The sequence below is a fragment of the Ursus arctos genome, unplaced genomic scaffold (genome assembly GCF_023065955.2).
Source record: "Ursus arctos isolate Adak ecotype North America unplaced genomic scaffold, UrsArc2.0 scaffold_7, whole genome shotgun sequence".
In the NCBI taxonomy this organism is placed as follows: Eukaryota; Metazoa; Chordata; class Mammalia; order Carnivora; family Ursidae; genus Ursus; species Ursus arctos.
Window position 1 is genome coordinate 60,139,407 of NW_026623089.1, and position 72,089 is coordinate 60,211,495.

At 41.6% G+C, this 72,089-nt stretch overlaps 1 long non-coding RNA gene across 2 annotated transcripts; it reads right to left on the reverse strand.

Moving 5' to 3' along the window:
• Positions 1–2,052: 2,052 nt before the first annotated feature.
• On the reverse strand, positions 2,053–25,886 carry LOC123001323 (uncharacterized). Of its 2 annotated transcripts, none has more exons than XR_006410097.3 (3): positions 25,679–25,886; positions 22,518–22,744; positions 2,053–4,031 (listed from the first exon to the last, which is right to left on the reverse strand). It is a non-coding gene; the product is annotated as an uncharacterized LOC123001323 (long non-coding RNA). The 2 variants fall into 2 exon arrangements; XR_008958088.1 differs by lacking the exon at positions 25,679–25,886 and adding an exon at positions 25,154–25,322.
• Between the last annotated feature and the right edge of the window lie 46,203 nt (positions 25,887–72,089).

Genomic DNA, 72,089 nt, shown 5'->3' on the forward strand with positions numbered 1-72,089 from the left:
ATACATAACATCTTACCTGTTCTTAAAATTTTTTTAAGAAGGCATATACTCATCCCTCCCTTTCCTCTGCTTTGTAATTACAATTGGCCCAGAGGTACTCATAAGGAATATCTAATTTAATTTAATTTTTTTATTTTTAAAGATTTTATTTATTTATTTGGGGGGAAAGAGAGAGAGAGAGCGCGTGTGTGCAGAAGCTGGGGGAGGGGCAGAGGGAGAAGGAGAGAGAATCTCAAGCCAACTCCACGCTGAGTGCAGAGCACCACGCCAGACTCAGTCTCAGGATCCCAAGACCATGACCTGAGCCAAAACCAAGAGTCTGCTGAGGCAACCAGGAGCCCCGTAAGGAATATTTTAAAATAATAGTTTATTTTAAAAAACTGACACTTTCCCTGACTTACAAAGCCCTTTGATAAAAAAAAAATCTCACCTTAAAATAATCAATATACTTAACGAGTACGTTTTAAAATATCTAGATTATTTTATATATATACTTATATACATATACATACATATATATATATATATATATATATATATATATATATATATATATATCATAGGTTACTGCTTGGGTGGCATATTTTGTAAGCAAACCAGTAAACCCCAATTTATCATTTTTGGGCACGGTCTTGGGCTTTGTGAGGTGTGAGCATGAAAGTCCAAAATCTCCAGGGCCTTTTCTCGGGGAGTTTACGGTCTACAGTGCAGCCTGAAATGGCTGTGTCACGAGGAGAATATAGTAATTGTTATAAACGCATAAACAGGCCACCAGGAGACTGTGGAGAAAGGAGAGAACACATCTGGTTTGGGGGGGGGGGTGCTGGGGCACATCTAGTAAGTCTTTCAAAAGCATGAATTTTCACCACGCAAACTCTCACTTTTTTTATGATTAAAAATATAAGAAAATCCAGCCCTGCCTGCACGGTTGCTACTGTTTTCTTTTCTTGTCTTCCACTTTCTGCCTTCTCTCTCCCGGGAGGATCGCTGGACGAGGGAGGGAGTGAGGGAGCGCGCACGGTTTGCTGGTGGCGTTCTCTCTGTCACTCGAAGACCCCGAGTGCTGGTGTGCCCCCGCCTTCCTGACCCCCTCGGCGGTTCGTCTCTCGTGCGCACCCGGTCTTTGCCGGCGGGTCGCTTCCCCGGCCTCTGCCGCACTGGCGGTCGGAGGCTCCCTGGAGCACAGCGCCCGTGCTGGTCTTCAAACATGGCAGTCTCTCATGGTTCATGCCCCACGAGAGACTCTGGACTCTGGGAAACAAACTGAGGGCTGCGGAGGGGAGGGGGGTGGGGGGATGGGCTAGCCTGGCGATGGGTAGTAAGGAGTGCACGTATTGTATGGAGCACTGGGTGTTGTACGCAAACAATGAATCATGGAACTTTACATCAAAAACTAGGAATGTACTGTATGGTGACTAACATAACATAATAAAAAATTATTATAAAAAAGGACTGGAAAAATTAATTGATTAAAAAATAAAAGTAAAAACAAAAGAAAAAAAAAGATGGCAGTGTCGACTTTCAAGAAGGAAGGAGATGAAAAGCAAGGAAGCGGAGGCGTGGGAGGACACTGCAGGCCCGCAGGAGCAGGCCAAAGGCCGCTGACCTGGACAACTTCAAATGCGGCAGCTCTGAAAGTAAGACTCTTCATAGTCCTTCAGTTACTGGAGACCTATGATATATATTCCATTTATCATATAGATCAGCATAATACCTTCGCTTGCCAGAACAGTAGCTGAATTTAGTCCCCCTAGAGGGGGGCCAGGGAGTCCAGAAACCTGACTTCCAGCTGCACAGAAGCCATTGCCCCACCGGCATTAACGTCCCTGTCCGTCCCTCTCATTGAGGGCGTTCGCATGCAAGTCAGCACTCCTGACCATCACATCCGCTAGAAGTTCTTTGAATTCTCTGGCTAAAGCAACCTCTTTAGCCCAATGCAATACAGGACAATGCTTGACAGCGAAACATGAAACTCTGGTAATAAATACAAGGGAGGCAGAACGCTTCACCAGTGAGGCTGCTTCGTCTGTCACGGAATTCTTGAACGGCTAGTGTCTGTACAAGTGCTGCGTTTTTATTATTCATAGAAAAATAGACCCGTTGAAATATTCGTGGAGGCCAATCTTGAGCTGCAGTTGTTCGTATGACACAGGAAAATGAATTTGCAAAACTGTAAGATAAAATACTTGCATTATCCCATTTTTTAACATTTTAAATGAAAACAGATTTGGGAATGGAACGTTTATATTTCCACAAAATATTGGAAATCCAAAGTCTAAACTGTTTGACTACTTGTGAATGGTAATAAAACCAATTCTCCCCAAAACCTGACCTATTTGGTTTTGGCTGTGCAGTATAATTATATATTTATACACTCCAGAATCCTGCCTGACAATTGAACATTCAGAGCAGAGGCATAGAAATCAGATTGGAAGCTAATAGAGCGTTCCTTTCTCTTTGCAAAAGTTTGCGGGGTCAGGCAGTGTGGGAAATTTTACACGGCTCACACTCTCTTCTTATTCTAAGGAGAAGTAAATGGCCTGAGAGCCCTCGGGCGTTCTTTGGGAGGAGTGTGGTCACAGACTTTCAAAAACTGGGCTTTTTTCACCGTGAACTTATTTGTTAATCCTCTTCCAGTCTGTAAATACACTCCTCCCTCTGTTTCCCTGAATAAATTATGAGCTAAGCTAAAAAGCTGTTTAAGGCAAGATGTTTTACTCAGATAAAATGAAAAAAACAAAAAACCTATGTAAGGTACCCAGCAAACATAAGGGGGCAGTGGGGCTTCTAGGCAAGTCACCAAACCTTCCTGCACCTCAGTTTTTCCATCCGTGAAATGGGGTAATAACGCATATTCTGCCACCTCACGAATAATTCCTTGTTAGGAGACTATTTACATGTAGGACCAAGGAATCTCCGAGCAGAGAAGTGAGGGCCCTTCCGCAACGAATGCTTGTGTGTTCATTCATTATACCAACACTGTATTGAGGGTCTTCACCACAGGTGTGTGGACAGCTCTGGGGACAGAACAGTGAGAAGATGTCCTGAACTATCTGAGCAAAGTGGGGGCAAGGCAGAATGTCTGTTGGCCTAATCTGTGTGGCCTTGTGCCTGATTCCTAGGGAGAGGCACTGCAATTCAGAAATAACTATGATTGTCTGACTATAATCCCGTGGTCCAGGGGGAGACCTGCTGTAGGATTCATGGGACAGGGCATGACCCTGACTTCAGGGCCATCAGTGCCTCCATCCATCGCACAGATAGAAGCTCTCAGTTGGGCTTTTGGGACTTTCAGGAGCCTCCCCCATGGCCACAGGGAGCTGAAGTGAGAGAGACGTGTCAGTTCAGGCTGTTAAAACAAATACATAGATTGAAGAGCTTAAACAGCATTTCTTTCTCACACTGTGGAAGTTGGAAGTCAAAGATCAAGGAGCTGGCAGCTTCGGTTTCTGCTGTGGACCCTTTCCCTGCCTCGCAAATTTCTCACTGTATTCTCAAATGGTGGGGATTGTCAGAGAGAGAGGTCTGGTCTCTTTTTCTGCTTATAAGGACACAAATTCCATCATGGTGGGCCCCCTCCCTCACGATATCATTTAAGCCAAAATACCTCTCAAAGGCCTCACCTCCAGATCCCATCATGTCGCAGATTTGAGCTTCAACATATGAATTCTGGGGGGACATAAACATTCAAGTCCATAACAGGAGGGAAATGGCAAGTGACCCTCAGAGCTACGAGCTTGTGAGATTCTCTGGATGGGATCCTTTTGTGAGAAACCATTGTGGGTGAGCTTTCCAGGGAGTGGTGGTGGTACCGAAACAGTGACTGAGCTAGGGCTGGAGAGATACTGGTCCTGATGTCATGGGGGCTTGCTACTATTCTTCCTGCTGTCGTTACCATGGCTACCACTACTTGGGGTACTATTACTACTGCACATATGTAGATGATGATGACGACGACGATGACATCTCTTTCGGCACAAGGAAACGTTCTCTGCAGTAGCGGTAGCGGCAGTCCTGAACGTGAACCACAGCTGTGAAAAACAGGAGACACAAAAATCAAACTAACATGTGAGAACTGGCCTTAGAGAATTATAGCAGATATATGAAAGTGATATGTGAAACTCCGTCAGTATTTTCATGGTTGACACTGTTAATCGTGGCCTTTTAAAAAATAATAAATCTTAAAAAAAATAAAAAATCATTACTCTTAAAAGATCCCAAATGAATTCTTGATTTTTCCTGATTATCTGTTTTTTTTTTTTTTTTTTTGAGAGGGGGTGGTGAGTATCTTTTCGTTGTGTTTTTAGTGCAGCATACATTTTCATCTATGTGAGAACATTGTTTCAGTCTCTTTTCTGGATGTCTGAAGTGGCTGCCTGGACTTCCATACAGTCTGGACAGGATGACTGCTGGGCTGGGACTCTGCTTCCCTTGGTGGGGTGCAGTTTGACGATTAACTAGAACTCGCCCCGCTGCAGATTGAGGGAGGGATGTGTTCAAGGGTAAAGCCATGTGAGAGAGAACTGCAACCCTCCAGAAGTGTGGGAAATTTCATTAACAGACTGATGCCCTGAATTCAGACATTAAAAAAAAAAAAGCGAAATCAGTATTTACTATCTAGGCTCTAGATTCTACTGATTCTCTCAAAAGTATCCCTTGGACTTGAAATGTTTGTAGTTCTCATAAACCATATTTGGTGCAATGATTGCAGCTGGGTCATCCTAACTGACGTTGTCTGTGGTAAGACATGACCGTATTCTCACAGTGTTGTTAAGGTGTTTATCCTACTATCTTGGAACCAGGGATTTTCTGTTTCTCTCTCCCATTGGCCAGGAACGATCACCTCTGCATCTCTGGCATCCTAGCACCTCCTGGCAAAAAGCTGGGGTTCTGTACATGTTGGGTGAATGAATGCTCATCTATATATTCTCTTATCACGTATATTCTGTTGTGTCTCATTACAATTAAGATGCTCTGAATGAGTAATATTTAGGATACAAAAGAGACAGATTTGGTGATTCATCGGATGTGGGAGAAAGAGAGAGAGGGAATGAGATCAATCAATCTACGATGACACGTTAAGTGTCTGGACTAAATAACCATGAGCACTTCGAGTGACAGTCATCAAAATAGGAAATAAGAGGTGAGTAGCATTTGGGGGGAAAAACAATGAGGTTTATGATTTCTATTGACAGATAAGAAAGCTGGGGCTTACAGAATTAAACCTTGTGCCTGAAACCGAACAACCAACAAGTGGCAGAGCAAGGATTGGAGCGGAGGCAGTTACACAACTACCCCGACAGCTATTATTAGCACATTTCTGAATCTTAGGCCCTGCCTACCTGCCCGGGAGGAGCCCCGCATTTCAGCCAAGGCAGGATGACTGGAGAGCCTGAAAGAAATGTCTATTCCTCTAACGCTGAGCGCACCTCTGAGCCCAACTGGAAGCTGTGACCGGGACACATCAAGACACACCGGTGTTATTAGTGTTAGGTGTTTTAAAACATCATCAGTTTTTTTCAAAACAAACGTCTTGAGAAATTATTCCTAAATATCAAAGTGAAGAAAGCTATACTTAGTAGAGATATTTTTAAAAAATATTAGTACGATATTAATAAAGAGGATGGAAATATCCCATGTATGTGTGTGGGGGTGTTTGTGTGCTCGGGGCTCACTTTCTAATTTTATCATCAAATTTTCTTCATTTATTTTATGGGGGAGAATTTCACGTTATAGGGTAAGAATTTGTAAGTGCTTAAAAGACTTCCCAAATTAAAGGCAACCCCAAAGAATTTTAACAGCAACGTCTGTCATTTTATTGTTTTTATCTGTAAACTGACAATATTATTTAATTACTTAATCCAGAGGACTAAATAAGCTAATATACTTAAAGTGCCCAGAACAATTTCTGACACACAGTAGAAACTTGATAAGCTTTAGCTCTTGTTACCGATAACAAGTTTTTATTTCTCTTCTCCACGACTATCCGTTGAAGACCGACCCTGTCCAAGCACGTAGGGGCTCAAATTCCTGCTGTGCTTAAAAAATTTTCAGGAAAATAAAAGTTCCAAAAATATATTCTGTAAACTTATGGTAAGAAAAGGGTTTTAAGAATTATTAACGTTAGATGAAAAAGATGCTTTTCTCTAAGCCATGTTTACGATACAATTTCTAATCAGGCATGAGCAAATCACATGCCATGACTGGGTAAAATTCACTTCAAATTTATATGTAACAACATACATTTCTTTAACAGGCTGTGAATCACATATTTATTTAAACAATTGAAAACTTTACAAATTCTTGTATTTAAGGTATTACTTTTTAATATCCTTGCATTAAAATGAAAATGATTACTTTTTAATATTACTAGAAACCACCCTATCCCCAATTGTAAAGATATATTTCTTGTGTGATTTTATTATATGCTTAATAATAGTACCTGTGAGCTCAGATTTCTTTTGAATAAAATTGATTGGAAACAATATCTACCCTAAAGCATCTTTAATGTCATTATAGATGGGTAGGAGTAAATTAAGCGGTATTTAGGCACCAAAGTCTTTAATTTCATTGCATTTGAGTAGGAGTTAGACATTATGAGGTCCAATTAAAAAAGTCGCTAATGTTTTTACATCTGAGTAGGAGTAAATTAAACAAAATCACTCCTGAGCTGCTAATATCATTTTAATTGAATGTCATTCAGTTTCTAACTGCTGTTACAACACTACAGATAATGAGGCTGTTTTTACAAAGCATCTGAGACTCTAGGGCTGTGGCTGCTGAAAATAAAGTTATAGGTTAGGAGATGACAAGGCAAACACTGGGACGTGGAAGAAGGCAGCCGACGCGTTGAGAGAGGTGACATCCTGTTTGATGACATGACCTACATATATTAAAACTACTGGATCAAGGAGCCTGAAAACCTGTTGGCTGCAAGTTGGATTGTTACTCCTGCGGAGCTGGCTTTGGAAAACCACATCTTGCCGATGATGAGATTTATAGATTCTGAAAGCTAGAGGCACTAATCCCATTGATTTAGCCACCATGAATTATTCATAGAGTTTGATTCGATGGAAAATTTGAAGTTGAGACAATAGTTAAGAAAGGCATCTAAGGGGCGCCTGGGTGGCACAGTGGTTAAGCCTCTGCCTTCGGCTCAGGGCGTGATCCTGGCGTTCTGGGATCGAGCCCCACATCAGGCTCCTCCGCTATGAGCCTGCTTCTTCCTCTCCCACTCCCCCTGCCTGTGTTCCCTCTCTCGCTGGCTGTCTCTATCTCTGTCGAATAAATAAATAAAATCTTTAAAAAAATAAAAGGCATCTAAAATAGAGTGATAACTTTAAGACAAAGTAATACAAACATTAAATAAAGTTTCTTTTGTACCTAAAGTTATTATTTGAGACCTTGAAAGATTTTAATAATTGGAGGAGGAAAAATTTTAAAAGCAAATCTAGATTTGGTGCATAAGCCATACAGCAATACTACTATTAATAATAATATTATTATTTACATTAAAGTTTACAAAGTGTTGATGGGGAAGCAGATTTATTAATGAAAACTACAATTAATCCTTTCAAAAATTAAAAAAAAGAGTTATCAAAGAATGTTTATATACATAATACATTTATGTATATTTATATATTTAAATAGACATTTATGTACATTCACAAGTTAATGGCTTATAACGTAAAACACCTGTTTCCTCTACCTCTCCCTTCAAAAGTTGTAAGTCGAACCATCCTAAATTGGGAACCGTCTGTATAAAGAACAAATGACAAATGTCCTTTGGTAGATCAGGTAATTGCTCCCGGTTCTTTACACCCTCTCTATGAGAGGGCTGTGCATTATCCACTTTGCCATCAGACTTGGCAAAGCCTCCAAGTAACATAGGTGAATAAACATCCCGGCCCTGTTGATAGTAGGATTGACCACCTGACTTGATTTGGCCAATGGAAAGTTAGCAGATCTGATGAAAACAGAAGCTTTAAATATGTTTGCATCCTTTGGCTTGGCCTCCTGTGTCTGTCTTGGACATAAGCATGTCCTGAGACGACTCTGGTCCCAGAAAGAGATGCAGAAAGGCCTGTACCCATGTAAGCCTGAGGCAGAGCTTCCCCGGCCAACCTGCAGGCATGCAGGAGAAATGGGGGCTTGCAGTTTAACCCACTAGGTTTTCTTTGACTGTTTAGAATATTATGATGGAGGGCACCTGGGTGGCTCAGCTGGTTAAGTGTCTGCCTTCGGCTCAGGTCATGATCCCAGGGTCCTGGGATCGAGTCCCGCATCGGGCTCCCTGCTCAGTGGGGAGCTCACTTCTCCCCCTCCCTCTGCCCCTCCCATCCACTCTTGCTCTCTCTCTCTCTTTCTTTCGCAAATATAAATAAATAAAATCTTTAGAATATTATGAGGGAAATATAGTCACCAATGAAAGACTTTCAGAACTAAATCAAGGAAATGCTCAAAACCTCAACTGAAAATGAATGAAAAAACCAAGAATAGATGAATCTCTTTCCAGCTCTATCTTGTTCTCTCTCTCTTTTGCTCTCCCTTGCTCCTGCTCTTACACACAGACACAGACACGTAAAATGCCAACTGACACATGGAAAAGTATTCAATCTTGGCAATAATCAGACTCAGACAGATTAAAATATCAATGATCTATTCCTCAATTTCTCAGCTTCCTGCTACAACACTCTAGACAGAACTACCAGTTTTTTTCTTACAATAACCAGTTACCTTGTCTTCCTGACCCGTTCTCATTGTTCAATAATCTGTTCTCCATACCTCAGCAAGAGGGAACTTTTCAAAATTCGAATCCAATCATGCCACCTCCAAGCTAACTCCTCGGTTATATCTTGACCTTATCTCAAACCACTCTTATAGTATTGTAGTCATGTCCCGTAGTGCATTTATCTGTAATTATATTTCAATTTGCATAGTTATTTGTTCAGTATCTATCTCCTATGCCAAATCACACACTCCAGGAGATCAGAAACTAGGTCTGTTTTTGGTTGCCAGTGTATTCCTGGATAGGTATTTTGTCTAGTTAATTAATGAACATTATTATTTTGCAGTTAATTAAGACTGATGAAGCAAAGTTAGCACTTTGTGTTGGCAAAGCTACAATACAGGGGTGCCTGGCTGGCTCAGCTGGTGAGCATGTGACTCTTAATCTTGAGGTTGTGAGTTTGAGCCCCACATTGGGGATAGAGTTTACTTAAAAAAATTAAGAAAAAAAAGTTACGATACAATAAGCACTCTCAGGAAACGTTGCTGGCAGTTTAAATTAGTATTACTGTTCTGGACAGAAATCTTATAACATATACCAGGTTTGCAGATTTCATGACCTTTGATTCAGTTACTTCATTTCTAGGAGTTTTCTTTATTTATTTATGTATTTATTTAGAGAAAGAGAGACTGTGCATGGGCATATGCAAGTTGGTGGGGAGGGGCGGAGGGAGAGGGAGAGAGAGAATCTTAAGCAGGCTTTATGCCCAGTACGGAGTCCATGCGGGGCTTGATCTCACGATCCTGAGATCATGACCTGAGCCAAAAACAAGAGTCGGACACTCAACCGACAGAGTCACCCAGGTGCCCCTCAGCTTACATTTTTTTTTTTTAACAAAAGTATATAGTTTTACTCACTTGTTAGCCTTTAAATGCTTTCAGGCACTCTTTATTCATTATTTTGTTTAGCTTTTCTAATTATCCTCAGAGGAAACGGTGGCCCAAATTACATTAGTAGAATCCAAACGTTGAAAATCATTTATGTTTTCTAGATACCCTGTTTTTCTCTATTTAAAAACCCCACTACATTATTAATATATGGTATTTTTAGCTTGCTCTATTCAGGACAAGACTAATTATGGCAGAAAGTTAATTACTGGAAGACCATTCATTAGATGATGATTTTAGTTCTGTCTTAAGGACGTATTTGGTCATCTTGGTTGTCCTTATTCATTTCCAAGTTTTTCATCAGCCATATAAGTATACAAGTGAGATACACATTAGATGCTTGTGTAGTGGCTAAGTCTATCCATTTTAACTAGCTAAAAAATAGTTTTACTATTAGATGAAATTTTATTTATAAATGTCCACTCATCCTATTTACTAGCTACATTGTCTGCATTTTAAAATAAAAACTAAACTATAAAATCTGCTTTAAAAGCTATTAAATATGAAATCAAACCAACAATACACTTGATAAACACTAATAAGCACCTACGACATCCCAGGCAGTGTTCTGAGCAATGGACCGACAGTAGTGAGTAAAACAGAATAACAACCATAACGAAACCCAACATCTACAAGCAAAAACCAAAGCAAACCCAAGAATCTTTGCAAAATAAAACTTTTCCTTTAGGCCCAATTCAGTGATCCTTATCATTCTCCTAATTTGATGAGCTTTGGTTTTCTTTGTGTGTTTGTCACGTCCTACAAGCTCCTTCCCAGCCTTAGATATGCAGGCGTTACTATGCACGACTGTGTCAAACACTGTGGACTACTCTTTTCTTCCAGCCTTGGACGAACTGTTAAGAAGAGCCTGTAACTTTTATCATCAATCTCAGAGAATAAATTCTTCTAATAATATTGTCCCAAGAACAGGCTCATTTCTGTCATTGATTTGTCCAGCCAGTGTCACAATGGACATCTAGAGCCTCATTCAAAGTTAAGAACTCTCCCTTCCTTGCGACCTGAGCCTCCTTCAAGTAGCAAACCTTCCTTCCCCTCATTGGGGGAGGGAGGGAAAACCCAGAACACCAATAAGTCTCCAAATAAATTATCTTTCTTCCTTTATAACTTCAATCCTTTTATATCCTTAGGTGGGTGCATGGGTTAGGGGTCTGCAAACCAGTTTTAGCTACCTCTTTGGCAAATCCTTCCTAGATGGTCCAGCATTCAATTTGGAATGCCATGAAATTTGGCACTTATTGGCCATTAGGCATTATCCAAAATTAAGGCAGAAATTGTCCTGTGTAAACACCCTGTTGCATTGACTATAAAGTGTTTGTATTCTGGCACAGTGGGAAGAAAAATATCACTAGTTATAAAAACTAATTTCTTCTTCTTCTTCTTCTTCTTCTTCTTCTTCTTCTTCTTCTTCTTCTTCTTCTTCTTCTCCTCCTCCTCCTCCTCCTCCTTCTTCGTTGTCATCGTCTTCTCCTTCTCCTTCTCCTTCTCCTTCTCCTTCTCCTTCTCCTCCTTCTCCTTCTTTTGTTTTTCTTTATCTTACAAGGGAAATGCCTTAGTTCATCTCAGGAAAGATAGATTTTTATTTACTTTAAAAAATAACCCGATGGACATCTTCGATTTGAAAAGGTGATTACAGCAGTTCTGCAAGGAGAAGGGGAAACACACAGTGTGCTAATGCATTGTGCTCAGTAGGTGAGAGGAATTCTTGAGTTTCCCAGGAAAGGGGCAGAAGGGGCCTGGAAAGGGAACTCCGTGGGGAGCCGTGAAGCAGACTGGTGAGGGAGGGCGCATAAGCCTATTGGAAGGTCCTGGCCCAAGGAGAAAGGATGATTAATGACAGGGATGGCCAGGGGAATTTAAACACAAGGATTCCTACCATTAAGTGCTGAAGTGTTTAGCGCCAATCCTCTTTTGTAAGTAGGCTATAGATAGTGACCTTGTGTTAAGAGGTGACTTTGGAAGTTAAAGCAGAAAAGGTCCTGTGTAATGTACGGGATGATGTTAAATACAGGAAACTAGATTCTCTAGTGAGACCAAGTGGGAGCAGGAAATCGACTGAGAGTTGACCACGAGAAGTGAATCGTGGCAAGGGCACTAATCTTCCCACAGTATAGGTTGGGAGGACTGGGACACTTAAAATTTTTTTCATTGTAGAAAATTTGAAAAACACTCCAAAATAGCAGTGAGAACTTGGTTACCCATCACTGAGTTTCAAAAACCGTTGAGGCATTTTTAAATTTTTAATATTTAAGGAAAAAGTGAGTTCATTAAGGATGAAGGACTTGGGACAAAAACAGGGAGGCCTCATCTGGGTTATAGTTGCAAAATGGGTGATCGGGAAGCTTCTTATAATGTTCTAGGAACAGTGGTGGAGTCAGTCCATTCACATATCAATAACTTTTCTAACAGGAGATCTGTTACACCTGAAATACTTCTCCCATAAAGAAGTAATTCCAATGTCTCTTAATTTTTACCCAGTACTAACGATTTATTTGAGAGAATGGGTGTTTGTTTATTTTGTCAGATGTATTTGAGTTATGTGTATATGTGCCTTTGGCAAGGCATTAGGTACACAGGAGTCTTAGAAAGTTGCTCAATTTTCTCCAGGTATACAGATTCCTGAAAGTCACTGTAACAGGATGATGTCAGTATCCTAAAACTGGTCCAAACAAAAAAATACATTTGTTATCTTGCATACCAGGAAGTCCAAGGGCAGAATAGTTCCAGGGTTAATTCAGTGGTTCTGAATGTTTTCAAAGCTCCAGGCTCCTTTCATCTCTTTGCTGTGTTATGGCCAGTGTTTTGATTTTTCCTCATCTTTGCCCTTCATGTTTACAGGATGACTGCTGCAGAACCAGGCATCACATCCTCACATGGCAGCACCCCCAGGAAGAAAGGGGAAGCATTTTTTCTCCCTTATGTCTTATTAGAATAGACAGCCATTCACAGACACGCCCAGCAAATTTCTGACCAAAGCCCATTGGCTGAAATCGAGTCACATTTTCATGCCCTAGCTGCAAAGAAGGCTGGGAACGGATCAAGTGTTTAAAAATTTATCTTAGGAAGAGGGCTCTGCCTAAGGAAAATGTAGGTTGGAAATGATTATTGGTAGGCAACCACTGGAGGCTGCCACTATTATTTAGGAAGTAAATATGATTAAATAATGGTATTTAAGACTATTGCATGCTAATATTCTTAGGACCTGGTGCGCAAAACGATGTCAACATGATGCTGAACACGGTGCCCTTCAAGCTACTATGCCAGAGCAGCAAGTCCCCATGTAATGCATGGTAGAGTTTTTATGACTGTACCAGGGAAGGTCAAGGTATAGAGGAACAAACGCAGGTCTAGGAGTCAGAAGACTAAGGATTTTGAACTGGCTTTGCCCCTTTCCAGCCTGATACTGGCACAAGTAATCCAATCTCTAAAAGTCTTGCTGTTCTTAATCTATAATTATCCGTGGAAGGGAGGTGTTTTTGGATTGCCTTGAAGTGATTTCCCTTTATTTCAATAAGATCTCCTCAGTCTTTCCCTCAGTGCTTGCTATCTTGGTAGGTCTGTTTCCTGCCCAGCTCTGGTCAAAGGATGGCAGAAAAGCCCAGCTTGGCCAACTCAATCCTTCTCTTGATTCCGAATCTGTCTGCAGCTACCGCCCTGGTTCCCTGCTCTACTTCAGAGAGAAATGCCTCAGATGTCTTTTTTCCTCTTCTCCCATTTTCTCCTGAAGCCTCTCCCACTGGTTTTTTGCTCCTGCCACATTATCTGAAGAGCTCTTCATTGTTGCCAGCATCCAACACGTTGCTAAATTCAACAGTTAATTCTATCTTACTTGGCCTATAGCCCTCATCTGGCACAGAGTCTCTTGAAACATTTTCTCTGCTTGGTGTTTAGGATACAAGTCTCTTCTGGTTTACTTCCCACTCCTTTACTGAATCTCACTTATGTCTCTGACCTGTCAATACTTATGCCTCTCTGTGGATTCCCTGGGTGACTTCATCCAATCCTGTGGCTTTAGATGCCACTTATAGAATGACAACTGCTATATTAATACCTTGGGATGGACCCCTCTCCTAAGTTCTGGATTTATATATCCAGCTACTGCTCAGGATGTCCACATGAATGTTTCACAGCCATCTCAAATCAATCCATCCCAAATAGAATTCCTAATTCCCATCCCAATTTCCATGCCCACTACCTGCCATGTAACCTGTCCTACCTCATCATGATTAATACACATTCTCTCCTCCCTTAGTGTCATTTTGACACCATCTCATTACTTTTCTTGCATTTTTTCCTAAGAGGTGAATTTTGGAAAATTAGAACAACTTGATTATTTTATTTTAAGAGAGAGAAGGGGATGAAGGGGGAGAGGAAGAGGGAGAGAGGGAATCTTTTTTTTTTTTTTTTTAAGATTTTATTTATTTATTTGACAAAGAGAGAGAGACAGCCAGCGAGAGAGGGAACACAAGCAGGGGGAGTGGGAGAGGAAGAAGCAGGCTCCCAGCGGAGCAGGGAGCCTGATGTGGGGCTCGATCCCAGGACCCTGGGATCACATCCTGAGCCGAAGGCAGACGCTTAATGACTGAGCCATCCAGGCGCCCCGGACAGAGAGAATCTTAAGCAGGCTCCATGCCCAGTGTGGAACAGATGCCTGGCTCAATCTCACAACCCCGATATCACGACCTGATCCAAAATCAAGAGGCAGACACTTAACAGCCTGCGCCATCCAGGAGCCCGTAGAATAATTTCATTAGTTTAAAAAGCTCTTTGGGAATTTGGATCAGAACTACATTGATTATATAACATAATTTGAAGAAAAAGCATTCTTTCAATAATGAGGCTTCCCTCTTCCATTCACAAACCCAACACAGCTTACCATTGGGATGCATTCCATTTTGATGGTCAAATTATTTGTCAGATAAAAATTCCTTAATACAAATACTGGATTTTCCTCTATTAATGATCAAAATTTTGTTTGAATAGGGAGTAATGCACCCATTTGTCTTTTAAAAGAGCTTCTAAGTGAAAATTACCATAATGGCTATTGTATTTTTTTTAAAAAAAGAAGCTAACAGAAGAAGGAATGAACCACAAGAGACTATGGACTCTGGGAAACAAACTGAGGGCTTCAGAGGGGAGGGGGGAGGGGGATCGGGATAGGCCGGTGATGGGTATTAAGGAGGGCACATATTGCATGGAGCACTGGGTGTTATACGCAAACAATGAATCATGGAACACTACATCAAAAACTAATGATTTCCTGTGTGGTGACTAACATAACATAATAAAAAATTTAAAAAATTAAAAAAACAAAAAAGATAAAAAACAAGCTAATATTTAATGAGTAAATTTTGCTTTTATATTTAAATAATATCTCCTCATAATGTCCGTACTTTTTCATGCACTTTTGACTCCTCTTTCTAACTTTTGTCTATCTCCAGTCAAATTCCATGTCTCAGGGAACCATTCCAGAATATGACTAAAATCTTTCTTCCACTTCCATTTTTGGTGCCGCTAACCTAACCCAAGCACTGTTTGCAAGCTTGGCTTAAACAATTATCAGTGTAGTTTTTCTAGTTGGTCCCCTACTTTCTTCTTTTTCTTTTTAGGCTGCCATCTTGTTCCCCCACTCCCTTATAGTCTTTATCCTTAACACTACTGACATGTTGGGTTTTTTTTTTTTTTTTTAAGTTTTTAAGTTCCAGTTAGTTGAGGTACAGTTTTAGGTGCAGAGTATAGTGATTCAACACATACAATGCCCTGTGCTCATTACAACAAGTACACTCCTTAATCCCAATCACCTGTTTCACCTATCCCCCCACCCACCTCCCCTTTGGTAACCATCAGTTTGTTCTCTATAGTTAAGAGTCTGTTTCTTGGTTTGCATAGCTCTCTCTTTTTTTCCCCTTTGCTAGTTTGTTTTGTTTCTTACATTCCACATATGAGTAAAATCATATGGTATTTGTCTTTCTCTGACTTATTTCCCTTAGCATAATACTCTCTTGCTCCATCCATGTCCTTGCAAATGGGAAGAGTTCATTCTTTTTGATGGCTGAATAATATTCCATTGAGTATATATACCACTTCATCTTTATCCATTCATCAGTTGATTGGAACTTGGGCTGTTTCCAAAATTTGGCTATTGTTGGTAATGCTGCTATAAACTTTAGGATGCATGTATCTCTTTTAATTAGTATTTTTCTATTCTTTGGGTAAATACCTACTAGTGCGATTGCTGGATCATAGGGTAGTTTTATTTTTAACTTTTTGAGGAACCTCCATGCTGTCTTCCAGAGTAGCTGTACCAGTTTGCATTCCCACCAAGAGTGCAAGAGGGTTTCCCTTTTTCCATATCCTTGCCAACACCTGTTGTTTCTTGTGTTGTTGATTTTAACCATTTTGGCAGGTCTGAGGGGATATCTCATTGTAGTTTTGGTTTGTATTTCCCTGATGATCAGTGATGTTGAACATCTTTTCATGTGCCTGTTGGCCATCAGTTTGTCTTCTTTGGATAAATGTCCACTCATGTCTTCTGCCATTTTTGAATTTAGTTTTAAATTTTTTTATTTTTTATTTTTAAAGTTTAAAAAAATTTTAAATTTATTTATGTGACAGAGAGGGAGAGAGAGAGCACAAGTAGAGGGAGTGGCAGGCAGAGGGAGAGGGAGAGGCAGGCTCCCCGTTGAACAGAGAGCCTGATGTGGTGCTCCATCCCAAGATACTGGGATCATGACCTGAGCTGTAGACAGCTGCCTAACTGACTGAGCCACCCAGGAGTCCTTTCTGCCCAATTTTTATTTGGATTATTCATATTTTGTGTGTTGAGTTTTATAAGTTCTTTATACATTTTGGATTCTAACCCTTTATTGGATATGTCATTTGCAAATATCTTCTCCCATTCCGTAGGTTGCCCTTTTAGTTTTGTTGATTGCTTCCTTTGCTGTGCAGAAGCTTTTTATTTTGATTTAGTTCCAATAGTTTATTTTTGGTTTTGTTTCCCTCACCTCAGGAGATGTATCTAGGAAGAGGCTGCTATGGCTGATGTCAAAGAAGTTACTGCCAGGTCTCACATTTAGGTCTTTAATGACATACTGATTTTTAAATACTACTTTGTATTGATGTGCTCCTTCTCACTAAGCCTTTAGTCATCCAATAGCACAGAGTCCTAGCATCCAATTTCCACCTCTACAGTTAAGAACAAGGACAATACACCAAAGATGGAGCTGTAAAAAACAGAAGACACCTTGGGTTCTTGATGATATTGTTGAGCCTTGAGTCAGTTTAGCTGGAGATGTACAAACAACTAGATTTCTTGCTATAGGAGATAACAATTTTCCTTACCAAACTGAGCTGGAATTTCCTGATATTTGTTGCTAAAATCCCCCTAAGTAATATAGGATCTCACATTAAAGCTGGTGGATGGCCAAGACTGCATGGAAGGAGTCTTCCTCAGTAGGTTCCTTGCCTGAATTAAGAGCAGCTAGTAATCAACTCATGGCTCTTGTGGGCAATAAGAAGATGAACAGAGGGTATGAATAACTCTAGCAAGGAAACCTTGGAAGCCCCCATGTCACGCTGGCCAGGACTGGGTCGTGGGTGTGAGGGACAGGATGATCATGATTGCAGTGGTGCCAGAGAGCCAACTACAATGACCACAGTTGTATTTCATTGAATAGATAGTGATATGTATTTGTTGAATTTTTGCTTTTAAGACTCTAAAAATGTCTGATTCATAATTTCATAGACTTTAAAGCTGATAGCTTAGTGCTGTCGTCCCCCAACATGGAGGTTCACTCATTGAAATCACCTGAAGAAACTAAACAAACAAAATACAACTGAGCAAATTCCCTTCCCCCCAAAAGGATTCTGATTTATAGATCTGGTAGAGGGTCTAGGAATCTGTGTTTATAAAACATTTCTCAGGGTTTGGCAATTCCTCCTCTGAAGTTATCTAGTCTAGTCATCTCTTTTGCATATTCGGAAAACTGAAAATGTGAGAGGTTCAAGTGTCATGGGTGCTTTTCCCATTTTTCCAGGTTTGGAAGGCAGGTACCAGTAAGCATATCACCCAGCTGCCAGAACAAGAACTTCCTCTGGTGTCTGAGAGTCATCCTTGGAAAGCCTCAATAATGGATTCAATTTGGTCAAGAACAGCGTGAGTGCGTGCGTGCGTGCGCGCACACACACACACACACACACACACACACACACACGTTTTTCTTATCTTTTTCCTCTTTCACTTACAAAGAAGAGAGTAAACAATATCAACTTAATCACTTAATTAAGGGATCTGGTTAGACGAGTCTAGTTAAAGGAGGGTTCATCTACATCAGAGCAATAATGACTTAAGTTTTCTGCTAGGGAGAGAGAGAGCAAACAAATTGCTTTTATCTACGCAAATTCCTCTTAGTTCTTCAAGAAGGAAATATAAGATTTTGCCAACTTAAAAAATATCATAATTACTTATTTGGAACTAAGGTCATGTGGTTGTCATGCTTAATTGTGCAAATAGTGTGTCTTTAGTCTCCCAAATCATTGGCAGCATTTAAGAAAAGGAATTCTATAAACCTTCCTGTGATATTTATATTATTTTCCAATTTAAAAATTTCTTTTCCTTCACAATAAAAGATTGTTTAAACTTATCAAAATCACTTTGATTTTACACCTACAATTGGAATCCTAACATCTCGATTTTCGACACTTATAAATGCTTTAATAGATACATGGACAGTAATTTAGTTTGACTTAAATGTAATAATCGAGCCCATTTATCTAGGCTGACAAGATTTCATTTCCTAATGATCTTTTATTGTAAATTTATTTGATTTCCTTTAATATATTATCTCATTTCTCATTGCCTTTCCTTTAGAAAAAATATGAATAATTTTGTATGGAATTATGAAGACTTGGCCTTGAGCTGACAGCTCTGGGAAGCACTGAATATCTCCACCCTTAAAACAAATTATGTAGTTTGATAACAAAGTCCCAAGAAGAAGGGAACATTAGTTTATCAAGAAGTTATTCTAAAAGATGCTGGAATTGGATTTCCAAGGGCTCATGTTTTCCTTACAAGAATGGAAACCAAAATAATTAGGCCAATCTGACTCCTTTTCTATATTTCCAACTGCCTATTTGAGCTCTGAGTACCCCACAGTGAATTCACATTCAACATTTGGTTATAAAGCCAAACTTACCTCCTTTTCTCCAAAACGGCCTCTCTTCCTAGATTTGTATTTGCATTACATTGACAGGAATGATACCACCATCCATTCAGTCAGTCAAGCTGAAAGTTTCCAAGACATTTTGGAGCCCTCCCCTTCTCCAAAATAGTCATCAGGCACAACGTCTTGACTTCCATGAATTCCAAATCATTCTCAAAACTGTCCCCACTTCTCCATTCCTTCCACTGTTGTCTGGACACTCCCTGCAACCTCCTACCTGGGTTCCCTGCCTCCAGCCTCACCCCACACCACACATCGTCTCTGCTAGTGCAAGGCTGATCCGAAGGGGAATACCCATCCGACCTAATCCCCTATCTGAACACTCTTCATTGGCTCCCTAGTGCCTGCAGGACTAACTCCATGGTCCCCAGCAAGCCATAGGAAGACCTTCGGGACCTGGATCCAGCCTAGTTCTCCAGCTGGAGTTCTCTTTATCTCTTGTCGCTCTTTCCCTAAATCTGCTCTCCTATGTCAAACTTCTCTCCATATTTTTATATATATATATTTTAAAATATGTATATTTTAAAGATTTTATTTATTTATTTGAGAGAGAGAGCGCAGGTGGAAGGAGGGGCAGAGGCAGAAGGAGAGGAAGAATCTCAAGCAGACTCCACCCTGAGTGTGGAGCCCAATGCGGGGCTTGATCTCAGGATCCTGAGATCATGACCTGAGCCCAAACCAAGAGTTGAATGTGTAACCAACTGAGCCATCCAGGCACCTGTCTTCTACATCTTGAGAGAGTAAACTCCAACATCCCCTTCTTTGATGATGCCCCAGCACAGGTAGCTTCGGTCTCCACTGCACTTCTATGTCCCCTGCTTGCCTCTGCGGTACTATTTACTCAGCGCTGAAATCTGTCATGTGTCTCCCTCTCCCTCACCAGACTGTAAGATCCTCAAGAGGAAGTACTGTACTCCACTCATTGTTTTCTCCGTTCCCAGTGCAATGTTTGGCATAATAATCATATAATGGATATTCACTGAATGAAGAGTTGAATGACTGAATAAGCTCCAAAGGGCTGTTGAAATTATTTTCTTTGGCTGGCTGTCTCACTGTTGTCTCTGTGAAGCTTAACTGGAATTTGCTATTTATTATAATTATGTTTGTTGAAATGGCATTTGATCTGGGTGTCACAACTCCATAGTAGAAAGAAATGCCAAAATAAGATGGCAATTTAGAAACCTACAGTTGTAATATAAACATAGCCTGTTTGTAATTTTAATACATTTTTAAAGATCTTATTGCAAAACCATATTTTCTTTCCCTTCCCCACCCCACCCCACCCCTTTTGTAAACACCATATACATGTGTGTTTGTTTATGTTGCAGACAAGCCTTCTGTATTGGTTTCCCCCAACTTTATTGAGATATAATTGACAACTAGCACCATGTAAATTTGAGGTGCACACTGTGATGAGTTGATATACACATATATTATGAAATGCTTACCACAATAAGGTTAGTTAATACATCCATCATCTCACATAGTTGTGTGTGTGTGTGTGTGTGTGTGTGCATGTGGTGTGAGAACATTTAAGATGTACTCTCTTAGCAAATTTTAAGTATACAATATGGTATTGTTAACTACCATATGCGGTTTTGCAATAACCCTTCCCTTCTGCAGAATCAGGTAAGCATCCCTTCCATCACGCCCAGGATGTGAGGCAACTTAATAAACACATGCGACTGTAATGCTGTAGGTATTTTTGTGAATGGAAAGAGAGTGCCACTAAAATCTGCTTATTTACTTAGAGCCCATCTTGTTTAAAACAGACTTAAAATAGGGTCACCTGGGTGGTTCAGTTGGTTAAGCGTCTGACTCTTGGTTTGGCTCAGGTCTTGATCTCAGGGTTGTGAGATGGAGCCCTGTGTTGGGCTCCACACTCAGCATGGAGTCCGCTTGGGATTCTCTCTCCCTCTCCCTCTGTCCCTCCCCCCACTCTCTCTTGTGTGCGTGTTCTCTCTCCCAAATAAATAAATCTTTAAAAAAAGAAAGACTTAAAACATTTGATGGCGTTTAATATCATCTACACGCTTACTGAAGTAAAGCAGAAAATGCCCTGAATTTAGAATTAGTTTCTTTAAAATATAGGACAAACATGAAAAAAGCCTAAAAACTACCTGCCCTTCATCAAGAAGCACCTTAATTTTATCTACAGTTATATCATAACCTTTTCTAGATCCACCTGATATTTGGCTGAGTTTGGAGATTACGTAATATCCACTGAAGAGCTGAGTAGGAAAGTTGAGAGATTTCCAATAATGATAAATAAAATCCTTATTTTCTTTTGGTTTTCAACTTTTAGGGTTGCCTTAAGGAAACCTTAAATTTGAAAAACCAAAAGCAAACCTAGTGTAAGTTTTATATTACAAATTATAGAAGAATTGTATACAAGAATTATAAAGGTTCAATATGGTTGTTTTGTATTTTTTAATTAAAATTTTTTATTTTTTCACTGGCAATTTAAATATAAGATACTTTAAATAATTCATGGAAAGACATTGCATATTATAAAAGCCTGGGGGAATAACTAATATGGCAATAAAACTAATTTTTCTTCCTTTTAAAAAAATCAGTTCTCTGTTTCAAAAGGAAGATGGATGATGGTTTTGTTAAAAATATTTTTATTATCTTGGTATACAAGGCCCTTCACAGTGTAGCCCTACGTAAACTTCCTTGCCATCAGCACACCTGTTCTTGGGGGAACTCACTGCTCCCTTATCTGTTAGCTCCATGGGACCTAACCACCCGTCTCTCACAGCACTCATCACCTCAGTTAGAATTTTCTAAATGCCATTTGATTGTCCAGTTAGGCTGTAAGCCTCTTACAATTCTTTTTTTCCTTTTTTAATTGTCATATACATGAAATGCACTAATATTTAGTGCACAGCCTGAAGATTTCTTAAATTTCCACCCAGGTCAAGATACAGAGCATTTCTAGCATCCCAGGTTGTACCTTTGGACCCCCTCTTAGTCAACACCCTACCCCCACTCTTCTGACTTCCGTTGCAATAGATTTTTTTGGCTTGTTCTCGAACTTGATATACATGGAATCATATTGGGTGTCACATCTTTTGTGTCTGACTTCTTTCCCTCAACATTATACCGTTCAGATACATCCATATGGTTGAATGTAGCAATAGTTTATTCTTGCAGCTGTTGTATAGTATTCTGTCATATGAATATTCCAAACATACTGCAATTTATCCATCTATTCTACTGTAAATGGATATTTTGTCTTTATAATCTTTTGTTATTATGAAAAAGCTGCCACAGACATTTTTGCACATTTCCCTGGGCAGATGGATGCGCTCACTTCTCTTAGGGACATATACAGATGTGCATGTGTTAGGTCATAGCACAGGCATTTGTCTTGCTTTAGTAGCTTAGTAAATATTGACAATTTTCCAAAGTGTTTGTACCAGGCTCTTGCAGGGCTAATGGTTTCTGTCATCTTTACATCCTCAGGGTCTAACACAGTATTTGGCCCATCGTAGGTGTCCAGCAAACACCTACTGAATGACTAGATGCTGAGATGTACCAGTAGGATCCTTTGGTTGTAAACAGTGGAACTTCTACCCACGTTGCCCCAGATTATCTTACCTCCTGTGTGAAGCCATCACTTAGCATAGCTCACAACTGTCTTCAAAATCTCCTGCAGGTACATCCTTTTGGGGGACCCAGGTCATGTATGAGCCCTAGGTGCAAGGGCATCTGGGAAGTGTAGTTTCAATTTCCAGCCTCTGTAGTACAGGAACTGTGCCAGAGAGCTTAGAGACGACATGGGATGAGCTATTATGCAGATTCTGATACAGACACGAAAAGGTGGGCTGGAAAACAAAACGAAAAAGAAGCCAGGGCTTCCTTGGAGATCTAGATGACAGAAGCCAACTCACATTTCTTTTAAGGATATTGTTTTTCCCTTGAGGATAAAGATTCAAAATCTTGGAAAGGAGTGTCCAGTCAGTAAAGATCGGGTCACATGCCCATTTCTTGGGTGGGAGAGGATTGGACTGACAGTCCCACCAAAATGGCATATAAGAGAGAAGTAGTTCTCCAACAGGAAATGGGATGCTATTGCCAAGATGAAGGGAAATGTACTTTGGGGCAAAACCCCCACGAATGCCCATTACAAGGTTAAACAAAATAAGGAATCATAGTTTCAATATCATATTACATTTCGGGCATTCTGCCTGAGAGCCAATATCCCCATGAATTATAGCAGTTAGAGACAAAAGGGACTTAGAAAGGTCATTGTAGTGGATGGAGCAAGAGCGAAATATGTCAGTCAGAGAATGACAAACACCACATGATTTCTCTCATACATGGAATTTAGGAAACAAACAGGTGAACATATGCAAAGGGAGAAAAAAAGAGAAAGGGAAGCAAACCATAAGAGACTATTAATGAGAGAGAACAAACTCAGGGTTGATGGAGGGAGGTGGGTGGGGGATGGGCTAGGTGGGTGATGGCGATTACGGAGGGTACTTGTATGAGCACTGGGTGTTGTATGTAAGTGATGAATCACTAATCTACTCCTGAAACCAATACTACACTATATGTTAACTAGCTAGATTTTAAATAAAAATTTGGAAGAAAAAAGAACGAGAGGTCATTGTATGAGGTCGGGTATATTACAGTATAATTTACGTACTGTAAACGCACCTTTTTTTTAGATGTAGATAGGGCACCACAATCAAGATATGGAATATTACCTTCACCCCAGAAAGTTCCCTCGTGTCCCTTTGTGATCAATTCTCTCCGTTACCCCTAGTTCCAACCCCAACCCCTGGCAGCCACTGATTCGATTTCTGCACCTATCACTTTGCCTTTTCCGGAACAGCCTATAAACGGAAATATATAGTTTGTAGCTTTTGAGTCTGACTTCTGTCACTTAACCAGAGATCAATTTGTTCAATGGTGTGCAATCTCTTTCCCCCTCTGCTGGGAACATTTTTTCCCCCTAAACAAACCTTTATGCAGAAACTTAATATTTGAGAGAGAAACAAAGCGCTTTCATGAATCACGGTGAGGACCCCCAGTCCAAGGTGTCTTGTAATGAAGAAGGACATTGTAATTTGCTCACAGAATTTTGTGTTCAGTTACAATCAGCTCAGAATCTCTGTGGTTTTTCAAAGTAGGTTTCTGGTTGCAGAAATGTTCACAGAGCAATTTCCATGGAAAACTATCAGAAATGCTACAAAATTTCTAGTCCTTGCACTTTTGTTAAAGCATGGATTCCTACTTACATAGTTGATTTTCTTTTCCTTTTTTTAAAAAAATTTTTATTTATTCATCTGACAGAGAGAGCGAGCAAGAGAGCACAAGCAGGGGCAGCGGCAGGCAGAGGGAGACGGAGAAGCAGCCTCCCCAACTGAACAGGGAGCCCGGTGTGGGACTTGATCCCAGAAACCTGGGATCATGACCTGAGCGGAAGGCAGACACTTAACCAACCGACTGGCCCACCCAGGCGCCCCTACGTGCAGGTATATAAAGTACACAGTGATTTGGTAGACTTTGTAAAAAAAAAAAAAAAAAAAGGATATAAAAATACTTTGTTAGTAATTTTTCTATTGACTGAATTTTGAAATGATATCTTAAATCTATTGGGTTAACAAAATACTATCATAATTAATTTTCTTTGGGTCTTTTTGCTTTTTAAAGTGTGACTACAAGGAAGTTGAAAAATCACACGTGCAGCTCAGATTTGTGGCTTGCATTGCGTTTCTATGGCACGACACTGACTCGACAGATTATTGACGATGCGTTTTGCTAATCCTTCCCAAGAAAGTCCCCAAGTCTGTACATTTCCAGTCTGGATCTCAGAGAGCACGAGCAACTCAGGTCACTTCCATTTTTTTGCAATTCCCGGTTAGTTTAAAATGGGAAATGTCAAAAGTGGACTTACATACACGGTTTTGTATTTTCACGGTGCAAAATTTTATACTTAAAAAAGCAACACTTTCAGTATAAAAATACACTGCAATGTCATGTACTGTGCGGGCCCTAAGACAAGGTTAGGATTTACAAAAAAGAGAGCAATGGAGGCAACGTGGTCCAGTTATGCAGCACAACCGGAAGTTAGTAAAGGTACTTCTTTCTACCCCTTGATTTATTTCTGTAAATTGCATATATGATCTTATTTGGAGATGACGTCAGAAGCCTAAATTGTGAATGTGAGCGCTGGGCCAGTGGTCCACCTGCCACCGCACCCCGCACCCCCGCCCCATCTTTCTCACCCATCAACTTGATCTTTCTAATGGGCCAGGCTCTCTGCCACACACTTTCCAGTATTACTCTGGAGCCTCGCAAAACCTGCAAAAAAAGGTGCCTTGTTAGAAAGTGAAAGAAGGGCTACTAATTCTACCCCGTACTCCTCTCAGCGGTGATGTCCTTTGAGGGAGTGGGGTGATGGAAGTTTGGGGCAGAAAGGAAAATGAACAGTAGAGGAAGAGGGTGACAAGAAATGAAAGCCCTGTCGCTTGTCTCCATACAGCTCTGCTGTCCTTCTCACCTGTGTGTCAGCCAGACTCACCCAGAAAGCTCTTTTCCTGGTTATTAGCTTCTATGGATGCTAGACTGCCCCAAATGGGAAGCATTTAAAAAACCATTATCTGGAGGACGGGGAGGAAAGCTATAGCCGGGCCTTCCGCGAGAGCACCGCCTCCCAGCCACAAACCAGAGCACCGCCTCCCAGCCACAAACCAGAGCACCGCCTCCCAGCCACAAACCAGAGCACCGCCTCCCAGCCACAAACGACTCACTTTAATCCCTGCATTAGGCGGATGCCGCTTTGCCGACTGGGCTCTTGGGTTTTTAATTCTCCTCCATGTATATGCCCTCTATGTCTGTAAAGTCGGGTTTTGTTTCGTGACTGGGTAAATTCGGAGCCAAGGGAGTTTTCTTTTCTCTCTGTGCCTGGAACCACGGCGAGCCATTCCAGCACTTTGCACACTTCCGCGCTGTGTGGGCAGAAAACAAGGCAGGGGGAGCTCTTGAATGCACTCTTCACCTGGTTTAAACAAGACCTTTGATTTCTCCCTCCTCTTAGTCATTACTGGGCTGGAAGGGAGGGCAGGATTCACAGAGTTGTTAACAAAATACAAACTGCTATAGGATGCTTGGATTTTAACACTTCAGATAATGACTGAAATGCTCACCCGGAACTCCTGGAATATGGTAGAATGCTGGGTGATTTTTCATTAGGCAGATTTTCTGTCCTTTTCTAACGCACCTCTGTATGGTGGCTAATTATAAAAGCCAACGAGGTATTTTCTTCACAAAGCCAGACCTGGTTGGAAAAGCCTTCTCCTCTTAGACATGTATTCAACCCACATTTAACTGAGCTGCTACTGTGTGCTTGGTCCTTGCCCTTAAGGGACGATGGGGGGGGGGGGATGAGAGCGGGGACAGAGGCAACACAGCTGCCAGGTGGCCCCCAGCTGCATCTGGAAGGACAGGTAGCTCTCGGCCAGGTGATGAAGGGTGAGCAGGTAGGATTTTTAAGAATAGACTTTATTTTTTATGATTTAATTTTATTTTTTTTACTTTCAGGTTTTTGTTTAAATTCCAGTTAGTTAACATGGAGTGTGATACTAGTTTCAGGCATAGAATTTAGTGATTCGTCACTTACAACACCCAGGGCTCCTCACGATGGCCCTCCTTAATCCCCGTCACTGATTTGAGCCATCCCTCCTGTGCACCTGCCTTTAAAATAGACTTTTTTTTGGTTTTGTTTTAGAGCAGCTTTGGGTTCATAGCAAAAGTGAGCGTAAGGTAGAGAGAGTTCCCATTTGCCCCTTATCCCACACACATAAACCTCCCGCATTAGCAACACCCCCCAGAGTGGTACATTTGTTACATTTGGTGAACCTCCATGGACACAGCATTATCATCCAGAGCCCATGGTTTGCATTAGGTGTTGTACATTCTATGGGTTGGACAAATGTGTAATGCAATGTACCCATCATTTACGGTATCCTAGAGTAGTCTCACTGTTCGAAAAATCCACTGTGCTCCACCTTCTCCCCTCACATCCCTGCCTCTGGCAACCGGTGAACCCTTTACTGTCTCCACAGTTTTGTGTTTTCCAGAATGTCATATATAGTTGGAATCATGCAGTATACCGCTTTTTCAGATTGGCTTCTTCCATGTCATAATGTGCATTTAAGGTTCCTTCGTGTCTTTTCACAGCTTGAAATTCATTTCCTTTTAGCACGGGATAGTACTTCACTGTCCGGATGGACCAGTTTCTTATCCATTCACCCACCAAAGGACAGCTTGGTTGCTTCCAAGTTTTGGCAGGATAGGCATTTGAAGCAGCTAGAGTAGAAGTTGTAAAGGCACAAAGGGATGAGTGTGAGGTCCTTTGGGAAACCCGTAAGTGGCATAGAGAGTGTGGGGAGATGTTGCATGGGCAGTGACCGAGGAAGCCCAGCTTCATTTGGACCATCATTCCAAAACCACAATGGGGAGCCTACCACTCTCGTGGCATTTCCATCATTTTAATGTGTCACCTTGTAGATCTTGCCTGGAAACAGAAACAGGAATGTCCTATTTACATATGAGTCACATGTTTATTTGGTGAATTTTATAATCTTACGTAAAACCCAAAAAGCTTCTATTAGAATGGTCTTAAGTTATGGGTTCTGTTATGAAAATCAAGTCAAGGGATATAGTAACTTGTGGGTTTGAGTACAGTTTGGGCTTCTTATGACTCCAGGGATCGTGTGGCTTGGTTTTTGGTGAGAGCTCCACTGTATATTTTGGACAGGAGCCTGGTCTGGAGGCTGGTGGGGGTGGTGGTGGCGGCAATCCAATGTAGCTGACCGCTGATGAGCCACGCGGCACTTAGAGATAAACTAAGTAATAAACGAGGCACTCTGAAAGCCTAGTCCACGGCCTCATTAACAGGAAAACAATTACTGTTTCTGTTCAATACTTTATGAACAAAGAGCAGTTTACATGACAGACGTAATTATACCGTTAGCATGTCTGTGATCAATCGCATCAATATTTCCCTTGAAGAATGTAAAGGCACCTCTTCTTCCCCTTGACAGGCTTTATTCATTGTAACAAACACCGGTTGATCTTATAATATTGTCTCTTGAACAGACTTCAGTTACTGATAAACTCCATTGGCATTTGTCCCTGAGAAACTGAAGCCTTCATAGCTTGGAAATATAGCGTTTTATCTCATTTGTGGAAGCACTTCAGAAAGTATAAGGTGTGGCGCTAATGCTAGATATATCATTATTCCACTTTTTATCCCCCCCTTTTTTTAGGATAACGAAGCAGCTTAATGTGGGGATTTCTGTCTTATACTATTGAACTATTAAGAAATCATGTCGTAAGGATATTCAATCCTTTGACTCTATAATCCCAAACATAGAGTTGAATTTTAAATAAATAGTCCTGCAGGATTAAAAAGTGTCCCTACCTCACTGCTTAGTCATTGTGTTATTTTCAATAGGGGAGGAAACTCAACTAAGAAAAACAATCAATGTGGAAATCTAAATATACAACATTATGGAACTTCATATTAAGAACATATCTTGTTGCGGTGCCTGGGTGGCTCAGTCAGTTAAACATCTGCCTTTGGCTCAGGTCATGATCCCTGGAACCGAGCCCCACTTAAGGTTCCCTGCTCAGTGGGGAGTCTGCTTCCCTCTCTCTCTCTGACCCTCCCCCTGCTCATGCTCTCTCTCTCTCTCTCAAACAAATAAATAAAATCTTTAAAAAAATCTTAAGAAAAAATCTTGCTGGTTTTCATAATTAGCCAATACACAGAGGTGTGTTAGAAAATATATCTAAATATTTAATGTTATGGAAATGCTTCAGTAACCAAATGTATGAGGAAATATTATGCTAACATTACTATGGTAGTTGGGAAGGTTGGTATAAAACGATGGAAAGATGCTTATAACAGATCATGTGAAAGAGAAGAATGTGAATTGACCTATGTTCACAAACATAAAAAACCCACAAAACTATGACATCAGAATTTAGAGAAGATTAAGGAGATGGAATTTACTGTGTTATCCTTTCACTGAAATGTTTCTTAATATTAATGTTATCTTATCAGTGATTTTAAAACTAAAGCCCTGTAGTCCTCAATCCAAAGAGTGTCAGAAAATCTCATTTTAGGGCAAACTCGAGAAGAAACTATTTCTCATAGGGTCACCAAAGACATCATCACATTCAAAGTATATTCATTAGATATTCTTGGTTTGTGGCTGAGGATTACTATTAATACTTGCCCTCTAGTGGCTTAAAGTTGGCAACAGACAATTTTGGTTTAGTTTTTGTTGCTATTGCTAATGTCCCTGTGTCCGAAGATAATAATACGTAAAATACCTAAGGTAAGACACTTATAAAGTCATAGTGCGGAGTGTGACCAAAAACATAACGTGGTCAGTCCCTCCTAAACTTGCCCTTTGCAGTTGACAGGTATTCGTAAGGTTCCGGAGGGCAGAGTGGCATAGGAGTTGCAAGCCTGGGCTTTGCAATGGAAAGAACTGGATAATTTGAGGTTCTGCCACACACCAGCTTGGGCATGTTCATTCCCTTGTTTTCCTCATCTTCTAAGTGGGGATAATAATACCGCTTCATAATGTTTCTTGGATGATGAAATACTCATAGTAATGTGTCGTGTAGCACAAGTAGTTGGAGTGTAATGAACTATTATCACTCCCATTTTCCAGGACTGATTCTGGTGCTATCGGTGTTGATCTTGGTGCTGAGGATGAAGAAAGAAATGCAAGAAAAATTGGCCTTTAAAGAGATTTCCACCTGCTTAAGAGACAAGACATGTTTCCATGCAATAATTGGGAAAATACATACTAAGTGAAGGCTAACGGGGTGATAAAACTATACGTCATTGCTCCTAAGATGGAATTTATCATGGTTCATGTCCATGGTATTGGGATGCATCTAATAATTGATAATGACTTATTTAATAATTGGTAGCATCTTTTCATATTTTAGTGGTGTGTAAAATAATGGTGCATCTTGTAACTGATGGGGTCTCAGATTCAATGAAACATGGTAGCTAGTAGTAATATGTAGCATGTAAAACATTCACCACAGGCTCCATAAAGACTGGAATTTGGCATTCCTGGGAGGAATGCAAAATTGTACACGCACTTTGGAAAAGAGTTAATTCTTAAAAAGTTAGGCATACGCATAGCACGTGACTCCGTTTATTTATACAACATTCTAGAAAATGCAGACTAGTCTATAGAAACAGAAAGCAGATCGGTAGTTGCCTGGGTAGGACAAGGAGAGGAATGATGAAACATTTGAGGGTGATAAAAATTCTCACTCTCTTGGCTGCGGTGATGACTTTACAGGTGTGTAGGTTTATTAAAACACCACGCCGTATACTTTACGTACATTTGCTTCTATAGCACTTCAATAAAACTGTTTTTACTTATTTGTATTTTTAAAAAGATTTGTTTATTTATTTTAGAGATCGAGAGAGAGAGAAGGAGAGTGCAAGTGGGGAGAGGGGCAAAGGGAGAAGGAGAGAAAGAGAAAATCTCCAGCAGACTCCTCGCGGAGCATGGAGCCCAAGGCGGGGCTCGATCTCACAACCCTGAGATCAAGACCTGAGCTGAAACCAAGAGTCAGACACTTAACCAATTGAGCCACCCAGTTGCCCCGAGATTGTTTTTAAAAAAGAAAAAAAAAGAATGGAATGGGTTATATAGATCATCAAACATAATCCTTAGGTGAAGTTCTGTGAATTTGGAATATGGGAAAACCACTGGAGAAATCCATGCGTCTCAAGCCAGTGAAGTTGTAAAGGACTCCCAAGGCTGGACTGGAGCGAAGACGCTAAATGAAGAGAGTTGATTTAAATAAGCCCTAAGAAGCAGGGTAGGGATTCCAGGACGAGTAATGCTGCCCGTGTGAGATCCTGCTTGGAAATGTGGTGGTCATTGCCTGCATGGCCACTCTGGCTATTTATTCCGTATTAGAACCTCTCCCATCTTTGCTGTATTCCTTTAAAGGGAGGCCCTGGCACACCTTTTCTTTAGTGTGTCTCTTCTCGTCCATTTTGCTTTTGAATTTTAATTGCTTAAAGCAGAATTTCTCAACCTTGGCACTATTGACTTTTTGGGCAAAATAATTCTTTGTTTTGGGAGGCTTTGCGGAGCATCATGGGATATTTAGCCTCATTCCTGGCCTCTCCCCACCAGACGCTAGTAGCACTTCCCCGTTGTGACAAACAAAAATGTCTCCAGACATTGCCAAGTGTCCCCGGGGCGGGGGAGGGCACAAAATTGCCCCAGTTAAGAACCGCTGGCTGAGAGAAAGGAGCGTATCTGCCTTTCTTTTCTTTTCATGTGTGTGTGTTAAGGAAGAACATTCACAAACTTTTAGGATTTTTTTGAGCAACTCTTCTCTCTTGCTATGGAGTCTAGCGAGTAGACCACAGTGATGCCATTGTGTGTAAGTTTAACAAGCGACTGCCCCCTTGCCAGTTTGCTATCACTTCTGAAGTCTGATGGGGGTAGAGGGATTGGTGCCTGGGGGCATATTATTTTCTTTTTCTTTTGAAATAATTTTATGTTCCTGTATATCTTGCTCCCAACTTCCTCTAATGTTGACCTCTTACATAACTGTGATACATTTATCGAAACTAAGATCTTAGCAACGATCGATACAATATTATTAACTAAACTACAGACTTTATTTGGATTTGCTCAGTTTTCCTACAAACCTCCTTTTGCGGTTCCAGGGTCCAATCCAGATTGCTCATTGCATTTAGAGAGAGCATAACTTTTTTTTTCAATGGAAACAATATAACGTATTCCTGGAAAATTGCCGATTCTCAGATGATGACAGCGCATTTGCACCCACTGAGCTAAAAACTTCCTTTATTTCTGCTTAAAGTAGAAAGTGGAATCAACACTCGCCAAGACAAAAGCAGCTATGACAGTTCATATTTTCTAAATCTCAGAAAAAACAGCCTGCAGATGGCTTTTGTCTTGACTCTCAGTCCACACCGTCCTCATTTTGTAGTTTTTCTCTAAATGACAAATGCTAATGGAGTGAACCAAAAGTATAGTCCCAAACTGCTGTTTCATATTTAGGGCAAGCTGAGCGGTTCTTTTCCAATTCTTCTTGACAAATACGACATGAACACAAAGTGACAGGGAAAAGCTGTAATCTATTGAACCTGGTAAATGTGAGTTGTAAGTAATTGCGTTTCCTTCTTAGTCCCATTTGCTGCTCAACCATTTCTCATTATATGATCCCTTAAAGTCAACCTGATTCAGGAGCAGATCAATACTAGGGAAACCCTTTTGTCTTCTTTTAGGGCATAAAATTTAAAAGATGCTTAAGTCAATATTCCTTTTAATAATGTGTCTTACGGAAATGCCTGGGTTCCCTCTTCTTGTTATATAATTAATTAAGCTGCCTGCCACCCACAAGGTATAGTCATTCCCTCCCATAATTCTCCGTTGGCCTAATTGCCATTCTGTTTTCAGTTCTATTTGTCTTTAGGTATTTCTTTTCTCCCCAGTAGTGTTGGGCATGCTTTGTACTTACTTTTATCTTTCTGTGCTTTTGCTTCTAAATGTCAGCATAATTTTTCTGCCTTATAATATTGGAGATGTCATAACCATCCATCAGCCCAATAGAAGAGCAGAAAAGATTAGATATCATTTATCTGTATTGGTTGTTCATTGTAATGACCCAGTGGACAACATGAACAGATAATCTGTTGCTTTGATGAAAACTAATTATTCTTAAGCATGACAGCATCGAAATAGCTTTTGTGACATTGTTTTTAAAAATGATGGCTACCTAGTCATTATTAGTGTAAGCAGATGTTCAGTGGTGTTCTCTGGTGATTTCCCTACTTAAGCAACACAATAGTTTGGATCTTTTATTACTGCTTTATGGGAAAAATTGAACTAAAATTTAAGAAATTTAAAATTTCAATTGACACTCAAATATAAGGACTATCCTATCCAATAACATTCCTTTCTTTTTTTTTTAAAGGGTTTATTTATTTATTTGACAGAGACAGAGAGAGAGAGCACAAGCAGGGGGAGTGGCAGGCAGAGGGAGAAGAAGCAGGCTCCCCACTGAGCAAGGAGCCTGACATGGGGCTTGATCCCAGGACCCTGGGATCATGACCTGAGCTGAAGGCAGATGCTTAACTGACTGAGCCACCCAGGCACCCCTCCAATAACATTTCTTAATGTGAAATATTTTACTGTTTCCTGCAGAAAAGTTAAGTACAATTAGCAGATAATTTTTCTAGGAAGGGTTAATATAGCTTAATTTTTTATTTTGGGGCTGGTGATTGTACTAACCCTGCGATTTAGAAGATAAAGTTAAAATTCATTTTGGATAGAATTTCCTAAGTGAAAAGCATGGTTCTGTGATTAATTCTTACGATAATATAATTTATCTGCACAAATAGGTGAGGAGGTTTTATTTTATGTATATTTATGTGTAAACTGAAAAACCCCAGTATATTGACATATATTTTTTATATAGTGTTCCTAAAATACTTTTAAAACTTAATCAAAATTCTGTGACAGTATTTGTATTACTAGGACTGCTAGTAACCTGATTTAGATTTGTATGTTATTACTGGCCGTAGCAGAAATGTACTTTTACTATAGTGTGCCTTGGTCTGAGAACAGAAGCAAATTGAATAAATGTTTCCCTTTGTTATAACAGCTTTTGTAAAAGCTTTAAGCTTTGGGGATGATTGAGATGATGACATAAACCGTGGCTAATGTATTGAAATACATTAAATAAGTTTATAATTGCACAAGTAACACTGATTGTAAAAAATTATTGCTGTAAAAGCATCTGAACAACGTGGAAGTAGGTGGAATAAAGATAAAAGCATCCTTTCACCTTCTATGCATTCTGATTTCCTCGATTCCATTCTCTCCCTCAGAGGGTTGCTGAATAATTTTGTGCATATCGTTCTAGGCTTTTTTTCATGCACTTACGTACAAATGTGTACACACACACACACACACCCCTCTAGGACTGTGCTATGGATAGTCTTTAGACTGTTCTTCAAGTTGTGTTTTTCACCTAAAAATATGTTTTGAGTATCTTTTCACATATGTATACATAGTCCTTAAAAAACTGGTCATACGTGTTTTTAACTATGATATCGTTTTATGAAATAATGTTTGCTCTTTCACGTTACCCTCTGTTTTAGGAAGTCTCATTCAGACGCAGATAAACTCGAGGAAAGCCTCGATAAGAGTCTCAGCGGGTGAAATGGCTGACTTGGGTTGACCCCTTCCGTCTGTATCCAAAGAAGGAACTCGTCCCACGGGTAGAGAGGATTTGAGCCCCTGATTCTGCATGAGAGCAGGTGGGAAATCTGGCTCTGACACCTGAGCGAGTCACCTCTCTAGGCTTCGGCTTCCCCATTTGAAAATGGGACCTGGGGTGGATTGGGCCAGATTTGGTCCTGTTCCTCTTCAAATATTACATCTTCTATTTCTGTGTTCTGAGCTAAACACTGCATTTTTACAGGGGGTAATTCTTCTGGGATTAGTTATAATCGTGTTCTCATGACAGATACCCAAAGTCTTAAGTATGGACACTCAGGTCTATTTTTACCAATAATGGGCATAAGCCTTAATCCTTGAAAACACTGCTTGGAATGGCCTTTTTAGTCACAAAGGTATGACGATGCTAACCAACAGGGCGGGAAAGAGACAGCCTGCTTCTCCTGTGGCCACCTAAGAAAGCTGCATTGAACGGCTTACTTGTTATTACAACTTGTGATTACAGCCCCTCAAAGAGGATTCTTGACAAACCCTCCACTGTCACTGGAGACTGTTAGTTGACTTTAGAATTTACACTGTACAGACGATGCTTACCAACAGGTGTTCTCCAACCACATTTACTTTTAGAATGATGTGTTCAAACACTCTAAAAATAATACCAATAGCAGCTAATGCTAATGAGCACTTACTATGTGTTAGGAACTGTTCAAAGTACTTTAAATTCACTCACTGCAACCCCATAAAATAGTTTATGGATGGAGAAACGGAGACAGACAGGATAAGTAATCTGTCCAGAGGCACAGAGTTGCAACTTAGTGATGCAACCGGGATGCAAATTCCTTCCCAAGGGAAGAAATTCAGGAGTTCACTGACTAGTTACCTAGTTATAAAATGATTAAAAATTTAACCTGATGGTGGTGACCGATCTGGCCACATGCAGATGGAAAGTGCGGGTGCTTCTCCCTTCTTACGATGACACTGTAAGGAGTGTTGACTTGAAAGTGGTCCCCTGTTTCTCAGGCACACTCACAGTGCTGTCTATTGTAGTTGGTTCTTTAAAAAAAATATATATAAACAAAGCCATTCCTTATATTCTTCCTGCAGCTATAGATCATTCACACTGACTTTTGCAAAGCTGCCGCTCTGGTAGACAAGCCCTCGCGTTGGAATCTGCAAAGTTGATGATTAGCCGGAACAGTCTGGACTGCAGCCACGGGACAGCTTGTAGCACAATCAAGCGCCACTTCATCATGCCTGGTGACAGGAGTTTCCCCGCTAAGTTTCCATCAGGAGCAAGGAGCCAGGGCACAGCTCAGCAGCTAATTAGACAAGGCAACATACAAGCCTAGTACATGCCAACTTCAATGGGCTGGAGTGGTGGAGCTGTCAGACGGATCTGTCTTGCCCTCTGTGCTTTACATCCATTACTGTACCTGGTTGAACATTAACACTCGGAAATCTGCTGATTTTCTCCAATATCCTGGCCCATGCAGAGAAGGAGTTGAAAAGGAACTGTATGTCTTGAAGGTAGTCCCATGCTTCATTATCCTGAAAAGCATCAATCTTCAACTCATTGTTAAGGAAGCATCACAAGATGTGGCAATGTGGAGAGGATGGGTGGAAATGCAGTGTATGGACTTTTTGGTGTCTCGGCAACAATTTCCTCTCTTTCCTGTGATGTTTGTTTTGAAAAAAAGTCAAAGACTTTAAAAAAATGAGAAAAGTTTCCCAGTTGAGACAAAGCCAAGAGATTGTGAGTGTTGCCTTCTCTCTTGCTTCTGTACCTCCTAAAAGATTAAGGTTAAAAAAGACATCTTAGATTTGTGTGTGTGTATTCTTAACAAGTTGTCAAAATATAAAGGCAGATACTCCAAAACACTGTAAACAAATATGGAGAATATAAAGGTCGTATCAACACGTATTTAAAGATGCAGCAGCAACAACAACATATATATATGTATATCGGGTTGAGGTATAATCCTGACCACTTAAACCATTAACCCTATGCAATATGTCAGGCTTAAAGATGTCCATTCTGTGTGTGGATGTGCTTTCATCACGAAACTTCATCAGCCTCTACTCGCTGTGGCAGGAGAAGCAGAAGATGTTGAAATTAGGAGACTTGCGGAGACACCTTGTTTGATTCTGTCACTTTCCAGGTGAGAAAACCAGAGGGGACATATCCATGAGAATCCCCTCGTGGACAGACCCACTGCCGCTGCTCTCTCCTACTGGGGGCCCACTGCTTTCTCAACACCACGCTGCCTGTCAGTCAATGGGAATTTGGGGGTAGGACTTCTTTTCAGAAGCGGAGATACTGGGGGTCAAATCTGCCTCAGAACCCTGAGGTCTGGAAACTGTGACGACAAGGGACTACTCCAGCTTTCCACTTTGTCTGCCGATAGAAAATATTTCCTTGTGTATTTCTGAGAGAGTGAAGTACTGTCATCTTCTGATTGAGTAACTTCATGGAAAAAATGTATTCAGAGGTGAGTCATGACATGCTGTGTTAATTTGGATACTGCTCTTCTGTGTAGCCCAGTGGATCCTGCTAATCACAGAATGAAGAACAATGGGGGTCAAGAGGAGGCCCTGATTTACCTGTTAAGTGAACACTAATAATAATAATAATAATAATAATAATAATAATATAATTACAGTAATGTCGTTTGTTGTCTCTGGAGCTACGGAGCTATGTGATATGTCATCCAAGGATAGACCCCCAAATCTATGAGGATGACTGACAAAAGATAGGCTTCTTTTTGCTCATATTCCACTTGGTGAATACACTCTCCAGTCACATAGGAGTGCTGTAGAATTACTAATGGCTCATAACACACACCGCGCTGAATGGCAGAGCTGGAGACTTGGGTCCTAGATCTAGTTTCCTGACGGGCTAGCTAGGTTTCTGGCCATCCCCAAACATGGACTCTCTTTGAGCCTCAGTTCCTTCAGATGTAAAATGAATGGATTAAAGTCATCTTATGTCTAAGGGCATGTCAATGTCTAATGTTGAATGATTCTCTGATTTTAACAGTCTCAGTATTACTGGTGTGAAATATTCTTTGCTCTCACTTTTTAGTTGATTGTTCAGCTGGGGTTCAAATCACTGCTTCATCTCACGTCCGTACAGGTGACTCCTCACAAGGGTGGAATTTTTTTTTAATAGAAAAGTATATTCATGGCAGGAGATTATACACAGATAAGAGCTCATCAGTTGTCATCACTGAGGAAAAAATGTCTCAAAAATGTCTCAGAGTATGTATTAGGCACTAACTTCATAGAGGAGTCACAGAGGTAAACAAACTCTACCTTCGCTGATCTCAAAGTTCTGTGCTGTATTTAAATTTAGCCAGAAGTGAGGGCCGGGAGCGGAGGGCTGGGCCCGGAGGCTGCAGGCTGAGTGGGTGAGGTGGAGAAGGATGGAAAATAAAATCTAAGGGGCAAACCTGACTGATCTCAAGACCTGAAGGCAGAGGTTGCACACAAGTTTTTTGTTTTATTTTCGTTGTTTCTTTGCTTTTTGGCCCACACAACGTTACTTGGAACAGTGTTTCTTAAAAAAAACCAACCAACCAACAACCAACAACAGCCACCACCAAACCAGACTGAGTGGCCAACATGGGAAAAGTCCAGATTTCTGGCTTCTCCTGAAACATCAGCCAGTTTGGCAGCCTTGGGTCCTGAATCCCCACATGTCAGCAAAGGGCTGGAGGTGCGCAGCGGCCACCACTTTTAGATGGGCTGTCTTCCGCGGTCCCCACCACGCCCTACTGCCATCACTGACGCCTAGTGTGAGTTGCCATTTATCATTGCCCTCGGAATGCTATTTTCAGTAGCAGAATTCAGGTAAAATCTATTTCTTCTATCCAGGTCTCCATTAAAAGTGGAAAAATAAAACCAGACGGAGTGGGATGTGTGCTTCTTATACCCAGTCTGCTTTACGTGTTGATGTTGTATGTTTTTCTCCTGCAAAGACCTGAGTTTTCGAGCCCCATCCTAACATCAGCTCTGCTCTCGACTTAAACAACAAAGAAAAAAAATCCAGGTCAACTAGAGAAGCACAAAGTGTAAAATATTGGCCGCAAATCCTCTCCCTACCCCTTATGTCTTCAATTTGAGTGTTAACCAGTTTGAAGCAATCAGGGCGAGACTTTTGAGGGTCTTCCCTATTTTGGAGCTGGGGTTAAGGGAGAAAGCGCAGGGAAGACACAGGCAAGACACTGATGTGGGAATGGAGATTCTTCTCCTGGCCTCTTTTGCCTGGAAGCCAATTCACCAAGGGTGCCAAGGAATGCCCTGGTGCAGAATTTGCGGGAGCAGCTACCGTCTACAAGTCCGCTTGCTCTAATTATTTGCGGTTCCCTGTTTAACCTGGAAATCACTCCATAGAAATAACTTGGGGTTTGAGGTTTGCCGTCTCAAATTCTGAGGGCATTGGGAAAACCTGGAAAGACTGTTGCAATACTTTTTATTAGTTACTTTTTAGGTTAGATTAATAATGGCTGGTCTGGAGTGATTTTTTTTCACTCCAGGAGGAACACTTGAACGGTAAGTCTAATTAAATATTCGAGTCTTGAGCTCTGCTTTTGTTCTTGCATGACCTTTTTAGTCTCACCTTTTATGTTCCTCAATTCTTTAATTAATGAGATTATGAAAATTTCAAAGGAACTACACAAATGTGGCACCATCAAAATGCTAGTATAGACATGAAATTGGATTATGAAATTGGGAATAAAGACAAGTCATAGCGCTTAAATTCAAAGTGCAGTTTTTTTTATCTCTTTTATTTTCAGCTGCTCATTTATTCCCTCCAGAGAAAACAAAATCCGGAGATATCAAGGGCGAAATTGTTAAATGACTGTAGAAATTGGCTTGTTTTCGGGGACTCTTGTACAGACACGGAAACAGTGTGTGTGTCTATGTGTGTGTGTGTGTGTGTGTGTGCGCGCGCGCACACGCGCGTGCGCTGCTGGGAACTTGATGGAGTATTTAGGTAGGAAAATATCAAGCTCGAGACTCAGATAAACATGCCGACATTTCAGTGCTCACCCAGTGCTTAGCCCTCTTTGGTTGGGAAACAACATGAGAACAGCCTTTGTTTTTCTATTCCAGTTCATTACTGGTGGGACCTCAGCCAACAAGCAAACGCTGTCAGAACAGCTTCAGAATTCAGACAAAGAATCACATCAGTTCTTATTTTAGACGAACTGGTTCGGCCATTTCTCCTTCAGAGAAGTAGGGTGGGTTTCCCCCGGTGAGCCTCATTGAAAGGACTTGCTTCCACTTGAAAGATGTGGTAAGCATCTGGCAAATGAGGGGAGTTTGGAACTATGGAGAAATCTTGGAAGAGACCAGGAGCCAGAGGCATAACTAACTAGATTCAGGGCCAGGGTCACTGGTTTCATGCCTGACTTCTCCATTCATTTGACTTTGACCTTGGATGTGACTTGGTTATGTGTTTCCCCTCTGTTGAATGGGAATGATGAGATGATGAGTCACATTTACCACTGGGACAATTAATTGTGAACAACTAAAAAGCACTTTACAAGCAAGGGTTTCCACAGGAGCTCAATTATGCTCAAATAGCTGGAAAAATTTTGGTCGTGTACAAATTCCAAGGCAGTAACAATAAACCATAGATTTTGCTGCATAACAAAACATACTCTTCCATAATTTCAGGACAGTTGCAAGCTTTTATTTTATCAAAGGACGTTCCATGGTAGAATAAGGAGTGAAGGAGAGCAGGTAAGACCAAAGATATTGAAAGGGATTTCATTCATTCATTGACTCAACATACATTTCTTGAGCTCTTTTTATGATCTGTGAGCTGGGTTGGAAATAGGGATTAAATACATGCAGTCCTTGCCCTTATGAAGCGCACTGTCAGTGGAGGTGCAAAAAAGAAAATGGTCATAGTAAATTCTGGTCCTAGAGGTATGGGCAAGCAACCTCTGGTGTCTGAATTGTTACATCAGAAACTTGGAGATCATACCCATCTCTAGCGTTCATTCCAGGATTGAATTTTTCATATAAAGCACTTAGCACAGTGCCTGGGAACGGTATTTACAGTAGTAGAGAATGTTTATTGCAAACGTATTTTTAAAAAATTTAGATTTTTATATAATTAATCAAACTGGAGGGATTTTTATTAACTGTGGGAAGAATTCCATAGATAGAGGTGGGTTTGAGAAAATGAAGAAAGTAGACGTTTCAACAGCCTCACACACAACGATAACCTCACACACAATGACCGAGAGGTGTCATGTAGGCTTTACACAAACAAACACGAAATAGAAGAAAGGGGAGTAGGATTCTGGTCTTGGCTGTGGTGCAACTTTACTGTGAAATCTTGGAAAACTCAACTTTATGGGCTTCGGTTTCTTCATCTATAAACTGGATTGGGACTTGTATTTGTGGCCTAGTCCAATTCTAAATTTGATGACTCTCTATAATAAATCTTATTGAAGAGCAGTAGTCAACAAAATGCAGTGCTAGTGCTAGGTTCTTTTCGGTGAGGACTAAGACATGAGTCCATGCTAATAAGCGTCATTTGTAGGTATAGGAGAATAGTAGTATAAGTGAGGAAAAATAATAGACTTAATCCTTGATAGAAGGATTAAGGATATATAAATATTTATATTTATATTATATATATTCAATATACATATATTTAGTGTGTATGTGCTTACACCCACATATATATCACTGTTACAGATTACCACGGATAAGGTTGCTTACATTGGTAGGCAAATCAGACTACTGCTTAAGAATATGCCTGAGCAAAGTGGTAGTAGGTATAGAAATCTTAAGTAGCTGAAAACCAACCTTGAAAAAAAAGGCAAGACCCTAGGCGGTCCTTAAGTAAGAAAAACCAGGGGTTCCCAAAATGCTGTTTCTGAACCGGGAGCATCAGTGTCACCTGGGAACTTGTTAGAAATGCAAATTATCAGGCCACACCTCAGACCTATTAAATAACCTCTGAGTGTGGAGCCCAGCCATCTGTTTAACAAACCCTCCAAGGATTCTGATGAATGTTCAGGTCAGAGACTCACTGAATAGACTCTTGTCCAGATAAGTGCTAAAAACTGAGTAAGGAGTAACAAGAGAAAATTAAGTCTGCGATGAATTAAGGCATTAAGCGTCTACTAGGTGTAAAGCACTCTGCTTGATTCTGTAAGGAGATACTAAGTTTTACTCTGGAATAAAATGAAACAATGTCATGATGGACAACATGGGAGCCTAGTGAAAAAAAGATGATCGAAAGTTAAAAATCTGAAAGAGATCGCCTCTCCTCTTCCTCCAGCCAGGGATGGAACCCTGGACACACCATCTCCAATCTCTGGATTACAGTTTCTTCTTTTGAACCAGAACCAGGGAGTCTCATTTAGGAATAAGGACATGGTGGGCATAGCAGAATCATTCTGAAGATTTCGCTCAAAACAAGAAAGCTCAGCCCCACCTTGTCTTTCAGAAAGTATTGTATCCTTCCTATAGGCTGGGGTAGGGAACACAAAGAAAAAGAAAATGAGAGACAACTCAATTAGATGCCCTTGAAGTGACTCTGAGCAGGATCTGGTATGACCTCAGGAAAGCAAACTGGGTGGAGAATTGTGGGTGAAGAGTTTTAAAGGCTAGGTGGGGTAATCTGGGGAACGAGGCCATTTATAGATGGAGAATAAGCCCTACAGTTCTCAAGAATGGAAAAGCAGCCTCTCAGGGCCCAGGTGCTTTGGTTTGGTGGTAACATGAATGAGAGCTGAGTACACAGAGTACTTTTCTTCCAAGGATTTGATCTTTATTGTTTCTTTCATTCTCTTGGCCTCTCCGTGAGATAGGCGTGGGTGGGAGCTATTTCCCCATCTCCTCGTAAACAGGAACACCAGGAAAACCTGTGCCTTTGATTGGAGCAAGCTCCATCAGTCAACAAGTATTTATTCAGTATCTGACATTATTTCCTGGCATCCCTCTTTTTAAAGGAATGTGTAGGGATGTCCCTTCAATTGGGGAATATGGAAGGAAACTCAACGAATTAAGAGGAAATTAAGGTTCTATTGCTTATCTAAAAATCACTGTGAGGGATAGTGGGGACATGGACTTTTTCTACTCAACACGGTTTATCACCATGACTCATTCCTGCCCTTCAAGGCAGCTCTTCTACAGCTTGCTAATGACCCACTGTGAGTTTGGAGTGTGGTAAGGTGAGACCTCCACTAACCAGGAAAGGTGGTTACATCAAGTTATCTTATTAACCAAAGTTTCAATTTAAAAAAAAAATGCCAGGAACAATATAATACTGCAAACAGTTTCAGAACAGGTGGTAGGAGACCTTTGTGTAAGCCTTGTATCTGCCGTCCAGCGGCGCCATGATGGATGACATATCGCTGAGACTCCTTTGGACTCAACTTTTCTCATCCGTAAAATGAGGGGGTAGTTCCAAAGGATCTTTATGGCTCCTTTGAGCACTCTTTTGAGGTTTTATACTTTCTTTCTGGTGGGCAGGAGCATCATTGTCCCAACATTAATTTGTATCCAGGCTTGCAGCACTAAATGGAGAAAGTAAGAAAGTGAGCCCCGGCGTGCTCTGGAAAAGAGCAAAAAGCTTTGTGTTACTTTTTGAAGAAAAGAATTTGGTCTCAGCTTGTTTTAATATATTTCCAATGGTGAATATATTTCAGCATATTTCGTGCAGGCTCATTTTGATTTACTTGCAAACTAATGTATATTTCACATATTTGCAAATCTAGCTATCGCTGAGCCGTCAGACAGCACGTTATTTTAATTTTGCTCTTCATTCTTGTTACAACTCTATAATGAACATACATTACTTATGTAAGAAGAAAAATAGTTAATAAAAAATGAACATTGTAGAAATAGAACCAAAGAGGTTCAAAGCTAAAAAAGTTTATAGGACCAGTCCAAGCACTCATTTTTGGATTGGAAAACTGAGGACCAGAGAGATATATCACTTGCTCAAACTCTGAGCCTGGTAGAAACAGTCTTGGGACGACTGATCAAGCTTCTAGTTCTATGGCATACTTCCTTGTATTTTTCATTTGCTTCTTAAAAAAAAAGGAGACCAGCAAGAATAATTGGACATTCTTGCTATTCAGATTCCGTTTAGTCAAGATTTGGTAAGCCTTGTGGAGGTGATCTGCTGGAACCCAGGCTTTACCAACAGACTGTGGCCAACATTCATGCGTCGTGCGCTCTGCCGAGAGTGGTCCTTATCTCGGTGTTGTGTGTCTTTGCTCTGCTGTGCATGTTGCGGGGGTGTTTCGCCCAAAATGCCCTTGTGATCATCATAGAGATCGTTAGGAACATGTTCCCGAGACTAAAGAGGGCAGAGGAGCAAGGCAGAAATGAGCTACGGAAGACAAAAGCCAAGGAGGAGAAAAGGGCAACTCCCTGGGCTTGCTCCCCCAAAGACGTAAGCACGCAGGTTGCTGGTGCCCATTCCCAGTTAGCAGAGCCTGTGTGCAGACACGCAGCCCTCTCTTGATATGGGCCTGATTAATTGTCCCCCCTTCATTCTGATGATTTCAGAAAAAAAAGGTGGGGGCTTATTTTTGTCAGTTTGGAATTAACTGATTTGTAGAAATGATCTAACTGCATTATTACCCCAAATGAGAGGTTCTTCGGGGTAACGAATGACAGGAAATGTCCTACAGAATGAAGAATGTTTGCAAGTGGGTATGAAGGGGACTATCTTTATATGGAAACCAAGCTAGGTGAATACTTTTGACTTAAACTGTGAACAAGTTTCCTCAAAAACAAGCCTATTTTTTCCCTAATCTTCATATGTAATTTCTACTAATAAATATTTCTGATGCTTTACATCTGTGTGGAAAAATTGCCTCCTACACAAGCCCCACCTTCCAGCCACGTCCAAACCTCTCACCACCAATGTTATCATTATACTCAGGATTCCAGCTGCCTTCGGTTATGAGGATTTCATGCAAATCTGAACCAAAGAGAGCAAAACATAAAAAGCTGCCATTTTTTTCCTTCCCATTTCCCCAAGTTAAATAACAGTTTATTCTGCAAGCTTTCAAATCACTCCCACAAAATTGGCAATCCAATACAATTGACACATTCATGCTAATCCACCCAGAAGTAAATACGCTGTGGTAAAATTGTGACATTTGCAAGGACCATGGCTCCCCAATTACTGAAGAATTAACTAGGGATATAATGAGGGAGGGCCAAGTGTGATTCAGCGTGGAGAGAAGCAGCCTTGCCATTCTATGTCTAATCCTCCAGAGGAAACTTTCTATACATTCGAGAACTTAAAAGAGAAGTGTGGATAACTTCGACATTTGCTTTAACGAAAAATGTTCGTTTCAACCTAAGGACTGCCACAGTGCCCCTAAGAGATCCAGGCTTTGGATTCTTTTTTTTTTTTTGATGTAGGCACTAGTAGAATATACTCAAGCCCTTGCAGGAATGTTTGTCATGAAAGCACAGTGCCTTGGGTCCAACACTTGTTGGAGGTCCATAGAAAGAAAAGGGATTTAGTTGACTTAGCTTTTCTTGGGTCTTAGAATGGGAGTAGGCGACCTGGGATTTGAGCCCTAGATTTACCCTGTTACTAATAAGGGCACCAGGAAGAACCATTTATTCAGCAGTGTACAAATTACTGTAGTTTTTATATGCCTTCTTGCCTTACATTGACCTTGTGAGGCAACAGAGGCACTGGTTAGTCATTTCCATTTTATAGGTGAGGAAGCTGAGGATCAGAAAGGTGGTTAGTTAATGTGTTTGTTATCTCCCAGCAGCTCCTTCCCTCATGTAGCAGACGAGCCCAGGCAGAAGTCCAGAGACGGTAGCTGCCTCACCTGGCATCACACAGCAAGTCTGATGCTGAACAGGGTATAATTGGTCTGGAATTTCCAGCCCATTGCTTAGGTCACTGGACCATGTCATCTGTGAGCGTCCGGCCTGGCCTCGGAGGTGGGCCACCTCACATCTTAACCCCTAGGCCAGGAAACTGTTCCTGGGCTCTGACTGGTACAAACAGAGCACAACAGTCATAGACAGGTAGTTGGGAGAGGAAATAAAACACTAATGATGTTCTTTGCATTTATAAGAGCATCTCTCGTCCCTATAAATGGACAACTTGGATAGACAACTCAGGAGTCATAATAAATAAAGACTTGCCACCACTTTAATCTCTGATCCCAGGCCACCCACAGCTTTCAGGAAAATGCCTGACTGAGCAGACAGCTTCAGACTCCAGCCGGTGTCCGATTAGGAGGGGAAGAACATTCCGGAGGCGTGGGCCCTCTGGGAGAAGGTTAGTCTGCTCCTAGACAGCATGCAGGCAGCTTTGCCTAGAGAGCATGGGACGGCCCAACACCAGAGTGGGGAGTCAAAGGAAACAGTTTTCTTTCACTGGACACTTGAGTATAAGGAAGTGAATTTTATTGAGCACATACTATGTGGGACTAAATTCAAATGTCTAACAAGTGCTAATAATCAGTGGTGAAAAACTTAATATGCTGAACCTTCTCTTTCTCCCAAGATTTGAGCTTCATCAAAAAAATTAAATCGTGGTGGGAAAAGAAATCCAGTTTTTGAAGATAGGGAGAGAAGAGAATGAAAGAATTGTAGTAAAGAGTTATTGTTGTTATACCTGTTAAAAGCACCACTTATAAATCTGAACTCACTCGGTTTAGGAACAAAAGGTGCATTTTGTGCAATTTAATTTGTTTAGAAAACGGTCATTCTTTGTATGCTCTGGGATATGAAATCCAAAAGTGGAAATTTCAGAGAGAGATGGGACCAAGAACTTTTCCCAGAACAGTCTTCAGAAATAGGTTATCTTTTTCAGATTTTTTTCTCTGTTTTACTCTGAGACCTTAAATTATAAATATAGGTTCTTTTTTATAATTACTAAATAACTGTCATGAAGATTGTTGTGAGTAAAGAAAATGGTTGTTAGCAAAAACAGACAAAACACTCCAACAAAACCACGCACACACGCACAAAACAAAGAAATTGAGAATCCCATTCATCCATCAAATTAAAGCTCTTGTGTTATTCTCTTACTTTCCTGCATTTCAGATGCATTTTAGTTGTCCTCTACATAAGCACTGATTATCTAACGACTTTGTAATTTCTATCGTGTTTTCCCCTGATACATGAGTTCCTATCTGACCTTAAGTACCTATTGCATTTAGTTGCCTTCAGGGGGACCTCTGTGTCCTCTGTTGACTTTAAACATCCCCATCTCCCCAGCAGGGAGGAGCTCAGCAGGGGGAGCCTTGCGCTTCTCCAATTTCCACCTGTCAGACACTGGCCCGCAGTTTCCTTCAGGTTCCCCTCTGGAGCTGTGGGAGGGCGCGGGACCAGGAGCCAAGAGAATTCGGAAAGCCACGCCAGCATGGGAATTTAAATGTTTGGTTTCTGCTGCTCATTAATGAATGATGTCTAATATTTGGTAGATATGGAAAATAGGGGAGTTTTTAAAAAATGAAAGAAAAAAGAACTTAAATATGAAAGATAAAGAGAACCAAAGCTGTTCTATTTGACTGAGTTAAAGACTTTGACTCACGTGTGTATGTATTTTTCCCCTCCCTGTGTCTGCTCCCTTTTCAATTAATATTGAGTAAACATTGACTAGTATGTGCCAGGCCCAACGCTTTATACTGGGGATTTGGAAACGAATGACACAATCTTTGCAGTATCTGGGCCAGCCGTTTCTCACACATTGCTGCTTTTTTTTTTTTCAACCATGCTCTAAGGTACATCTCTTTACTCCCATTTCACAGATGAAGGAACAGTCTTGGAAAGTGTAAGCAACTTGCCCAAGATCATGTAGTGAGTGAATGGATAACTTGGAACAGCCCGATGACCCCAAAGTCCCTGCTCTGTCATCCTGGCTGTGGCCGGTACAGCCCCCCAAGCATCTGAAACAAGACTGAAGATTTCAGAAGAGCTCCAGAGAAGGGCGGTGGAGTGCAAGAAGGATGAGAACGTCCGAATAGGAGTGGAGGGGGAGAACGGGCCTGTTGTTGAAGCAAGCAAAGACTGTGGTAAACAGGTGAGTGGTATGCGTGGGGTGTGTGTGTGTGTGTGTGTGTGTGTGCGTGTGCGTGTGTGTGTGTGTGTGTGTGTGATGGGGGCAGTGAGGGGGTGGAGGTGAGGAAGGTGGGGATGATGGCAAGGCTGGCTAAGCAGGCAATGCAGGCCAGCTTGGGTAGGGGCTTGAAAACCAGACCAAATGCGTGAATCTGAAGCTAGGTTTTGAATCTGAGGTTAAACTCTCTGGCTATTGGAGGATGGCAGAGATTGAATTTTGGTGGGAAAAATCAGTTCCCAAGGCACCCATTCCACAAGTAGAGAGAAATGAGATTGTTCCCTGACTATTTCAAGGTCCATCTATAGTCACTCATTCTTAGATTCTTCTACGCTTTCGAGGTGATTGTTCTACTCAGGTCTTAATGTGACTTACGCATGCCTAAGAAATTCCCTTGGGAAGGATTTCAAAGGTCTCTCAAAAAGGACCTCTTGTTGGTTGGGTCTAGATAAAGGAACCAGAAAATAAAGTCACTTATTTGCTGAGGACATACAATGTGCAAAACATTGTTCTAGGCATGGTTGGGAACAAGACATAATGCAGGAAAAATGTACCTAGCAAAACAGGGAAATCTTGAGACATGATGTCATAGTTATGCTGTGCAATACTTTCTGGGGATATGAATTAGTATGGACAGTGTCCATGAGACAAGGCAGAATTGCTAAGTATCAGAGTCCCCTGGGTAGAAGGGGTGCTGAGTGGGTGCACCTGTTGTAAGTCGGGGCCGATAGAAAGGTATGCATGAAACTTTTTGGTGAATTTCAAGTTCTGTTTTACAGAAAAGGAGTGGTAAAGGTGAAGAGGATTGTGAGGAAGACCATGGGATTGATGATGCCTGGGAGACGATGGCTCAGCTCGGCTTGATGGCTGGGCTTGATGGCTTGATGATGGCTCGCACAACTTACTGCTTTTCTCATTTGAATGTGAAAGGCCTGAAACTTGATGGTGCCCGAAAGACATTAAGCCAGTTGCAAACCAATATCTCATTTACCACAAATCTTTTCTTCATGTTAATAAACTTTGGCTAGTAGGATTCCTTGGGGCAGGGAGTATATATCCCGAAAAGAAATATTGAAAAATTAGAGAAACATTCTTACTGCTAATGACTTGGTCAACTGAGAGTGGGTAATAGGCCTCATTTCTGTTTGTTATTAGGCATAACATGTTTTATTCCTTAGTGTAGAAAATATGAGCTTTTGATATCACTGCTTTAGTATAATTGACTCTCTGAGCCCTGTCTGAACTTAGTGATTCATCATTTTTCAAATTAGTAGGGACACGGGTAGGGTAATCTGAGGCTGTAATCAGCAAAGCCTTCCGAATGCCTTCCATAATAATGGATTAGGCTGTCATTTGTTGTATCTCTTATTTCTGTTATTGTGTGAGCTTAGGATGTCAATTTCAGCTCATTAGTTTAATTTTTAAGATGTTTCTCCTGGCCTCTGACAGCGATAGGAAGCATGTCCACTGGATGCGTGCTGCCTTATTTGTTGAATTTGGCAGCAGTGACCCCCCCCCCAACCCCCAGTAAAAGACAAGATACTCAAGTGTCAAGCGCTTACGGGGTCATCCATCTTCTTTGGCCTTCCACCCACCGGGCTGGACCACATGCACCCACTGTTGGGGCCCCTTCTCTGCTCTCTGTTTGTCATTATGCTCTTGTCAATTCCACCTTTTATTCAGTGATTAATCATCATTTGGAAAGTTCTGCTGGGAGCTAACAGAAAGGGGAGTATTCCTGCAGGTGGTTTCTCTCTGATTAGTCAAAAGTGATAATGACTTGCTGCTGGGGCTTTGTCATGAGGAGGGGAAGAGGGTGCCTTCTTTTTCTTTTGCAGAAATGCATTGGAATTTTATAAACCTGGGAAGTAAACTTAATTGTGCAAACATTAGAATAGGTCTTTGAAAAGTGTTCCCTAGAGACACCGTTTTCAGTTAAGTCACGTTTAGGATCACAACTCGCATATACTTAGTCTGATTTTTTTTTTTTTTAACCTTAGGGCATCAAGGTGCACATTTATCAACTAAAGTGCCTAAAAATAACTCCAAGGAGATGAGCTATCTGGTGGCTTACCAGCAATCACTTCTCACTGAAGTAACGTATTCAATACGTTTACCTTTGCAGACACAAAGATGGATAATGTTGGTATTTAACTTGGTGCCGTGTGACTCTTTTATATTATTTATTTAGGAAAAGAATTTCCGACGATGAAGGTTTCAGTTATATGGTTTAATGATGACTACAACTTCCATTAAAAAAGTAAAAAGATGGGGCGCCTGGGTGGCTCAGTCGTTAAGCATCTGCCTTCGGCTCAGGGTGTGATCCGGGCATGATGGGATCGAGCCCCGCATCAGGCTCCTTCACTGGGAGCCTGCTTCTTCCTCTCCCATTCCCCTGCTTGTGTTCCCTCTCTCGCTGGCTGTCTCTCTGTCAAATAAATAAATAAAATCTTAAAAAAAATAAAATAAAAAATAAAAAGCATTTAGAAGGATAGAAACGCTGGAAGGCTTTCCAAAAGGCTCAGGCTCTGTCGGAGTGGGGGTGCCTGGTTTGTGGTGGCAAGGTGCTGCCAGGGCAGGAAGTAAGTGCCTCTCTGGGTGGTGAAGGGAAGTAGGAGAACAAGGAGGGTGGGGAGGGGCAAGGGAGTGCGGTTCAGCCCACTTCCAGCCCTACCAGTCTCTCCACCAATTCTTACACATGCGATTTTTAAGTGAGTAGGCAGGGTTTCCAGAACGAGGAAAGGAAGACCTTCTGTGGACAGTGAGAAAGAGTATGAGTGTGCATGAACTTTTTTATTTCACTTCTCATGAATGCGAGGAGAAGGATGAGTGGGCCCAGAGAGATTTACTTATTTCAGTCTTATTCCCGTGAGCAAATTCAGAGATCCCGGATACTGCTCTGCGGATTTATTCATTATTTTCATCTGCTCCTAATGCGGAGTTTCTCTCAACTGACATGTGTGGATGAAAGAGACTAAACATGTCAAGATTCCAGAACCAAATATTCATGTCTGGTATTTACTTTGACTGGCAAATTATCTCCTCCTCCCCAGGCTCCCTCTTTTTTGCCGGTGATTCAGGTTTTTCCTTGGATCTTTGCTCTCCTTGGTCTGAGCCTGAGCCTGGTATTTGGAGCCCAGGAGTGATCCCTGAAGGATTGCTATGTGGGTGGAGGAAACAGTGGTCACTTGATGCATGCTGCTGGGGGCATGGCTGGCGCGTGTGTGAGAGGTGGGGAACGGGTCCCTCCCCCAGGACAGCTGCCTCTTGGGCAGGGAGCTTGGACCAGTACTGGGGCAATTTGCAATTCACCAGTTACTCTTTAACAGGCCAGTTCCCTGGGGACTGGGAGCAGCTGTTGCCTGCCAGGGAGATGGGCAAGAGTGACAGCTGAGCTGGCAGCCTGGGAGGTGGCTGGGAGTCCTGTGGTGGAGGAAGGGCTCTTGCAAGAGATGGCTCAAGAGTCAGGGATCCACATGGGTGTGTGAGGGACAGAGGTGGATGTAGGGAGCAGCCCAATGTCCTCTCCTGGGCAGAATCAGCAAAGCATTGAACACAAGCCTCAGTGTCCCCTCCTGACCTTCCAGCTGTTTGCCCGCCACCCCCAAATCAAAGCCTGCTCTTGGAGCCTTTTTCTACCTTTAGGTGTAAAAGGCTGATGACAGCTGGAGTGTAATCTGCTCCAGGTGGAGGTTGCTTTTGAATGGACATCATGACCGATGGCAGTGGCTCCCGAAATATGGTCCCCGGGCCAGGAGAGTTAACATTCCAACCACCACTTGGAAATTTGTTAGAAAGGCAAATTTCTTTTAAAAAAAAAAGAAAAAAAGAAAAAGAAAAGGAAAGGAAAGGAAAGAAAAGAAGAGGAAAAAGAAAAAAGGCAAATTCTTGGACTCTACCACATATCTACTGAGGCGGAACCTCTGGGAGTCAGGACCCAGCAATCCAATTTAACAAGCCCTCCAGGTGATTCTGATGTATGCTGAGGTTTGAGAATCACTGACCTACAGTGACTGCGCTGTGACCCAGTGGTATTCGGGACATTCACCAGTGAATTGAGACAAAAGAACACGAAGGACAACAGGGCCTCATGCGCCTCTCTTCTCTCTCCTCTCAGGACGCAACCTATGCTATGTGTAACTAAAGCCATCCTACCCATGGGTCCTAAGCTGCTGAATTCAACAGAGCGAAATAGCCTTTAGAATTGAATTAGCCAGAGTATTTCAACTGTGGACAAATAAACTGCTGAAAAACGTGAGCAGATATGGTTTCCCTTCTCGTTCCTCGTGCTCAAGTTAGGCTCTCCAATTATTGTCCTGGAGCAGAGCCGTTGCCCTTCAGTGAGTGGTTCTCCAAGGCCCGGCTAAGGGAGAAAGGGGATCTGCATTTATTTATTAAGATTGCCAAGCAAACAGTGCTAACAGAGAATCTTAGGGTATAGGAGATTTCCCAGTGGTGAGCAAACTGTCTCCAAAGTAGCCCCCTGCTTTAGGAACGGCACCAAGGAACATTTGGTGGAAGAGAATGGGACCTTCGAAAGTTCAGGTAGTGTCCAGAGTCGTGGTCATACAGAGCAGTTGGTCCTTGGTAGTTCGGTACTGAATTGAAAACCTCCTTAACTTCATCTCCGGAGCCTGTTTGTAACTCTTCCTTCATACGTTTGCCTCAACTTCCTTGAACCTAATTTTAATTTTGGTTTATATAGGATCTTGCAGTAACAAGTCCCAGATGAGGTAATGAATTTACTACCCACAGTATGAAGGAATGTGTCCCTTGTTTATCCTAAAACGACCTCTTCCAAGTTTCAAGGGTGCTTATCTGAAATCTTAACTCTTAGATTTGGGTGTTGATTGCTTCGGACTTGGTCTGAGATATTTTCTTTGTGATTGAGCAAAGAGGAGTCAGCAGCACTGATCAGCACGGCCACCCCACACCAGGCTAGAAACTCTTCAAGGAGAGGAATTCCATCCTACTTGGTTCCAGGGCCTTCCTTACCTCCACTAGAGTTGGTGGCCATCTCCATCATGGGGTTTAGGAACTCACAAAGACCCCACCACATTCCTCCTGAATGAGCACTTAAAATTCTACCCGGAAACCTGCTGCTTTGGCTAAAACATTTCCTTTACGAGTGTTTTCTGTTACTGGATTTGACTCTCATAAAGACAGGGAGCATGGCTCCATCATTTTTTGTTAGCCCTTCTGCCTGTCATAGAGCCTGAAATAGTAGGCTTGCCATAACTCTTCACTTTTGTGTACACATATTCTTAGAAAGGGAAAACCAGTTATTCATTTACTCCTTAGTATGAATGGGGTGTGACGGTGGAGACAAATGATTGAGGCATGTTCCTTGCCTTCATGAAAGTCAAATCTAGTAGGAGAACGTACTTGTAAAGGAATTGCTTTGCCCAGAGAAATGAGTTTCCAATGATAAAAGTTTAGGCATTTTTGATCTGGCCAACTGGTCCAGCCAGACAGGAGTCATCTTCCTCCCTCACTCCTCTGCATGGTGTCTAGAAGGGATCTCAACTTCGAGAAAAAGTTTTGTCTGTTGTCTGAAAACCGGGAAGAGCAGAGAGGCATGAGTGTTCCAGTGACTGGGGAAAAAAAATAGGATATGTTGAAATAACAGCTCACATTTACTGAGCCTTTAATATGTGCCAGGAATTCGTCAGCTCACTTAATAGTTATCTACACACTCGATTCTCATGATAACCCGAGGAAGTGGGCACTCTTAGCATCCCTATTTCAGAGAAGAGAAAATCAAGGTGCAGAGAGGTTAAGTAATTTGCTAAAGGAGACCCAGCTAGGAAGTGAAAGCACAGGAGGAATTCAAACCTAGGTGTTTTGATTTCAAAGCCTGGCTTGGAAACAATGTGTTGTGCCACCTCCCTCAGAGGAAAAGGGACACAGGAAGGCAACATCAGGGCGGAGGACCAACTACTTCTACTCCACCATTTTGCCGAGGATGAGCCCAATATGGCAGGTAGCAGCGCTCCAGGGAACCAAGATGGGATATTGCCGGGATCCTGGGAGGCAATGCATGAGGCAGAGGCAGGTCTGCTCACAGACACAACCCTGCTTTGCCAGGTAGGGGAGGGAAAGGGTTATTTAGAGGCAGATCAGAAGCCCCCTAATAATTTGATCAGTTCTCTGTGGAAAGCACTTAGTTGCTATGGTAATGAGTACTCTATAAATATTAATAGAATAAGGCCAAACAGAATATTACCCCATTAACGCAGAGGCTCACGGAATTAGCCCTGAACATCATGGTCTAATGATGGACCACTCAGTCATTTGGTTTTAAATCCCACTGAACACACGCGCTAGCTCTGGACCTCACAGTGATTAGTAACAAAGGTCTGGAGTAAACGCTGTCGTGTCGCTCTGGAAGGCCGGCCCGCCTCTGCTCCAGGGCTGCGTTCTTCCTACATGTGCACTGTTTCGATGTGTTTAGCGGCATTTAATAGAAACAACTGTGATTCTGATGATTTGATATTGTATTTGGTCACAACTCATGGGAGTTTAGCCTTGAAGGACTACAGAGAGATTCATCCAGTTTTGAGCAGAAAGGATCTTAGGGATTGGTTAGGTCAGGAGTCTCCAACTCAAATGCTGCAGGGTTGAGGCAGGGAAGGTAGAGAGAAGCAGGCTGTGCACGGGACAGTTGTGAGTGCGGGCGCCGTGGCAGGCCTGCCGCTCGAGCTCTTGTTTTAGAGGCAATGTGTTTGTCTAGTCATTTTCCCTCCATCTCGGGATTGAAGGTGATAAAAAGGAAATGCAGTGAAAAAAAATAGGAATAGGATGAGGGGGAAATAATGATAGGTAAAATAAAACTAAGGGTAAAGTTAATGAACACAATGGTTTAAAACTCTCTGAGCTTCCTAGCAGCCAGTGTAGAGAAAAGAACAGAAGCAAATATGTAGAAGCCTGGATTATTCTCGTTCTGAAGCCTGAAGGCTCCTTGTGGACTCCTTTAAACTCTCGCCTTCTTTCCTTCTCTCTTGGTTCTTCTCCCATCTCCCTAGTAATTCATCCTGAGCAGCTTTTGTAAACAACTTTCCCTCATTGATCCCTTTGGGTTCATCCCTGCTCACCCAGCAGTTCAGAGCTCTCTTCTACCTTCTAGATCGATACATCCCCATCGAGTTCCCTAGTACAGATCTCATCACGGATATCCCCCATGTCATCCTATTCCCAAACTAATTTATCAACTTCCTCGGCTCGACTCTTCACTCTTAGACTGGCCCCTTCTCTTGCTCTAGTAAGTTCCGCTGCCAGGTCTAGCCACCGGGTTGCCCTGAGCAGACATCTGGGATTCGTGTTTGAGCCTTTCCTGCTCTCATTCTGTGTGCAGTTGAAGAGGTTACTAGTCTTGCATCTTCTACATCACTCAACTCTCCAGAGCCTTCATGGAAAGCCTGCCTCGCACGCCTCAGTCACATGGAAATGACCAGTCACACAGAAAAGGACTCTACAGGAGCTACGCACTGTCTCCTTCACAAGGACTAGTCCTCTGCCAGGAACTTTTCTCCCACCACGTCTTCTACTACTTGACTATTTTTAGTCACCCAGAATCCTTCTCCTCTTTCAGGAAGACTTTCCTGAACCTCCTTCCCCAGGTTTAGTTTGAGGACTTTTCCTCCATGCTCCAAGAGCAGACATTCTTGACCTGGCATCCAAGGACCCCTGTATTATTCCAAGAAACTTTGGTTAAGGAACCTGATGGCTTATGAAACTACAGGTATAAATGAATTCAAGGACCAGGGGCTTAAACAGGCGTTCAAGAGTTGACTTCTCCTCCATCTGTCTGCTTTGATCTTCTCTCTGTTGAATTCCTTTCTGGGCATGTTCTCCCACATGGTGGCTCCTAGCAACTTCACACCTATCTTAAAAAAAAAAAAAATCCACAAATCTGCTCTTTGCTTTTTAACAACTTCCCATTTCTCTTCCAAAAAAGATGAAAATCCTTAACGTGGTGTACAACATACTACATAATAGCATCTTCCTATTTCTGCAGCCTCATTTGTTTTGTCGAGAAGTCAGTTATCAATCTCTTGTTGTTCCTTTGAAGCAAAGTACCTTTCTTGCTGGCTGCTTTTGAGGATTTTTCTCATTGTCTTTGTTTTCAGCGGTTTTAGTACAATGTACTGCAGGGTTTTGGTCGGTTGTTTTGGTATGTAACCTGCTCACTGTGCTTCTTAAGTCCGGGCTTTTAGGTCTTGTGTCAATTCTGAATATTCCTTGGCTTATTTCTTCACACATTTTTCTGCCTTATTCTCTTTCCTCATCTTCTAGGATTCAATGACACATAAGTTAGAGCTCTTCACTCTGTCCCACGTGTCTCAGGAACTTTTATGTATATTCTAGGCTTTTCTTTTCTGTCCTTCATTCCAGATTTTTTTCTCCTGACCTGTCTTACTCACTTCTCTTCATCTTTGTCAAATTTTCTGTTTAAAACATCTGATGAGTTTTTAATTTCAGTTACTGTATTTTCAGTCCTAGAACGTCCATTTTCTTTTGTAGATTCCAGTTCTCTGCTAAAATCCTCCATCCTGACCTCTCTTTTACTAAATGTATCAACCACTGTCATTTAAAAGGCCCTATCCGATAATGTTGAGTTGGTATCATCAACAGGGTCTATTTCGTTGTCTACATATTTTTTCTCTTGGTCCTGTCTCTTGATGCATCTGATAACTTTTGATTGAATGCTGAACATTTTTAATAAAAATCCCTCCAGAGAAGATTAAGTTTCTGGCAGACATTTAGAGTAGGAGTAGCTTGCATTAATCCAATTAGGGATTGAACTGGTTCCAGGCTGCGTTTCAGTCTTCATGAGGCCCAGTCAATTCCCCAATTGCCCTTATTCCTAAAAAGCAGTCCTGTAGGAGTCTGATCTGAGAGCCTGGGGTAATTACCAGATGCTCTTTTCTTTGGTGTTCCTGAACTCCAGTTTTTATCTCCCCTCCACCCCAAGCCTATTAATTGCTCTATTTAGCTCCCAGCCTCTTCTCTGTGGCTTTCTGCCTAGCCCCTGCCTGAGTGCAGGCAGCTTCTGAGTCAGCAAATGCCTCAAGGGCAAGAGAGGTTCAAATGACCAGGCTCAGTCTTCCTTCTCTAGGCTTCTTTTTCTTACTTGCAATCTTGGTCCCTTATATCCTGCATGACTTAGTGCCCATGAACCTCAATTTCTGTACCCCGGTCCCATGAAATTATCACCATCTACCTCTCTCCTATTGCGTTCTGCTTGGCTCCCAGCCTCTGTGCCTGAGCCGTGCCAACGGCAAACCAGCAGATGCTCGGAGGGCAAAGGTAGGTAGAAGTGGGGCATATCTCAAGCGCCTCCCTTTTCTCCGCCATCTCCCTCAAGTCTTCTGCTGTCCCCGCACTCCAATGCTGGCAAGCAGTGGCTTTTTCATTTTACCCAGCTCTTCTAGTTGTCCTGGCGGGAAGGGTTTGTCTGCCCAGTTGATCTTTTGTTTATGGAGAAGCTCCCTAAAAGCCAAGGAACCCCACTTGATTCATTCAACAGCAACATTAACTGTTTGCTTCCAAGATCGTTAAATTAAATGTTTCGAGACTGTTTGCTTCAAGATCGTTAGTCTCCTGGGGCTCTTTGTGAGAGTAAATGTGTTTTAGAATTTTATGGCTCCACTGCACAGGTTTTTAGGAGAATTTTTTTGGGGGAAAAATTCTCATCTCTAAGGGATTAATGAAGTAGCTCACTCACTAACTAACCTCACCCGGTACCATTTGGGCAGGGGCACTTACTACGTGCAGGGACTGTTTTAAGAGTTCTATGTGCGCTATTTCATTTACTCCCCACAATGACTTTGAGAGATGAGTTTTTTTTTTTTTAAAGATTTTATTTATTTATTCGACAGAGATAGAGACAGCCAGTGAGAGAGGGAACACAAGCAGGGGGAGTGGGAGAGGAAGAAGCAGGCTCATAGCAGCGGAGCCTGATGTGGGGCTTGATCCCATAACGCTGGGATCACGCCCTGAGCCGAAGGCAGACGCTAACCGCTGTGCCACCCAGGCGCCCCGAGAGATGAGTTCTTTTATTATTCCCGGTTTTTCAGATGAGAAAACTCATACACAGAGATGTTAAGTGATTTTTGTAAGATTACTCACTGCCTAAGCGGCAAAGCCAGGGTTTTAACCCAAAAAGTGAATCCAGAGTCCTTGTTCCTGACCACTACATTATTTACCTTTTCCTAACCACTGAATTATCACCTTTGCAATAACGGCAAAGGCAAATGAGAAGCTCTGAAAATATTTTGAATAATGACAATGTCTTAGGAATAAGTTGATGAACTCAGTACTGGAGACAAATCTTATTTAGGTGCATAGACTCAGTGATGTTTGTTATTATGAGCTGAATTTCTTTTTTTTTTTTAAAGATTTTATTTATTTATTTGTCAGAGAGAGAGATAGAGAGAGAGGGCACAAGCAGGGAGAGCGGCAGGCAGAGGGGGAAGCAGGCTCCTCACTGAGCAGGGGGGCCTGATGCGGGACTCAATCCCAGGACCCTGGGATCGTGACCTGAGCCAAAGGCAGACGCTGAACCAGCTGAACCACCCAGGCGTCCCTATAAGCTGAATTTCTAATGAAAACACACAACGCACATATATACGTATACACACATATACATAAATGCATATATATATGTATATATATGGCAAAACCATGCAATGTCTCTACTGAATGATTAATCTGTGGTGAATTTGCTAGATAGAATCAAATTTATATCCTATTATCTGTCAAAAAGAAACAAGAAAACATAGTCATTTAGACTGAACATTCAGTCTTGCTGGTTTATTACAATCATGACTCTGAGAAGAAGCTCTGTGCTTGGATTTTCTGAGCATATATATGACTCACATGCTTTTCTCATTACTGAGCAGGTTTTTTCCCTAGTACTATTACTTTAAGATCACAATTCACCATTTTAGGATGGTACAAGTTCTCTTGAAAACTGTTCTTCTCAGAGACAAATCAAAACATTGTGAATAAATCTAATAGGAGCTGTCTATTGGCATAGTTTAAGCTTAATCTTTAGCATGATTTAAGTTCTAGATGCTGAGATCATATCAAGAATTTTCCGGGACTATGTTAGTTTCAAATATTCTCGTCCATTGTCTTCATAAAAGTCAACTGTATTTTCTAATTTGGGCTTCAGAAAATCTGGCGACCATGCTTTTCATTTTTTTGTCCACCTTCTTGCTGAAGAAGACCTTTCTACATGAAAAAATCCACCTGTTCATCCCTGAGTAGTTGAGTACCTCAAAAAGTACTATATTTACTGTTAAGTATTTCCCATGTTGAGAGTTACAATTGTTTTTGTTTTTGTCTTTAGCCTCTAAGTGGAACTGAGTCATCTTCCATTAAAGTGGTTTTGTTTATAGGAACTGTCTGCGCAAGGAAACAAACACACAAACACACTTCTTTCATTTTGTAGCTCAGATAAATGGGGGGTTTGTGTTTCTCCCAAGATGGAGTCAATTATTGCATCAGGTTCTCTATCACTGTGTGTCAAATTACCTGAAAACTTAGTGGCTTAAAACAATATCAAACATTGATTGCCTCACAGTTTCTGTGGGTCAGGAATTCGGAAGTGGCTTAGCTGGACAGGCCTGGGTCAGGCCTTCTTACGAGGGTAGAGTCCAGAGTGTTGTCCAGAGAGCACCAGTCACCTGAAGCCTGGACTGGGGCTGGAGGGTTCAATGCTAAGACGGCTCACAGTGGCAAGGAAGCACTGGCTGTAGGCAAGAGATTTAATTCCTTACCAAGCGGACCTCATCATAAAGCTACTAAAGTGTCTTCATGACACATTAGCTGGCTTCTCCCAGATAGAGAGATGTAAGAGAGAGTAAAGCAGGAACTCAAACATCTTTTATGGATCTGGCCTTAGCTGTCATAAAACTTTACTTCCACAATATCCTATGAGATACGGAAGTCAGCCCTATTCACGGTAGGGAAGGACTCCACTACTAGGGCATGAACACCAAGAGGTGGGAATCATTGGGGGCATCTCAGAGACTGGCTCCCACAGTCATTCACTGAACAATTCCTATTGAGTATTCACTTGCCAGTGTGAAAGATTGGAAGAAACACCAAGTGTAAGTCTGCCTCCATAAGACTTTGCAGTCTAGAGAAAAACAATAGCAGTAATAGATAATGCATGTTAAATAAATAATGCTCATTTCAGGCAATGGTGTCTATTGAGAGGTGCCCCTAACTTGGAAAGTCAGTGACTTCAAGGGTACATATGGTGGGTGCCAGAAAGATGGATGGGGTTGGGAAATTTGGATGAGCAAGTGAAAAAAGGAAGCTCTGGATCTCTCTACTTCCCTCTCTGAGCCATTGTCCATTCCTAAAACAAAATACCAAACTATCTCAGGGTAGGGTTCTTTGGTTCAAGCAAAGATGACAACTCTGACCAATTTCAGAAAGGAAAAGCAAATTATCAGGAGAATGCTAGGGTTTCTCCTAGGAGCCAAAGATGGGTAGATAACAAGATCTATAGAAAGCAAGTGTCACAACAGCCCTGGGGATCTTGGTCTTGGAATGCAAAGTCAAGTTCTCTAGGATAAGACATCAAATGAATCTGCTTCATTGACCTTCCTTCTGAGTGCCCAGAAGAGAGTCTGGTTGGTCTAGCTTGTATCATGTGGCCACTCCAGTGGAGGAGCTGAGAGAGCCTATGATTATCTGTCTCCCAGAATCACAAGGAGTGGGGAAGGCTTGGTTCCTCCAAGAGAGAGAGACTGGACAGACAGTGGACCTCTTTTTAAACCCAGATAGTTCTCTATTTTTAAAAATTTGTCTTTGCATTTTAAAGAAAGGGGAAGTCTCAAACATTATCCTATTTATTTTTAATTTCTTTATGTTGACAGTGTTGTTGAGGGTATGCTACATTTCAGAGGGAAAATAGCAGAACAATCGCCTTAGGCATTGAATTTTTTTTCCCCAGAAAGGCACCCAATTTATTTTGGGTTTCTGGTATATTTGGGTTTCTAATTAGTTTGCCTGAGATTTTCCAAAATGCTGTCCTCTGGAAATGACCAGGTATCCTTTCCTGCCAGAAGCAATAAGGTATCGAGAGAATTTCCCAACAATTTTTTTTCATGGTATTTCTCAATCTTTTTTTTCCATTGTACTTACTAGTTTATAATTATTATTTATTATTATCTATAATGATTAATCTGTTTACATATTTGAAACATCTGTCCTCATCATTGCCAAAATCGTTACTAGCACTTATTATAAAGCAAGATTTCTCAATCTCAGCCCTATTGAAACTTTGAACAGAGTAATGCTTTGCTTTAGGGGGTTGTCCTGAGCATTCTTGTGCATTGCAAGATGTTTACTGGCATCCTTGGCCTCTTCCCACTAATGTTAGTAGTACTTTCCTCGCGTGACAACCAAAAAATGTCTCCAAATGTACCGTGGGGGACAAAATCACCCTCAGCTGAGAGCCCCTCATGTATACATAATTTATGTATAAAGGGTTGCGTTAATTAATTAACGGACTCACTCAGAGGTGTGATGGTATTTCCAAATCCTTGAATCCTTGTGGTTTTCTAATTCTTGAATGAATGTTGTCCATTCATTTATTCTGATTCATTCATTCACTCACTCATCTCTCCATTCACCAAACATTTATTGAGGGCTTATCATGGAAAGAGGTCAGGGGTGCTGCTCAACAATCTACAATGCTCAGGGGGGACTCTGCTAGGCATTATGAGGTTAAAGCTGACAAAAATATGAATTACCCTCAGCTTATTGTGCTCCAGAGAAGATGGTAATTCACACAGCTCATTTTGGGTCAAGCTTACTCTGTCCTGCAATGCCTTCCTGGTTCTTCCCTGCTTTTCTGCATCGTAACCACCCTTCACAACCAGTTCGGATCTGCCTTCTGGAAGCCTGTGCAGAGAGGGTCTGGATTTAAAGTTCTCTCCCCATAGCTTCCTTAATTCATCTGATATTGGTCATTTGGCCTTTGTGTCTATCATATTGCCTTGGCATTTTAGAAATCTTATAAATATGTGTGGGCTTCCTAAATAAATGTTTGGAAGAAGTTTATTACAGTGGAAAAAATTCTTAGATATGAATGTAGTTCTAATCCTACCTCTGCCAGTGGTCGAGCTTTGTGACCCTGGGCAGGTTGCTTAATTCTTGAGATTCACTTAATATATAAAAGGAATATGGCTTTACCTGTTCCACAACTACCTTATAAGAATATAGAGGGTGTTCAGTCAAATAGCAGTATATTTGGTAAATTTAAAAGCACTACGCAAATGTAATATGCCGGCCTTCTCCCCATTAAGAATAATGATATAAACTTCTTGAGGCAGGGGCTGTATTCGACACGTCTTTGTATGTCTATGGCCTACCATATGCTGCCTATCGAGGAGGGAGCTCCACCATGATAGTTGGAGATGCCAATATGGTCTCTTGTGAAGTGTGGATCTCATTCATTATATAAACTTATCTCTGATTATACACTAGTCAATAAATAGTTGTAGAGTTAAATTGAATTTCAGATAATCACCCAAGAAGTCTGTATTATTGCTCATGCATATGTATGCTGGCAGCTTCTGAAGCTGAGTTGTAAATATTCTATATGAAACATATTTTAAGGACTTAATGGCGTCTTATGGGTTTTTATTGAGAACTTTAAAGAATATTTTATTTTCTATGCGAACACATCAAATAAGGCGGAAGTGCTGGTAAGATTTCACTCTGAAGTCTATTAAGACTAAAAACAATGAATTTTCAGCCCTCGAATAGATTCTTTTGTTTTGTTTTGTTTTATTTTATTATAAAAGAAAGTGACAAATCCCCTAGAATATCGTGAGATATTAATCTATCTAAAAGACTCATCTTTTCCGACTATTCCCTGAGTTTTAAAAATTGTTTTAACCAGTGTACAAACTCAATTGACTAAAATTTGTCATTGCAAAAGTCACAGTTGGTTTTGCCTTCCTGATATTGGCCTATTTCATGGTAATGCTAAAATTGAACACCATAGTAACAAATTTGTTTTACTAAAAATATTGAGATAACACAAATAAGACATTAAGCAAACTCATGCATTAGCTGAGTTGACCTTTCTTGAAAAATAAATACTAAGGAAATATTTTAAGGGAGTTCCTTTTTTTCCCCTCAACTTAGGGTTCATTTCCAGTCAAATACTGCTTTTGTTTAAAAAGAATTAGGTTAATACCTGTTAAATGTGGCAGTAAAGTTTTACTACATATAATTAAGTTGTAAAACCAAATGGACTTTATGGGTATAATTTCCAATACATGCTTTTATTTTTTAATGAAAAAATAGCTGACTATCTTATTGTATTAAATACTAAACTGGTTACTACACTGGTTACAGAGCTTTGAAAATATTTAGTTTGTTTTTCTAAAATGGAAAATTCAGAATGAGGTTTCTTTTAAGTCCATAAAAAAGTGATGTATTTCTAAAAAGTATTTAATTAGTATGGCATGGAACGTTTTCTCTATATAAATTCAGATTCAGAGGACAGTTACTGACTGTCTTCAGTGGGCCAAAGACAGTGCACTTGCTTCTTCCTCGTATGTCATCACTTACTCTTCAAAGAGCCCAAAGACGTCATCTTCATTAGACAGTAAAAGAATTGGAAGCTCTTTGAGGTGAAGAGACTTGAGAGTTACAGAGTTTAAAAAGTGCCTAAGCTGGGATACAAACACAGATTTCTTTATTGGGAAGTCAATATTCTCACAGTCCACGTATGCAGGATGATGGGAACTCAGGTGCCATTTTGGTAGTATTGTAACTTTCTCCATCTTAATGTCGGTTGACCTCAGGCGGGACCAGTAGCCCCTCTGTAATCTCTAAACTTCTTTGAAATTTCCCTGAACTTGGCAAAACAGCAATTACTCATGGTATGCCTATTTGAAAATGTTTGTTGGCTACTATTTAAGTCAAGAAGGTGGGCTTAAATTGTGATTTTTATCAGTTGAAATGGATGTGTTCCTTCCTAAGTTGTGCAGAGGACCCAGGTAAAACGCTCAGTGGCTGGCTTGAAACCAAAACCTCACTTCATTCAGTCCTTCTTTCATTCATTTGTGTGATTCTGTTTACAAATGCAAATCCATCTGGTGCTGTCAAAAGGTCAAGTGAAAAAGGCAGTTTCACAAATCTAAACCCATTTCATGATTAGAAATTCGTGGAAAAAGTGTTTTTTTAAGTAACCACCAATCCTTTGTGTCTTTGTTAAAACTGGCTAAGTGTGCTGTATAAAACGTCCTACGGGCCCTTAGACAAGGTTAGGGAAGGGGAAGGGAAGGGGCAGTTAGGAAAAGAGTGATGAACCAGGTCTAGGGTGACACCATCGTTTCAAACCCAAGGGGAAGAGAAAAATCTTGTCTAGTCCAGCAGGAATTAGACCCAATGATTTTCATCCAGGAGTGAACTAGAGACTCACCTCTCTAGTGGGTGTCCCAGTGGAATTAGGGAGGTTATGGTAGGTATTGGTAATTCCTTATCCACTATCTATTCTGTCTTTCTTACACATGGTGACAGAAATTGCTACTTGTCTCTAATGTGCATTTCCCCATCTTCCAGAATTAGAACTCCCAAATACTAGCTAGGCACATGGCCAGCCAAAATTTACTTATCAGCCTCCCTTTCAGCTAGGTGTGGCCATGAGACCAATGGGATGAAAGCAGAGTGATACATCAAGCTTTCAGGAAGTACCTTTAAAGTCTCCAGGCTTTCTTTCGCCTAGCTAGTTGGGCTGCAGATGTGAAGGCTGGAGCAGGAGCAGCCATCACAGACTATGAAGTGTGTTATGAACTGAAAATTTGTGTCCCCCTCCCGCACAAATTCATATGTCAAAGCCCTAACTCCCAATGTGAAGGTATTAGGAGGTGGGATCTCTTAATTTGGGAGGTAGTGAGGTTTAGATGATGTCATGAGGGTGGAGCCCCCACCATGGGATTAGTGTCCTTACAGGAAGAGGAAGAGAAACCTGAGCTTGCTAGCTCTTTTTTTCTGTCTGTCTTTGTCTGTCTCTCTCTCTTTGCACACACAACGAGGAAATCATGTGAACACCCAGAGAGATGATGGCCATCTGCAAGCCAGTAATAGGATCCTCACCAAGAAATGAATCTGCTAGCACATTGACTTGCACTTCCCAGCTTCCAGAACTGTGAGAAACAAATGCCTGTTTAAGCTGCCCAGCAGTGGCATTCTGTTACTGTGTCCTGAACTGATTAGGACAAGGTGGAAGTCCTTTGAGGAGGATGGTAGAACTACAGGTAAAAGGAACCTGCTACCTGGTGATTCTGGAGCCACCAACCCAGTCGTGGACCGCCTACATTAGTATGAATTTAATTCTAACTAATACAGTAATCGGATAGTATTGGGGGGTGGCACTGTATCCAACAATAAAACTGTGTTTCCTAGCCTTCTTTGAAGCTCTATACGGCATTATCTGTAAGTTCTGGCTTGAAATAAAGTGGAAATTATGAAGCAGTTCTGGAAAGCTTCCTTAAAAGAAGTTTAGACACCTGGAGAATGTTCCTTGTGTCTTTTCTCCTTCCTTCCAATGGCTCAAAATGTGGATGCAGTGAATGGGGGTCTAGGGACAATTTTGGACTATGAGAGCCCTTGAGAAGCAGAATGACAGGTGTTCTTCTTCCCTTTCCAAAGTTTCTCAATGACTTTGCATGAAGTCAACTTATCAGTGGGGCCACTTGTTTTTTTTTTTTTTTTTTTGGACTTCTTTTATGCAAAGAAATAAATCGTTTGGTTTTTAAGCCTCTTTATTCTGAGTTTTCTAGTAGGTGCAGCCAAAGCTAATTCTATCTAACAGAAAGGTTCATTAGAGTTAACAAGAAGGTACAGGAAACGTGGGTCAATCTCCAAAACCTGGATCTGGGGGCCTGTGTCTCAGCTCTAATTGGAAAACTGGAGTGGAAGTAGCAACTTCCTGGCAACAAGCTGGCCGACTAAGTCAAGTTCAATGTTAGTGCTCTGGCCCAGTGAATGGGTATAGATCATTAGAGCCCTGACCATTGGTGGATAAAAGCACCTGTGTCCTGTCAGACCCGGTGCTCCCTATGCTGGGAACACGAGGTAGGCCTGCAAGGGCCAGGCCTTTGGTGCCTGACGTGGGCTGGGGAGAGGTAGAACCAGGGAGGGGCTGACATAGCCCGCACCTCCTTTAGGCGGGTTAAGGCAGAGCCAGTAGGCTGGACCTCTCCTCTTGGGGCTGTAAGCAGCTGGATGACTCCCTCCAACAACCAGGCTTGTGAGACACAGCTTTGCTCCTCTCCCTCTGCCATGTGTGGGCCAGCTGTATCCCTACTGGTCCTCATTTCCCCTGCACTGAGCTCATTTACTCTCTGGGGATTCACTGGACTGTGAATACTCTGGCCTCCAAAGTGTGGGAAAACTGGAGACACAAACGACAGAAGCCTTACTGCTACAGGGGCCGAGAGGGGGGGCTTCCCTTCGTTTAGCGTCACGAAGACCTGACATAGACTTTGGTTGCTGGTGACATTTCGTAGTCAGAGACACTTTCAGGCAGTGACTCAGGGAGAGCCTGCTGCTGAGCGAGGAGGATGCAGGTCTGCATGCTGGAGCTCAGAGACTCCTGGGCCCAAAAGAGAGCTCTTAGCTCTGAGCTTTCATGGTCAAAGACATAAGGTGGGGAGAAGCACGCTGTGAGAGGTGAAGTGCCCTACAGGTGACTGTAATGGTACTGATGAAGATAATAACAGCAAAATCACCCCTTGCCCCACTGTTACTGAGACCACGAGGTACAGACTCCCTCTGACACCTCCCAGAGATGGCAGGTTGCCCTCTGATTAATTCCTCCTCATCAAGTCTGCCTTTGGGATTCGTTTTAACCCAAGTTATGGTAGATTCGAAAGGCTGGAGGATGGGCGCCTGGGTGGCTCAGTCGGTTGAGCATCTGACTCTTGGTTTCTGACCAGGTCATGATCTCATGGGTCCTGAAATCAAGTTCTGCAATGGGCTCCGAGCTCAGCACGGAGTCTGCTTGTCCCTTTCCCTCTGCACCTCCCTCTGTTCTCTCTCTCTCTCTCCCTCTCTCTCTCAATAAATAAATAAATAAATAAATAAAATCTTAAAAAAAAAAAAAAAAAAAGCCTGGAAGAATAAGAACCTTTAGAATGATTGCTCCAGAACCTATTTCTTTCTAGGGGTGACCTGCTTGGAATACTATTGTGAACAAAAACGATAGCTCAGCATACCTTCAAAATTAACCGTGCAAATGATGGGATATACTAATTGTGTGTGCAACACAATTTACATACTAATCACATACCCCATTTACGATTATTTACCCCATTTCCAGAAGGGTGTTCTACTGTTAATAGGTGTTACATGAAGAAATGTTTGTAGAGTAATTTTGAGAAATGTTGAGTTAAAGCAAGTTGAGCTGGAAAAGTGTTACTCGGTGTGTGAGTCTAGGGGGACAGAACCATCCAAAGTCCTGGACTGAGGTCTTCATTGCTCCCTGTAAGGAATTTGTTGGGATAGATAATAATTTTCTCTGCCCCCATTAGTCAGATAACAGGCCTCTAACCTGGGATTGTCTGTTCAAATGCTTCATCCTGAGACGTTCATCTGGGGAATGATACAGTCAAAGGAGAAGATGAAGTGACTCACGGTGGCCAGATTTCCAGGTTTTTCTGTGCCTAACATCCTTGGATTTCCTTCCATCTACTCTGGGGGCTACTTCATATTGCTCTATGACCCCCATTTCCCTTTAGGATAGGCAGAGTTTGGCCTGCAGCCTGCAGCCAAGGACTTTGACTAAAGCAGAACTGAAATATGTTTCTTTACCACTGGGCTCTCAGGACCTTTAATGGGCCGGTGTGCACTGTGATTCTCTAAAAGGTGCTTCGCTCCAGAAGTTCTGCCTTCACACCCCTTATCCTCTCCCCCATAACATCTTTTACGGTTGGTAAAACCTATGGAACACATGGGTGGAAATGCTAATTTAGTAAGTCACTGCTTAGCTAAATTAGAAGACGCCTTGGTGGTAGGGGAGAGCTCATTTTACTGCAAAAGGCGAATGGTGTTTGTCCTGCTCTGTAGTAAATCCAGGAACTCATAATAGATTATGCTCTTATCGTGGATTCATAGTGAATTTTTCTCTAGGGGACTGTCGTTGGCCTCACGTCCACTGCCTCCTCTGTATATCCTCTGTGCTGGCAGTGAGATCCGGGGACTGCAGTGGATGCTCTGGGACACTTTGTAGGAGCCAAAATAACATCTTATTTTCATCCAACCCATTACATCTGCTAATGACTTAGGTCAACTGGGTAAGCAATGTGGTCATTCATAATTAATTTTGCTGTTCATTATAGCCAATTATTTTAACTGCTGGATCATTTGTATTTTTATACAATCTGCAGTCTTCCAGGAACATACAAAAGCTTAATGGGTTGTATAATGTGCAATCCCTGATCCATGATTAACATACAGTTTAATGAGTATGATTCTAAGAAAGCTTGAAACTTGAGGTCCCCGGCTTCTGCAAAACAAGGTGCTGGAATGAAAAGTTTGCAACAGTAATGGGTTTTGAATATGGTAAGTGGAAAGTTATGCTCACTTCAATGAGACTTTCCTTGGAGGCCAGGAGCATCCCCTCCGTACACAGCCCCGCTGCCATGTTAGTGAGTAGGGGCGGTACTAGGAGCTTAATAACAATGCCAATGTCTGCTTTCAGGTCCTCGATATTCTGATTCGGCAGGTCCAGGGTGGACGAGGCATGGGCTTTTCCAACAAATGTACCAGGAAATTTTGACACTGGGGTGGTGGCTCACACTTTTGGAAATATTGGACTAAAAATGTTCTTTTGAGGTCTGAGTGTGCAGGGGAACTGGCTTTCCCAGCTGAGGAAGCTGGGGGCCAAGAGATGGTCAGGGTCATCTGAGCATGGTGTTTGTCTCTGGTTTCTCTCTGGAGGAGCCTGTGGCCTCACTGAGGCTGAATTTGATTCATGAACCAGGAGAACCCATTGGTGAACACTCCCTGAATGTAGGTGTGCAGATAATTAGTGGGATGTTTTGTCTGGAATCATCAGTGTGGCAGGCTGTGGCAAAGCAAACACGGGGTTTTTCAGGTTCTGCCAGATCTCACTTTCTGTGATGCTATCTCCAGCCCTTGGCTGTGGACCCCCTTTAGCAGTTCAACAGCCGGGAGGAGCTGTACTGAGATGTACTCTACTTGCTCCTGTTGGTGTGGCTGCCATATTTCCAATCATTTTCTGTATCCTTGGCTAAAGACACCAAGCACTTCATCCAGTCTGATAGGCGGGTGAGTGTGCATGCCTGAAATGCTGTGGTGTCAAATAATGGATAGCTTTTATCTTACTCTAGTTCTCAACTGCATTGAAATGCCAGGGGAAAGGTGACAAGATCATTTATTCAATCCCTTAACAATTTCTGAGTGGTTGGCTTTGTTTCTTACTGGTGACTGAGCAGTTACTTAACCTTTGCAATTTTCTCAGCTGCAAGATAACACAATAATAGTATTTTTCCCCTTTGGTAAGATTAAATGAGATAAAGCATGTCAAGTATTTAACATTATTCCAGACATATGGAGGTCAAAAAAATGTTAACCATCTCTTTTCCTCCTTCTCCTTCTCTCTCTCTTTCTCTCCTCCCTCTCTACCCCCTCCTCCCTTCTCCTGAGTGACAGATAGCTTTAGAATTTCTATTTAGAAAGAGGGCCAAGTTTTGCTATCCGGTTGGAGGGTGAGGAGGAGTGGGCTTAAAAATTGTTTTAAGATTGAATTTGCCAAGTGCATCTCCCCTTGGATTATGTGTTTATTTGGGATCGCTGAGGATAGAATACTGAAATCCGGAAGCTGTCCCTTGGCCTTACCAGGTACTATGCCAGGGACCTGGGGAGAGATGAAGCAATGGAGACACTCTCTTTTCTCAAGGAGTACAATCTAGGGAGACGTTTGTGGTTTGGTTAGCTGCATTTTATATAAGGCAACTTATATTACTTATGTTAGAACAGAGGTGCCTTGGCCATGGGAGCACAGAGGAAGGAGCAATTAATTCTTGGACAACGTGTTCTGACTATATTCAGAATCAGAAAAAAAGAACGCCTGTCTGCTAAAAATAACAATACAGTCATGTATATAGTGCATCAAGTGGATTATTAGGGAGAATGTAAGCAAAGGCAATACTGTATATATCAAAGTATATCTACAGGATCAGGAAGAAAGTGCTAGCGGGAAGGATCTGAAGAGTTTCTTCCCTACAGCAGAGTTCCGATTTCACACACAAACCTTGTTAAGGGAATTCTGCTCTTATGCAGAAGTAGCGAAGCTGAAGTTGAGAGATACCAGGGGAAACCAGTGTTTGCCTTTAGTTGTAGGCAATAAATTGTGTGGGAAATGCCAATTTCAAAATTCTTCCTTTCTACATGATTCAATGTGAGTAAGACAGAATCATCATTGTTGGCTATAAAATCCATCTCAAAGACTCAAAAATCATTAATGTCCAATAATACTGATTTGTTTTCTGTTGAATTGGAGTCTTACGGGTTCTATAAGTCTTTCCTTTGGCAGAAAATTCAATAATTTGTTATCACTGAAAGTAAAGTAGTCTCAAAAATGTTTAGTTAGGTTTTGGCGTTGTATACCTTGAGTCCATAAAGTGTTGGTTCTGTCCCCATAGTTCTTTATGGAGAATTAATTTTCTTGTTTCTGAAATTTACAACTTGACTGTGTTTCTGTTAGAGGTCTGGTGGGAGTTCTCATCTATTTTTGGTCTTCACTTTATGGAAACATTGTCTGTGTTAAAAATTGTGGAATGGAGAACCATCGGCCAAGAAGGCTATGACACCACAACAATTTTGTCTAGCTTATTAGTATTTTTTTTTTTAATGAAAATGAGGTTGGCAACATCAAAACTTGACAGAATTTTTAAAAGATACACTTCCTGGAAGTTTTCATTTGAAAACCAAAAAGTGCTGATTTTCAGATACCATGCTCGGATCTCAAATTATTCTTTATTGAACAACAAATGCTGTGTTGTCCTATAGCCAAAAATCCCATGATATAATGATATTCACCAGGAAAAGCTCACAAAACTTGTAAGCATGATGTTCCTTTGAGAGAACCGGAGGAAATTGCATTTTTAATGGCCTCAAAATGCAAATAATAGAATGCAAGCTCATTAGTTTGAGAGACTATCTCAATTTAGATGCAAAGTTGAGTCTATTTAAACTTCAGGGATTTTTCAGAGGATTGATAGAAGTTGTTTCTTTGAGACAGACCCTGTTGGTGTCAGCTTTGACTGATGAGGGCACACTCAGTCTAACCCAGGTGGGTTCCAGGTTGCTGATTTCCTTCTGTCCATGCACTTAGCAATCAGGAGTACTTTTTAAGAAAATAGCGTTGTTTGGAAAACAGAAAAGGTAAACCCGGAGGGAGACAATGGCATACTGTGAGAGTTGCAAGTAATCATAGATGTTATGAGAGAGACCAATCCTTGTCTCTCGGTCATACCTCCTTCATATTCTTTCCCTCAGATGCCACAGGTTGTCTTCCTTTGTACTACAGGCCTCCTTCTTCCCTACTGGACACCGGACAGAAGGGGAACCGAGTCCATCAGCTTCTCTCTCTTAAGATCTGAACGCAGTGGAGAGTGGTGGGTGCTGAGCTGGAAGGTCCTGCGGCATTTGGGCTGTGGGGAGAGGCGGGGTCGGTGTGATGTTGAGCTGTCACCAGGGGCTGGGAAGCCGAGTGGGTCCCTGGGAAGGGGCATGCATGGACCCCAGGCATTGGAGCTGACTTGTCTTGAAAAGCAGATTTTGCGATCCCCTGATGTCCGGACATGCTGGGAGGTAGCCAGTTTCTACTTGGCAGTTAGGGTTTTGAGGAGGAGGCCCTGGCGTCACCTCACTTGCGGCTCGTGGCCGTTTTTTGCACGCCCCACATCTTTACCACCTCCCTGCTGCAGTGTGTGTGTGGGGTGACGAGGCCTCTGTTATTCACAAAGACCAAAGCCTGACCAGAACGGAAACGGGGTTGGTAGTGCTGCGGCTTCTCCCCTTAAAACATACTGTGTCATACATATTCATGACTTTTAAGGAAGTTTTTTGCAGCATTCAAAGTGAGGGCAGGGTTGGCCTTTCAAAACCGAAAGAGAAAATTCTCTTCTGTTGGAATTAAGGAAGAGTCAACCCATCTGATGACCTTTCCGTGTAGTTTGCCAAAAACAAATCAGGCCGTCTGCCTTTGCAAGAGAGAGCCAGTCCGTTGTGTCAGTGGGACCAGAGTCGCATTAGAGTTGAGGAGGAGAGGTCAGGGCAGGCGGGAGCCTTGGACGTGATAGAGAGAGGCAGGAGGTGAGCTGCAAGAGTGCTCCCTAATGGGTAGCCCGCAGGGGTGGAGCAGAGGGGCAAGAGCAGGGAAGTGGGACGGAGCCTTGTGTGATGATCTTACGTGGGAGTGAGAGCTGAATATCTCTGCATGGGGGTCGGGGGTCCAGCTTAGCCCAGGCCTCTGGTCCCCCTCAGCAGACAACACATACAGGATGAAAATGCACTGGAAATGACACAAGGCCAGACGGGGCTAAGAGTCTAAGAAATATCCTAAGAAAGGGTTTGGAGAAGTAAGAGTTCTCTGTGATCCGGAGGGAGCTGAGACAGAAGGAACACGCTGAGAAACAGTGGGCCGGAGAGTGTCTTTGGAAATGAGGCTGGTGGAGCAGGTGCTCCTGACGAGAAGGGTGAAGCTAGGCTTGCGTGATGCACAACAGTGGTTCTCAACCC